This window comes from Coptis chinensis, chromosome 6 (assembly GCF_015680905.1).
Source record: "Coptis chinensis isolate HL-2020 chromosome 6, ASM1568090v1, whole genome shotgun sequence".
NCBI classification, from domain to species: Eukaryota; Viridiplantae; Streptophyta; class Magnoliopsida; order Ranunculales; family Ranunculaceae; genus Coptis; species Coptis chinensis.
In genome coordinates, this window is record NC_141461.1 from 34,643,082 (window position 1) to 34,715,170 (window position 72,089).

General features: G+C 36.0%; 4 protein-coding genes and 2 pseudogenes across 9 annotated transcripts; 4 read left to right on the forward strand and 2 right to left on the reverse strand.

Annotated features, from left to right (window-relative positions):
• Positions 1-1,317: 1,317 nt before the first annotated feature.
• LOC147492690 (basic helix loop helix (bHLH) DNA-binding superfamily protein) lies at positions 1,318-6,198 on the forward strand. Of its 2 annotated transcripts, none has more exons than XM_086565024.1 (2): positions 1,318-1,516; positions 2,438-6,198. In XM_086565024.1, the coding sequence occupies exon 2, from the start codon at positions 2,472-2,474 to the stop codon at positions 6,126-6,128; it is 3,657 nt and encodes a 1,218-aa protein (XP_086421150.1). In that variant the 5' UTR covers positions 1,318-1,516; positions 2,438-2,471; the 3' UTR covers positions 6,129-6,198. The 2 variants fall into 2 exon arrangements, with proteins under 2 accessions (XP_086421150.1, XP_086421151.1); XM_086565025.1 differs by having other exon boundaries at positions 2,467-6,198.
• Positions 6,199-6,394: 196 nt separating this feature from the next.
• On the forward strand, positions 6,395-16,558 carry LOC147492691 (mechanosensitive ion channel protein 2, chloroplastic-like). 2 transcript variants are annotated; one of them, XM_086565026.1, is made up of 13 exons: positions 6,395-6,513; positions 7,077-7,203; positions 8,466-8,623; positions 9,345-9,468; positions 9,557-9,654; positions 9,766-9,879; positions 10,185-10,245; positions 11,051-11,200; positions 11,284-11,394; positions 11,605-11,772; positions 11,880-11,993; positions 12,074-12,130; positions 15,193-16,558. In XM_086565026.1, exons 2-13 carry the CDS (start codon positions 7,120-7,122, stop codon positions 16,297-16,299), a joined length of 2,346 nt encoding a protein of 781 aa, XP_086421152.1. In that variant the 5' UTR covers positions 6,395-6,513; positions 7,077-7,119; the 3' UTR covers positions 16,300-16,558. The 2 variants fall into 2 exon arrangements, with proteins under 2 accessions (XP_086421152.1, XP_086421153.1); XM_086565027.1 differs by having other exon boundaries at positions 7,077-7,192.
• Positions 16,559-17,028: 470 nt separating this feature from the next.
• LOC147492692 (uncharacterized) lies at positions 17,029-21,457 on the reverse strand (annotated as a pseudogene).
• Positions 21,458-26,633: 5,176 nt separating this feature from the next.
• On the reverse strand, positions 26,634-39,069 carry LOC147492693 (putative membrane protein At3g27390). 4 transcript variants are annotated; one of them, XM_086567424.1, is made up of 11 exons: positions 38,975-39,058; positions 38,787-38,864; positions 37,866-37,974; positions 37,531-37,723; positions 37,047-37,183; positions 36,685-36,973; positions 36,452-36,558; positions 36,097-36,271; positions 35,830-36,025; positions 35,510-35,750; positions 26,634-27,322 (listed from the first exon to the last, which is right to left on the reverse strand). In XM_086567424.1, exons 1-11 carry the CDS (start codon positions 39,015-39,017, stop codon positions 27,010-27,012), a joined length of 1,881 nt encoding a protein of 626 aa, XP_086423550.1. In that variant the 5' UTR covers positions 39,018-39,058; the 3' UTR covers positions 26,634-27,009. The 4 variants fall into 4 exon arrangements, with proteins under 4 accessions (XP_086423550.1, XP_086423551.1, XP_086423552.1 ...); XM_086567427.1 differs by having other exon boundaries at positions 27,179-27,315; positions 38,975-39,069; XM_086567425.1 differs by having other exon boundaries at positions 38,787-39,066.
• Positions 39,070-41,708: 2,639 nt separating this feature from the next.
• LOC147492694 (L10-interacting MYB domain-containing protein-like) lies at positions 41,709-42,698 on the forward strand. Its single transcript, XM_086567596.1, has 2 exons — positions 41,709-42,035; positions 42,108-42,698. Exons 1-2 carry the CDS (start codon positions 41,709-41,711, stop codon positions 42,696-42,698), a joined length of 918 nt encoding a protein of 305 aa, XP_086423722.1.
• Positions 42,699-69,744: 27,046 nt separating this feature from the next.
• Positions 69,745-70,194, forward strand: LOC147492695 (putative receptor-like serine/threonine-protein kinase At4g34500 pseudogene; annotated as a pseudogene).
• The last annotated feature ends 1,895 nt before the right edge of the window (positions 70,195-72,089 follow it).

Below are 72,089 nucleotides of genomic sequence, written 5' to 3' on the forward strand. Positions count from 1 at the left end.
CGACATTTGTTTGCCGTGAGTTATTTTAGGATATAACGGTATCCGTATGTTGGCAAGTGTTCAAAATTAGAGGTAAAAAAGGGGGGATCATTAAGTGGTAAAATTCTAATGTGGGATGTGAGAACTTACAACAACTCACTGCCGTGAAATATGGGAACTCACGATAACTCGGTGTCGTGGGACTATCGGGACATGTGTGGAGTGTAAAAAGATATATAGGAAATAACCATTATTCTTATGCTCTTTTGTCAAAGAGGTGTCACTCCTATAAAGTGGGGTGTAAATGCCGTGCCCCAATCTATAATCGAGTGTACTCTGAAAGACTAAACCTTTGTAGGTTATTCTTACTTTCTAGTCTTATAGTTTCTCAGCAAAATTGCATGTGTTTGATGCAATGGGTTTCCTTTCCCGCATTGTACCAGCTAAAAAAGGTCAAGTTTTAATATTTTAGGCAGTAATGTGCCACAGCCCACAGTGATGAAGTTCGATTAATCTATTGTAAATGTGGTAACCTAACAAATATATAGTGCATAAGTGCATTTGTGCCCAATAATCGTAACCATTTTAGCCGGCAACCACAGCCAAAGAAAAGACAAATTAATGCAGAGACCAGAAAAATGAGAAAAGTGTTTTTGGCAGTGTTTAGAAAACCGGACCGGACCAGTAGTTGAACCAGAATCCGACCAGAACCGGTAAATTTTCGGTTCGGATCAAATATAATTTGAGTTTTTGGTTGGACCATCGGTTTAAACCGGATTACCTTTATTAATTTTATTTTTTTGTTTGAAAAATTGATAATGTGGAGAGTTGAACCTAGTACCTAAACCAGATAGTCCAAACTCCAAACCAATATACTATTATATGTTTTTTGTATAAGAAATTTGTTTTGATATATAATACCAATTAATATTGAATTAAAACATGTATTTATTTATTTTATTATTGTAATTATTAAAAAATTTACTAAATAAATATTAATCGGTCCGACCGAATCGAACCATAATTGAACCTGATTGAACCATTTTAACAAAAAATCGATTCAATCACCAGTTCGGTTTTTAAAACATTGGTTTTTGGTGACTCTGTTGGTTTTCTTAATTCATGGGCCCATTGTTCATGGATCGAAAGTACTCCACATGGCCTACAACGAACAGACTCAAGTCGTAGCAAATGATATTATGGCGTACCCTGTTCGTATATTAAGTTCAAATGTCCACGCGTCAACTACTAAACAGTTCTGCTAAACTAAACAACGAATAAAATCAAAGAAAACGCTACAGCTACCATAATTTTCCAACTCCCAGTAGTACCAAATCTTCATCTTTCAAATAAACCTAACGGTCGTTATAACAGACCGTTAAAATGACCCCTCATTTCAAATCTTAAAAAACAAACTCCCTCCCTCCCTCTTAACGGCTATTTTTTTTTTATCAAAAAAAGAAAGAAAGAAAGAAATAACAGAAAACTTCCACAATCTCTCTATTAATTAATGCCGTCTCTCTACGGTCACTGAAAGGTAATTCTTCTCATCACTTCACTTTCTTTAACATTAACTATGAGTTTGTTTTCTATCTCTTGTTTTTATTAGGGTTTCTTAGATCTTGCTCTTGAGTGCAATCTTGGAAATATATTTGTTTGTTTCATTTGGCTTTAAGAAGGTTAAATATTGTTTTTTTGAGTTAAATATTGTTTTTTTGAATTACTTAAATAACCCTACTTGTTACAAAGGACATTGCACTCTTAAGATTATTAGCTTTAGTTGGAACATTTTTTGTTTAGATATCCAGCTCTAAAAATTGGTTTTCTTGATTTTGGTTACAATAGAGTGAAAGGAAAGTCAAGAAACTATTTAGGTAAGATGTGGCGAGATACAATTAAAGACATTTAGACATGGATGTGGTAGTTGACATCTATGCTGAAGGTGGATTCATGTATTTATACTGAAATAATAAAAGAGTTGTTAAGAATAAATCCTTTAAGTCTTTTTCCTCGAGGCTGAAAGCGGATTAATTAGAAAAAGGTTTCACCTAAGATGATACTGGTTTTTTCTTGGGAATAAAAATTCAAATGCTTGTGTGGTTTGAATTTACAATGCACTTGAACATGTGAGAAGAAAAGTATTGTAAAAACATGTTCCCTTTATCTCTGTTCATAAAATCTGATAGGCGTGGTTGTTTGTGTAATTTGGTTTGAAGTAAAGAGTTTTGAGATGATCCTGAAGGTGTAATGATAGGAAACCAGTATTAGTTGTTTCTAAGTTGAAATGCTTGTCTGGAGTTTGTGGGATGTAGTTCTTTGTGGTTTCAAGTTTCAGGAAACAATACTCTGGTTTGAAAAAATGTTTGTAGATGTTAATATTAGTTTGCGTTGAATGGAGGTGTTGTCGTTTGGATTTGAATACGTTATCTTACTGTTTCCTTTTTGTTTGGAACCGTAGTATATCTGAAAATCTATACCCAAAATCAGGACAAATGGAGAAGCTTTGTAAGGAACTGGATGATGTCAAAGCAGCGATGGAGAAGCTCACAGCTGAAAACCGCACCAAAACAGAAGTGTCTGAGAACTTGAGGAAAGCCCACAATGAGCAACTTGTTAAAATTAAAGAAGCAAAACTGCAGATTGAGAAGCAGGCTCAAGAATTATGTGCCAAGACAGAGGAAATTTCTTTCATGAAGCTAGAGTACGAAGAAACTAAATCTAATTTGCAGGAAAAGGAATCAGCTCTTAGACAATTGAGGATTGCACATGATAAGCTTCGAGCTGATAATGGCGAGAAATTGAAGATGCTTGAAGTGAAAAATGGTGAACTCATATCTTCTTTAGATGAGGCAAATACAAAAATCCAAGAGCTGGACCAGAAGGTACACATGTTTAAGGAGGAAGTAGAGCGAACGAAAGGACTCCTATCTGTTTCACAGAAGAAGTCTTCTGAAGCTGAACAAAAGGCTCATGCTCTTAAAGATTTCAGACAAAGAGATGATTTGTTGATGAACATCGAGGAGGAAAGTATGAAAACTAAAGAGCAGCTCAAATGGAAGAAGGAGCAGTTTAATCATCTTCAAGAGGCCCATGAGAAGGTTCAAGACCAGTTTCGTGTGAGTAAGAAGGAATGGGAGAAGGAAAAATGCACACTTATTGATGAGATCTCTTTGTTGCAATCAAACTTGGATTCCCAGATTAGAATTTCAGAAAGCCTTCAATATAAATTGCATATGTGCAATCAAGCTCTGGCACATGAAGAAAGCCGAAGAAAACTGTTGGAGGTCCAATTGTCTGAATCAAAAGAATGCTTTGAGAATGTTTTCACGGAGTGTCAAGAAGCAAAGCATATGATTGAGGGCTTTACAGGTCAAAGAGATGGGGAAATTGCAACTTTGAGAAACTCGCTGGGCACAAAAGAGACGCTACTGAAGGAAGCAGAATACCGAAGGGAGTATCTTGAACAAGAGAATGAGGAGTTGCGAGCATCTTTGAAAGAATTCCAGGAAGCTCAGATAAGGGAAGCAGGATCTGTTTCTTCACTGACAAGGTTGCGAAACAAGCTGAAAGGATTGGAGCACGTGCACAGAGAGTGTTCTGCAAAACTTAATGCTCGCGAAACTGAATGGAGTTTGCAAATGGGAATTATGATAGGAGATTTGGAAAAATGTAGATCTGAGCTAGAGCACAAAGATAGACAGGTACAAGAACTAGAGATAGAGTTGGAGAACTGCTATTCATCAATGATGCAGCTAAAGCTTCAAAATGAGGAGACATTTGCGATGCATACGCTGTATAAGTACGGACTTGAAAATGCTAACATTAAGTCCTCAAAACCAGAAGATGAAAATGAACTGCATGGCAAGGAAGTAGAAGAGAAAATTGTCCATCTGATGAAGCAGGTAGAACAGAAAAACAATGCTCTAGTTGAAGCTCATGCCAATATTGAACAAGAGCAAGTAATGGCAGCACCTTTATTGAGGAAGCTCGAATCCTTCAATTTCGTTGAACAGAAATATGGGTTGGCACTGAATGAGCTTGAGAGGTACAAGGAGACGCATGAGGAAATATCTGTGCAGTATAGATCTGAATTAGAACACAAGGATAGACAGATACAGGAACTACAGATAGAGCTGGAGAACTTCCATTCATCAATGATGCAGCTAAAGCTTCAAAATGAGGAGACATTTGCGATGCATACGCTGTACAAGTCTGGGCTTGCTGATGCTAGCCTTAAGTTCTCAAAGTCAGAAGAAGAAAATGAACTGCATCGCAAGGAAGTAGAAGAGAAGACTGTCTATCTGATGGAGCAGTTAGAACAGAAAAACAATGCTCTAGTTAAAGCTCATGCTGATACTGAACAAGAGAAAGTAATGGCAGCATCTTTATTGAGGAAGCTTGAATCCTTCAATTTCGTTGAACAGAAATTTGGGTTGACACTGAATGAGCTTGAGAAGTACAAGGAGACGCATGAGGAATTATCTGTGCAGCATAGAGCTGAATTAGAACGCAAGGATAGACAGATACAGGAACTACAGATAGAGCTGGGGAACTGCCATTCATCAATGACGCAGCTAAAGCTTCAAAATGAGGAGACATTTGTGATGCATACGCTGTACAAGTCCAGACTTGCTGATGCTAACCTTAAGTTTTCAAAATCAGAAGAAGAAAATGAACTGCATCGCAAGGAACTAGAAGAAAAGATTGTCTATCTGATGGAGCAGTTAGAACAGAAAAACAATGCTCTAGTTAAAGCTCATGCTGATATTGAACAAGAGCAAGTAATGGCAGCATCTTTATTGAGGAAGCTCGAATCCCTCAATTTCCTTGAACAGAAATATGAATTGACACTGAATGAGCTTGAGAAGTACAAGGAGATGCTAGAGGAATCATCTGTGCAGTATATTCGATTGAAAGAACAAGCTTTGCAGACAGAAATTGCTCTAAAAGAAGATTTAAAAAAACTTTCTGATGCTCTAGATAATGTTAATGCTGAATTAGCTGAGAAACTCCAGGAGGAAAATGAAGTTGAATTCGAACTAGAGAGATGGAAGTCTTCTGTTGAATCTATGCAACGCTGCCTTGATGAGAACCAAGGATTCCGTAAAGAAATGGAAAATTCTCTTCTTGCACAAGTAGAGACAGAGCAGACCCTCAAGCAGGAGAAGGAGGATCTTCTCCATCTTGTAGAAGAAAAAGATAGAAGAGCTGATGGTCTCCAACAAAAGATTGTCTTACTGGAGCAGGAATTTTTGAGAAGGGAAGCCGAAATCAGCAGTCTGGCAAGGATGGAGACACAGAATGAATTTGAACTAGAAAAAGAGAAGTTTCTTCAAATTGTAGAAGAGAAGGACAAAAGCATTAACGATCTCAAGCAACGGATTGATATGATGGAGCAAGATTTTATGAGAAGAGAACTGGATGCTATGAGAAGAGAATTGGAAGCTGCCATTTTCGTACAGATAAAGACAGAGAAATCCATGGAGAAGGAGAAAGAGAGGCTTCTCGAAGTCGTGGAAAACAGAGATAATACCATAGAAAATCTCAGGCTACAGATGAAGGAACAAGATGAAGATTGTGAAAAGTTCTTGACATCTCAGGTTCTTGCCGAGCTGGAGGCTCAGATGAAGAGTTTTGTCATTAGGGAACTGGAGAAGGAAATCACCTGTTTAGTGCATAAACTGGAGCTTCATGATGAATCCATGCCTTGTACCAAGGTCCAGGTAGAGCAGCTTGAAGCGGCAGTGGAAGCAAAGCAGTTGGAGATGGAGACTGTGATAAATAAACTCGAGAGCAAACTGAGAACCTCAGAAGAATCAGTTACAAAGCTTCAGTCAGAAAAAAGAATATTAATCCAAGAAGTTGCTAAGTTGTCGTCAGACAGGGGAGACTTGCTAGATGTCATTGGAGGATTCAGTGAACAAATGAGTGGATTTTCCACCAAAGACATGGAGCTTATGGGAAGATTGGGAAAGATAGTGGAGAGCTTCAACTCTCAGAACGAACTGGTAGTGTGTGAGAAAGGGTGTTTTGAGCTATATGACTCTAACGTAGAGTGTGAGAATTCCTTTCATTCTTTCCCAGCCCCAAAGAACACTCAAGTTATTTTACCTGGTAGAAGATTTCCATTAATAGAACGCAACAATTAGCTCTGTGTTGCTGCATGCATGTATAACAAGAACTTATTTCAAACGAGATAAACCAACTGTAATGTAATCATGTAACGTGTTCTGTACTAGGTTTATTACTCGTTAGACTAGTGGGGCATGCGATTGGATAAGGAGTCGGAATGGGCATTTTTGTTTGATCCGATCAGATGAAAATTCAACCCACGTGTCAATATGAAAAGTGAGCACATTTTTTAATTTGAGAAGATAATAAACAGCCACGTGTTTTCCATGGTACTTGGACCACCAAAAAAATGTTGACAGTTCCAATACGCAGCTTATCGAAATCACATTATACAAAAAACGTTTGTTCCCAGTTCCCACCTCATTTCTCTCACACTTCCACAAAACTAGTTCCCCATTAAAGGTAACTATTATTACTACTCATTTCTCTAGTAGAAATTTTTTAATTTAAGATGGTTTTGGATTTATATATGTAATAATATTGGTGATCAAGAAGTAGAGTTTGTGACGATGATAATATTAATGATGAGAATGTGGTTATATGGAGAGAGATGAAAAGAGAGTTGTTGATTAAATCCTTTCATTTAGCCATCTAGTTATCTAAGCATTGACTTGAGATTTATTTATCTGTTATGTAGACGAGGTCATGGGGACAACTTTTTTTTTATCATAGGGAATAATAAAAAATAAAGAGTATGTGTTTATGTTTATAAGCATTGAGATTGACTTTATACACTCAATGGTTACGTGTGTTGTCAGTGACTAAGGGATGATATGCTTGAGTATGAGCATGTTCATGTCTCAAATTTCAAATGTTGTTATCGTCAATCAGTTGGGTGATAGCTGAACTTTTTATATTTGTCTTGTGCAGTTTCCAGATTTATGAGTATTATATTGTGTATAGTCTATCTCTTTGGTTTCTCACTCCGTGGTTTCAGTTTATATAAAAGTATTGAATTTGAGCAGTGGCATCATCCTGGGGCACTAGAAGAAGATTCTCAAATTTCCAATGATTGCTGTTGCTTGTTCATTGCAACTGTCTCATGAATTGGGAATTTGCAATAATCATAAACATACTACTAGTAAGTTAAAGGTAATTTTTTCAATGTCACCACAGACCTCTGTATGTTTCTAACTGAGATATTATCCTGTCCCCTTATTGATAATGCTGGCAACTTTGTTCTTGTGCTACAATTACCATAGCTATATGCCCATATTGAAATCTGTATGCTTCTTGAGACTTAGGTAGTACTATTACACATTTCATTTTTCCTAGAACTGGCACATCTTTCCTGCACTACAGTTTTCTTTCCTTTGTCCATATTTTAGTATGCATGCCCAAGAAATAGAGGATAAAACCAGGTTTCTACACTTCAGTTATGCACATTAGTGTAATTTGGTTATCTAATCCTAAGTTATTACATAAAGCGACTACTCTGTTAAAGACTACTATGCCAAAAGCTTGATCTGTTGCTCAGGGAGGTATCAATGTATATGAAATAGACCGTGTGTCTAATATGTGTTAAGTCATTCCTAAAACACCCTTGGGGTCGCGAACCTGTAAGGCCGTAGACTCGTAGTCTTGCACTGTGATACCATTTTAATGACCGCTTTATTCCAAAAGCCCGAAGCTGTTGGAAAGGGACATAACAGTATATGTAAGGGACCACTGGTCCGACATGAGGCAGGATTCTCATCTCACAACAGATCCTTAGAGTCCTTTATCCTTTGATAGCTCCTCTTGCCATTTATAGATGATCTTACCTATTTGAGAGTCATTGGCAGGTGATAGACGATGGAGATGAATTTTCGAATGATGTTGCATTCTAATGTTTCTCTTTTTAAAAAGTAAATGAAAGTACTGAAAAAATTATGTAAATCTATTTTCCCTCTCATTGAGTTTGCAAATAAGACAGGGATGAAGAGAGATAGTTACCTTAAACACCATCATTGCAAGTCCAATCTCAGATTTTTCAACAGTGAACTCCTTGGGTTGAGTTTACGCTTTTAGGACGATAATACTTGATAAGATTTTTAATCAGATATTGCTTTTGTTGTCTTTTACTAAAGTTTATCTATATTCTAGAGATGTTGGTATTTCGGTTTTATTAGGCTCTTTACCCAGTGACTTTTGCATGCTTATGTCTATCTTGATCTTTAATTATCTTTAAGACGTCATTCTGATATAAAATGCAAAATACAACTTATTTCTTGAATCAACTGAGCTCCATTACAATGCAGTTATCTTATTTGCCATGTTACAAATAAATAATGTGGTCACTTCTACGCTGCATTCTTTCATCCCATGTTTTCTAAGACTGATGAGACACTAAGATTTGCCTATTAAATTTTCAGCGGCTGGATGCTTTGAGCTTCCATCTCTTGAATAGAGTATACCAGCCAATATGGTCTTCACCTTCCAGATTGAATGTGTTCATATGTCGTTCTTCTGTAATACCAATTCGAGTAAATGAGATTCCCATTCTGAAGACTGCCGCAACTGCTGTGGCGAGGTAATATTTTCTTGTTTCTTGGTGCATTTTTTGATACCCACTTGTGTACAAGAGCAGAAGAGCTAATGCCTAAAGTCATGCTGTAACTTGTTTTCCGTACCTAAAGCTTCCACCCTATGACACACTTCTATTTTGATTTTAGTTGGTGCTTAGTAGTTTTACTTAAATTTCATCAAATATATTATTCATTCTCGCTAACAACTTACTACACAGTAACAGCATAAAGACATTGCGAGCTAAATAGCTCCCGCACTCACATTTCAAGTAAAATTGAACTAGCGAGCAAAGTTGGTGGGGATTCTTGGAATTCACCGGTTTTAGCATTTTTTTCACTCAAAGAATTAGGGCTTGTGAACCATGAGTAATATAATGTTCAAGTCTCAGAGTAAACCAGTTTGACCGTGGTTTGACTAAGTTTGAAGACGACCAGTAAAACTTGCATTTGATTTGCTGGTGAAGGCCTTAATTTTGAGACGCGTATATAAAAGTTGCATTCAAATAATTAAGTTGACATCAATGCCTATTTGGCATTCTGGTTGCATCACATCTAATGCTAACTAGACATCGCTGTCATCTGGAATGCTACTTCTACCTAGGAGATAAGTTGCATAGAGACATAAACACCTATTGTTTCCACTGCCCACGGCATTACTATCTCGAATTCTTTTAGTCCTTTTGCTTCAAGTTTCTTACCGTTCTTTCGATCCCTTTTATTATTCAGGGCATACAATGGTTTTCCTGGAAATTCTTTTGTACTTCGGCTGGTCCCAGGTCTTGTTATAATTGTATTTGCCATCTGGGGTCTTGTACCACTTGTGAGTTATGGCAGGAACCTGTTCCTCAAAGTATGGAAACTTGTAATTGTTTTCTACTTTTTTGTTGATTTAGTTTCTGGATAATTCCCGACGAGTCTGACATTGTTACTTCCTGCAGCGGAGCGATAATAGTTGGAAAAGGAGTGGAGCACATTATGTTACAACCTCTTATCTTCAGCCTTTGCTGCTGTGGACTGGCGCAACACTCGTTTGCAGGTGTACACAATGTTAGCATTCTGAATTGCAAGAATATATATTCCCTTTTCTTGACTCTGCACCTTTATGCCAGTTATTGTAGTTCACTAGCTATTTTACTATTTATTGTAGAGCATTCGATCCAGTGGTTCTATCTTCAGAAGCTAGTCAGTCTGTTAAGCAACGTCTTTTGGTTTTTGTAAAATCATTATCGACTGTGCTGGCTTTTGCTTGTTGTCTATCAAGGTGAGATTTGTCAGTTTAATTCTTAAGGTTTTTCTGATTCTAGTATTAGTCAAATGATTGACCAGTCGGTAGATCAACTAATTTGGAGGAAATATTTGGCTGAAACAACTTTTTCAGTTAGCTGCGACTCTCAGAAACATGATAACTAAGTTTGAAAGAGGTTTTGTTGAATCCCTGAGGATTCATCTTTCTTGCAAACCTACATGCTTACTGACTCTGTATTTTGATTGCTTAGCTTTTAAGGTGTTTTTTTATTTTTTTTATTTTGCATCTTAATTAAACAACTGTGACCTTCCTTGATGCAGTTTGATTCAACAGGCTCAGCAATTCCTTTTGGAAGCAAATGACTCCAATGATGCGAGAGATGTATGCTTGCATTGCTTTAGCATTGTTTAATTTCTGTCTTTCCTACCACTTGCTACATTGTTGAGATTTAATGGACATTGCCAAAGTATTGTAACAGTGCCATAACTCTCTTGTTTTAAATTTGAGGAATGAGAAAAAGTAGGGTGTTAATGATGATTTTAAATTCATTTTAAGAGATAGTTAGTAAAAGTACCAGTACTTTTGGTTTTGCAGTGGTCTCGAATGGTCTTCTTTCTTCTCAGAAACCATTTGTGTAAATCCCAGTGTCCAAGTTGTTTCTTGAGTGCTATTTGATCTCACCTGTTTAACAGGCTAATACCCACCAGCTTGTGGGGATGAAGTGTTTCATCCTTTTATCCCTAGGGCGCGTATTGACCAATTTGTTATAAATAATCACGAGACAAACAAGTTTTGGTTTTGAATCAAATTAAATGCTAATGCTGTTGAATGGAGCCACCTTCGAACTGTAATATCATTATGGATATTTGTTGGAAGGTTGATTTCTTTTCCCACGGCTTTGGTGTCAGAAAAAGCTTAAAGGTCAGTCACATATATCCTAACTGATGCTGTGTCGACATGCATATTACTATGGGTGTTATCAGTTGCCAAGTTCTCTTCTTGGGTGGTGAAAGGTTCATGACTTATAGATATTTGCTTTTGAATTGAACAGTTACCTTTTTTACCCGGGGAAAAAAAACATGAGGATTACCTTTTCACTGCCTGTCTTTGCTTTCCTGACAATTTTGTTATGGTTGCTTCATACTGGGATTCTGCTCTTATTATAAAGTATGTTTGTTTCTGGCAGATGGGTTTTCAGTTTGCTGGAAAAGCTGTATACAGTGCAGTATGGGTTGCTGCTGTTTCACTGTTTATGGAGTTACTGGGGTTTTCTACCCAGAAACTGATTACTGCTGGAGGTCTTGGGACAGTGTTGCTGACACTTGCTGGTCGTGAGGTTCAGATATCTTTAAATGTGTTCAGATATTTTCTGGATCATCTCATAATTCTAAACTTGACCAATATTTTTAATGTGTTCAGATTTTCACAAACTTCCTCTCAAGTATGATGATCCATGCGACACGTCCTTTTGTGCTAAATGATTGGATTCAAACAAAGATTGAAGGCTACGAAGTTTCTGGTACTGTTGAGGTTTGTGTGGAATATCAAACTCCTGGGGAAATAAAGAGAGAGCTAAATATACGTGTTCAATAGCTCAACTACAAACCGATGAGTATTTTTTGTTGCTTTTTGGTTTTTTGTCTATATACCTTTTCGGCTTTTCCTCTTTTAGGTAAGCTTTTATTCTGTTGAAACAATTTTGAACAGGCGATATATATTAACAAGTTGATACTATTTCAGCATGTAGGTTGGTGGTCTCCAACAATTATAAGAGGTGATGATCGTGAAGCAGTTCACATTCCAAACCACAAATTTACAGTAAATGTTGTGAGGAATCTCAGTCAGAAGACTCATTGGCGTATTAATACTCACTTTTCCATCAGTCACTTGGATGTTAATAAGATTCATGTGAGAAGAAGTCTTATTCTACCTTTTTCAAGAAATATTTGTCTTTTTACCTATTAATGTTAATCATCTCTTGCATTGTTCTCTCTGTCTAAATAATTTGTTTGCAGCTTATTGTAGCTGATATGCGCAAAGTCTTGGCAAAAAGTCAGCAAGTTGAGCAGCAGAGGTTGCATAGAAGAGTATTTTTAGAAAGAATTAATCCAGAGAATCAGGCACTTGTGGTAAGCCTTTACAATGACATTTTGCTTACTGTCACTAAAGCTTCTCTAATAACTGATCTTTTGCCTTGGCCATGTCCCAGATTATGGTGTCCTGCTTTGTAAAGACTTCACGTATTGAAGAGTACTTTTGTGTAAAGGTAATGGGTTAATCAATTACAGAAATTTTATGTATAGGTATCATTTCCGATACATCATGCAGGTCGATGAGGCCACATACCATTGCATAATTCCCCAATAGAGAAACTAAATTATTGATTGAACGATCTCAGATTCTCAGTTGGACAGTAAGTAAATACTCAAGTTTCTGCTATTTGATTCGGAGATATACTAATGTAGATTGAAGTGGCGGAAACAACACTTACTCGAAATCTACACTTTATAAAACCCTAAAAGTCTCATCTTTTATTGAATCTCTTAATAATTAATAAATTCATAAACACCACTAAAACAACCCCCAGAAACTCTAACCATAAGTTCTTATTTATACAAATAACAATAAAGTAGCAACTAAACTAATGGGCTGACGGCCCATGGGCTTGACCACCGAATCTTGAAAGAAACGAACTCATGTTTTATATCATTCTCCCCAGTTTGAAAAGAACTCGTCTCGAGTTTATGAAATTCACTGTAGCTGATGCCCATCACTCTCCCACTGTTCAAACGAATTCAACTTCGAATTTTGCACAGATAATTACTCACAAGAAGAAGAATGCACCATAATGTTTGCAAGTTTGCAAAATCAACATATGCAAAGTGATACAAAAAGAAAGATGTAAAGCCACTAACATGATTTCTCTGCTCTATGGGAATACTACCATATCCCAAAATAGAAAATACGCATACTTCCAATTGTAACTTTAGATGCACATGACTAAAGAGTTTTGTATACTGAATATCAAAACCCTTCCAAACCGGATCAACATACTCAACAAAATTAGACTCATCTTCATACTTATCAAAGATTGGTGGAGCGCCAAATAGGAGAGCTTCAATACTTGCCGGCAGCCGAGCGGCGCCATCATTGAGGGGTGTACCCTCACGTTCCCCGTTGAGGGGAGGATCCCCGTTGGTGTTATATTTTCTACCAACTCTATTCTCTTTATCGTTTTCTGGATCTGTAGCCGTCATAAGAGGGATTGAACCATCAGCCTGAGACGCATCATCAGTGTAGCCACCAAACCATTATTCTGTGGTGGTGGAGGTGGTTGTTGCACCTCTCTTTGGACTGGAAATCTTGTTTCGATTAGGTTCTGGAATATCTGTGTCATATTTTTTATGCTTTTTTCTAAACGAGACATGTGAGTATTCATGGATGGAGGACGACTTTGAGTTGCTATGTGATTCACCATAATAATAATAATAATAAATATATATATTTCCTTTAAAGGAATAAATCGCAGTGAACAGTAACCGGATGAACATTACCGAAACAATGTTTAGTGAACAGTGTTTCGTAAACAATACCTCGGTGAACAGTATTTTCTACACAATTTCTCAAAAATCAACCGCTCCAATACCAAATAATATAGATTGAAATGATGGAACCAACACTTATTCAAAATCTACACTTTATAGAACCCGAAAAATCTCACATTTTATTAAATCTCATTCAATAATTCATAAACACACAAACACCACTAAAACAAACTTCTGAAATTCTAACTATAAGTCATTATTTATATTTATAACAATAAAACAACAACTAAACTAATGGGCTCACGGCCCATGGATTTGACCACCGAACTTTGAAAGAAACGAATTCATATTCTACATCATATACATTCTAGGTATTACCACTAGTTTTGAAATTGAACCAAGGGCTTCAGTCTTTTCTCTGGTCTCATAACCTGTCACCCTTTCCAGTTCTTGGAAATTTCATATTCATAAATTCAATTGCACTATACCAAATATTAGTTAAGGTTACATTAAGTTTTTCCGCCAGATTTCAAAACTATCCATAATTTCTTATGTCCGGTTAATTGAGATTTAGCTGGTGTATGGGCAAAATTTTCGTTTGTTGCTACAAAATGGTCTCTATTTCTCTCAATTTAAAAATAGAACAAAAAAAAAATCAGACTCTAGAAGACGAGATTGCTGATGTGGTTCATCCTATGGGCTTGTCCACAGGGTAAGGTCAAATAACTTTTAGCTATCGAAAAGAGTAAAGAGTAATGTGCAGGTTTTTTCATTTTGTTTGGCTAGATAATGGATCTCCTCCCCTCAACTTCTCTTTTTTTTTCCAAGGATATATCTACGCTGTTGGTCAGTTCTCTTCTTGGGTAAATTTATCCAAGGTTACCCTATAGTTACCCCCTAGAGTTACATTGAAAGCCGTGAATAAAGCCCACACACAAGACTCAAACTCAACATAGTCGCACAGATGGTTTGAACATCTTCGAGATGTTCCAAATAATCTATGTACATGGTTTTTATAAAATGGGATTATAAAATGTTTCGGAGATTTCATATTTTTGTGATGTCTTCGTCAATGAACTGACATTAGTCTCGTTCTGTCTTATGTGTTCGTGAATGGAAGCCATGTCATATGAGGATCTAATACACCAAAAACAATATCTAGGCTTTTAAACCTACATTCCTTGAGTATAAAGTGAAAGATGCTTGAGACTACACCGAGAAAAAAAAAATTGGTATAATAACTTCTTTGGCATAAATGCTGTTTGAAAAGGGCCGATTTTGTGGATCTCTAAGTTAGTGTTCTATAAGTTATAGAAAAGGAAATGAGCTAAATATTGCCTTTTGCTAGTATTCTTGACAAACACTTGGGATTTCCTACCCATTGATATGGAGGTATTTTCTTTGTGTGTGTGTGGGCAACAAGCTAAGAGGCCTTGATTTATGATAGTTACCCTAAAAACAACTGAATGGGGTGCAGCGTGCACCACTATTTTCATTGTTTCTCAAGAGCTGGATATTCTATCCCGGCGGATAGGATATCCTGTATACATCTTGAACAAGGTTTAAATCAATTAATGTGAATGTACATTACAACTGACGACTACTGATTAAAAAAAGCAATTATATGTATGCTTTTGTGCTTTATCTTGACCAACTATTAGGTCTTGTGGTGGTATATTAAATTGCTATGCGGATTTGCCGTATGTTTCTTAGTCTATTTGTTCTCAATCTAGCATTTAGGAAAATATAATTCACTAACACTAAATTTTAATTGAGAAAACAGGAAGCCATTTTGTTGGATCTGCTCAGAGTTATTAGTCATCATCGAGCTCGACTTGCGACTCCTATCCGTACGGTTCAGAAAATGCAGAGCGATGAAGACACGGAAAACATCCCATTCTCAGATACCATATTCACACGTGCTAGACCAGATACAAACCGTCCATTTTTACTGATTGAACCCCCATATAGAATCAATGGGGATGATAAAACAAAAGCTCACCCTCGTTCGGCACGTACTAATGAGGAACAAGTTGCTAAAGTCAACTCGAATCTGCTAGATTACTCTAAGTCCAGTAAGGCCAAAGAAGTGCCCCCAGATGGGAAAGTAGATATGCAGGTTGAAGAAACAGGATTTGATACTGAAACCGACTGTGAGATCGTTACAATGTCTCAGTCTAAATTCGCCGACACTATGGTTGCAACCACATCAACACCATTGAACTCCAAAAACGGTTCTAACTCTGCAGCATTGTTAAATTTGAACCAGGGGATGTCTGAGTCGGTGGTAGCCAATAAGGTTGCAGCTACCTCAATAGACCCCCAAAAGGCAGACAGTAAGGTTGTAGCCACTTCCGACTCCGAAATGGATCCTGGGGTTGCAACAACATCAACAGACTGTGGACCAGCAAGTCACATTTCTATTAGTTCCAGTGATGAACAGCAAAATAGTGGAATGGACAATGTCTCGGTGGCCAAAATTTCATCCTGCCAACCAGGTGTGCCACAGCTCAAAGGCCTGGACTTAATGAGAACCAGTTCTAAGGATACAAGTGTACTGGGTGTGGCTTTGGAGAAACATCCAGTTACTTCGTTTGATTCTGGCATGGACGAAGTACAGTATGTTCCTACAGTTACATCACATTTTAAGCAAGAAACTGAAACTATGCCTATTCCACCATCTCCACAAGCCAGGTCTAACTTAGAGGACAACATTATTCTTGGGGTTGCTCTAGAAGGTTCAAAACGGACACTTCTAATAGAGGAAGTGGTAACTCTCTCTCCACATTCTGAAGAAATAAAGGAATTGGCAGCTTGTGGAAATGCCAATGGGTCTTCTTCAGCTCCAAGTGATATATTACCAGTCCCTACTGATCAGCGAGATAAATGAAGCTGACTGTTGTTAGCTTTTGTTTCTGACATGATAGCTTGGTTTAGGTAAGGCATGAGAGCTGTCTTTTTAAAGCTGGTGCTTGACTAAATCTCATCATAGTTCTGTAGTGATTGTTATTAGCACGTCAACCATTAAAAGCTCTACGTATGAGCCATTGTTGCTAACTATTATTTCATGAAATCCAACGATCGGATACTGTATCTGTATGTGTACATATATATATATTCTGTTGGAATAGATGTACAGTTCCACAAAAGCTTTGGGCTTGAATCAATTGGGGATGCATGTTGTTAAAATAATAATCCCTGTCAAAATTAACAGTAGTAGAAGTTGACGAAAATAACACTGATTGCGGACTCATTCAGCAGTATGTTTTTTCCGCAGGTAGTTACTTTAGCTTAATTTCTGTTGTGATTAAAGGTATATCCGGTCACCAAATCACATCCTATTACCCAGGTTCAAGCTTTTCTTGTTAGTTTCAATGTTGCATTAGGAATCTGATCCTGTTTTCTGAGCTCAGCATTCGTTCTATTGCAAAGACAAGGCAAGCTGTGCAAAATCGTAGTTCCGGTGAACCATGCATACTATGATAAATAGAAGGGTTAACTAGTATCAGGGCGGATGTTATGTTATGTTTAAAAAACGAGGGTATTCAGTATTCAATGACCAAAAAACTTCTTTAATGTTATGTTTAAAAAAACACATAAATAAAAACAAGTAACAAAAAATTTCGTAAAATTGAACTTCATTGATGGAAAAAGAACCTAAAGACACCAAAAATAGAAAGTTCAATAGAAACATACAAATTTTGTATTTTTGTGTACCACACATTCACATAAATACATCAACTTCTCAAAATAAATTCCTCTCGTATACAAAATTAGCAAAACATATTCCAAAGCTAGTACCATAATGATCTCTCACAACAACCCTCGACGCTTTTTCATTTTTTGAAAGTGTTGCATTATTGCTTCATCATCAACTTTTGCAAAAACGTCTTTCTCAATGAATGTAACCATACAATCATTTAGCCACATATCTCCTATTCGATTACGTAGACGGGCTTTAATAATATGCATAGCTGAAAAAGCTCTTTCAACGGTGGCAGTTGCAATTGGTAAGATAAGAGCTAAAGTAAGGAGGGAATACACTAACGGATAAACAATGTTCCTTTTAGTATCAACCATCTTCTTTGCAAGATCACTAATTCCCTCCAACTCCAAAAAATCTTTGCTGGAGCGGACATCAAAGATAAAATTTTCTAACTCATTGTCAAGCATCATAAGACTTGTTGCACAAAAGTCAGCTGGATAGAACTCACCAAGACGGATTAATTTGGACTTTTCAAAAGCGGAGAATGAATTACTAGGATTTAAGCATGAAAGACAAAGAAGCAATTCAGTGTTAACCTCATCAAAACGGTCATCCAACTCTCAGATCTGCCAATCAATTATTTTAGTAAACAACTCAATACGATAATGATGCAAATTTGTCATTTCTTCAACCCGGCGTCGAGATCGGCCACGTGCTACAAAGTTATCATCTATTTGAGGAACTATGACACTATGTTTAGAACAAAAGCCATAAACTTCTTAAAAAAAAACATCCCATCCACTTGCCCTCATAGTTTGCAGTCGACTTTTGGTTACTTTGACAAGAGTCATAACATTAACTATATCTTGATCTTTTCTTTGCAATGCTTTCGACAAGTTGTTGGTGATTCCAAGTATACTTTTCATTAAATGTAAGTGTAAGATGAAGTCAAAAGATTGCATAGAATCTAATAAGGCAAATGTTTCTCCCCTTTGTTCTGTATTCGATCCATCTTCCATAACACCATGCAATACATCAATCACAGAGGAGAACTGGATTATCAAACTTATCAATGACTCATAGTGTGAGCTCCAACGTGTATCTCCATGTCGTTTAAGACTAGTCTCTTGATTCTTGCCTTTACCAGTTACTAGTTCACCACTTTTGAGAGCTTCAACAACTCTTGCAGCTTCTTGTTCTCGAAGAATGTCACGTCGCTTGCAAGAAGCTCCAGCTATATTGACAACTTTAGAAATTGAGGTGAAGAGCAAGGAAACTTGAGGCTCGTTTTTTGCAAGACCAATTAAGGCTAACTGTAATTGGTGTGCAAAACAATGCACATAAAACGCAGATTTGTTTTCCTTCATTATGAGCGCTTTAAAGCCATTGAACTCCCCTCTCATATTGCTAACACCATCATAGCCCTGCCCGCGTAAACGTGTCATACTCAACCCATGTTTGATAAAAAGAGCTTCCATTGCTAGCTTAAGTGATATTGCAGAAGTTTCAGCCACATGCACCATACCAAGAAAACGTTCTACCACACATCCCGATTTGTCCACAAAACGTATTACAATTGCCATTTGCTCCTTGACCGAAATATCACGGGATTCATCAATCAAAATGGAAAATAGTGAACCACCAAGATCACTAAGTATCATATTAGTGGTTTTAGTTGCACATGCACCAACAAGGTGTTTCTGAATCTTTGGTGAAATCAACTTATTGTTACTAGGAGCATTGACAAGAACAACACTATTAATTATTTCATTGTGATCTGCCACGAACTTCAAAAGTTCAAGAAAGTTTCCCTTATTAAATGACTTATATGACTCATTATGACCCCGAAAAGCCAATCCTTGTCGAAGGAGATAGCGTATGCAATAAAGTACCGCATTCAAACGGATTCGGTAATTAATCCGATCTTGCGACGTCTTCTTCTGAAAGAATGTCTATATGTGTTGGTTTTGATTAAGCAAATCTTGACCTTTTCTGTATGCTTGGTTATGAGCGCTACTTGGTCCACCAATATGGATTCACAACTTCTTTTTCATATTCCAAGTGGTAAATCCTTCGCTCATAAACGTGTCATCGCCACCTCGTACACGATTCCGAAAGATATAACAATGTAAACAAAATGCTGCATCTTTTTCTACACTGTACTCCAACCAATCACCAAACTCATCAAACCATTCTTTCTTAAACCGTCTTGCATAACCACTCACATCTGTTTGGAGAAAGTCATGTTCACGTGGCTAACATGGACCTCTAAGTAGATATACTCTTCGAATGGAGTCTTGAGCACTATGATGGTGTCCGTAAGCCAGGGTCTGAAATTGGTGTCCGTAAGCCAGGGTCTGCAAAAAGAGCGTCTAGGTCGACATCTACATGTCTTTGTTTCATATTAGGTTCCACTTGATTGGCATCAACAATGTTCAATGTAGAAGGAGATTGAGTAAGCTCAACTTCTTCATGATTTCTTTTGAGACTAGGGTGCTGACTGGAGCCACCTTTCTCGAATGTAGGAGCCTCAATCGGCACATATAACTTTTTAAAATACTTCTCCATTACAACATTACTGATACAATAATACAAACATGAAATCAAATACTTTAAGTCTTTAACCAAATGACAAATCCATAATAAAAATTAAAAAAAAAAAACAAATATTGAGTAATAGAAGAATAACTTGGGTTAAAGAAAAAAATAAATTAACTACAACATACCTCAATTTCTCAAAAGGTGAATTTGGGATTTGGAGAATAGCCGAACAGAGAGAAATCAGAAACGATGGGATTATGGGAATATGGGATTGGCGGATGTCGTGCCAAGGAACAGAGCTAATGGATGCTAATTCCGTTCTCCTTCAGAAGATGCTAAAAAGAGTTTATTGGGTAATTTCTTTTAAGGCGTAACATGGGCCAATTAATTGGAGTATTGGACCATTGGACCAAATTAAAACTTAAGAGTTAAGACTAGTATTTTTTTTTCCCGCAAAATCGAAGGTATTCATTTGAATACCCTGCCCATATAATGGGTCCGCCCTTGACTGGTATTACCCCACTAGATGAGCCAATGAAGATTCCCCCCTCCCCTCAAATGAAATGCTAAGAGTCAATGGACCGGAGCTGCATGATTGCAATTTACACAAACACACCAAATTTGCATGTATAACAGCATCTTCATACTTGAGCACGTCAACCTAATGAAAGCATAGACAGTATCACAGTACGTAGCGCGTGTTCACCCAGTAGCTAGAGGATCTCATAAAATCTTTAGTTTCTCATTTTACGATACCATCTATTTTCATCTGTTGATCGATGTCAAATAATCAAGGTCTTCTATGAAGTATGAAGCATGAAGACGACCCAATAGGAATGCTTTTATCCGTCTATAAAAAGAACGCCTCAAACCAAATGTACACAAAGTTAACGAAAACTTTACCCAATTCTGGAATCCAGTGATATAGCGTACAAATCACAATTAGTTTTACAGAAATGCTATGTGAAAGCATTAGATATGTTACCTTGTAAAGCATTTATATTTACTTAGCAAACGGGCACGTACGATGCACGTGATAGCCATTTGATTTGATTAAAGTTCTTCTGATGAAAATTGAATTGTCCTATCAATTTTCTAAAATATCGTACTATTCGTTTTCAAGTTTTTTGTTAGTTGATAACTTTTTAGTTATTTGTTCTAGTTTCAAAAATATTTAAGGTACACAACTTTGTTATATGCTAAATCTGGTACAGGTTTAATCGCAGAGTAACATGGTTTGTAAGAGAAGAAAATAAATAGACATAGGATTCATGGCATATAAAAGTAATAATATAGTAACAACGTAGATATAATGCTGGCAATGTGCAACAAATTACATGTAACTAATCTTCAATTTTCATGCCTTATTATTGTTAGGCGCTTTCTCTATCACGAGCAGGTAACTTGATTTTGTAAAACTCCAAAACATAGGCCAAGTCCAAAACTACTCTGCTAGCTAGTTTCACGAGAATGTATGTCCCAGCGAATGGCTAGACTCCTCCGAGAAGCATTTTCCTCGGGAGCTCCTGAGCAATAGTTTTAGCCTTGACATGAGCTCTATGAAGGCTACATGATCTGACATACTCTCGTTTGCTACAGCTCAAAAACATAAATTTTTTCACAATCTCCGCATCACTATTAGATTGCAAACAATTAAACTACCATGGATATGAACGAAGACAATTGCTAGTTAGAAGTAATGCCTCTTCGATCTAACCATTAATCGATACCTGGCATCAATAACAACCATGCACGACAATGTTCTTCCTAGTTTTATTGTCAATTTACCACTGAACCCCATGCCAGGAATCACAAGATCCACAATATTTCAAAGGTGTTGGAGACTTTTAATGCTAACAGTAAGAGCATAAATCAAAGCTTTTACTAATAAATAGTTCCTAAATAAATGTAGCATAATTTACAACTATACAAAAACAACAAAGAAATATGGGAGAAATATGTGTAAATGTGTAATTGTAAACTTGTTCTTTCCATATTGTAATATGAAATTAAGTCTTGCATATTCACAGAAGATACTTGTTATCAGAGTTAGTGGATTTCCCTTTTCCCCTGACCAAATGAAACAAAAACAGTCTTAAATGCCAAGTAAATCAATTATACAATTCAATCTAGACATACGCTGAATCAGTTTTCAAACATTTTCCATCTCGGAGATGTTCTGAGAGCCTAAAATCTAGAGGGACTTGTTCTGCGCAAAGATTGCAACACCACACTTGCCACAATTGAAAACCTTCACAGAGTTCAAATGCAACATTGCCAGTTATAACCTTCTTAGCAGATATCTCTTGAACAATGCAAAGCTTCTTAAGGCTTCATACAACATGGCCGTTGGACATAATACAACATCTATTCTCACCCTCAGGGCAGTTGGTAACTAATGAGTTCGATCTCATATAGGGTTATCATTACTTTAGCACTATCATTGTCATCAATAAGCCTTAAAGCTCCTGTCAGGGTGACCTGTAAAGAGTCTGGTGAAGTTCTTTGAAAGGAATCCGACACAGATTATTATGATAATACTGTCAACAATAACCATAATACAAATAAGAGTACAAAATCAACATATTACTCTCAAGGATGTACATATATTAAAACGAAGGCAATGGAGGAAAACTAAACTTGCGTATGAGGGTCAAAAAGAGTGGGAAACATTAGTACGTTACTTTATTTACTATGGACTATACTTCTTGTTTAGTTACAATATAGAGTTATAGACTTCTTATTAGTCTCTATATACAGGTTCATATATAGTAAGTGACTATGAACCCCCAAAAATACTTTCCTTACGGTCACATAAAATCCAGCATCAAAAGGATCACTACTAATTTTTTTCTACAGAAGAAGTATTGAAACCCAGCGACAAACATTAATTTTATATATGTGCTGTCAATTTATGCTATCCAAGTTTACATTTTATCCAAGGCTATCCATGGTGATTAGTTTACATCTATAATGATGCATTAAACATAAAATGCATATTAGTTAGAAAAAAAAAAAAAAAAAAAAAAACAACAACAACAACAACAACAACAAACTAACTAACTATAATAATCCTTTAAAAAGAAGAGCCATATTAGAACTAATTTATGTCCACAAAAATGCTGATTTCAATGGCGATGTACATCGGGGATTAGGAAGCAATGAAACTATTAAGCAAAAAGGTAGATGGGAAAAGAATGATACCTCTTTACAGAACGGTGTAACGGCAGGATATGATTGATGAGAGAATAGCATACATTTAAAACTGAAATAAGAGAATAACATACATTTAAAACTTGAGAAATTATCTTAACAGGTAAGAATTTGAATGCATTCAGATTTCAGACGGCAGCTTATGTTGGGAAAATACCACATACTGAGGAGTAAATAAAACTAAAAATTCTCAATAAATAGATGGGAATTATAACATTAACTATGATCCTCTTGTCCATTCTACATCATCTTGACACCTAGAGAATCAGTGACTTTAACTAAAAAAAATACATTGGAACGATTGTTCTGGGAAGAAGAAAAGTCATCCTTAGAATTGCATTATACGCAACCGGAACCATAACGGACAAAACCCAAAAAGAATGCAGTCAATACAGGAAATGAAAACACTTAGCCGAGATCAAAAGTTGATAAATTTTAAGTTTGTTCCTAGTCAAATGGTCAAACCCACATAAGAATGGTAGGAAAGAACTAAAAGAGGGCGAGTGAAAGTGGATTAAACTTTGAAGCTAATTGAAATGAAACAACAATTGGATATCTGAAAATTTGTAAGATTTACATAACACCATTTGTCCATAGGTTAAACTGAAAAAGTAAATTAAACACTAATATCTGATAGTATGAACACTAATCTGACCCCTTCAATGGAATGCATCCATAGTGCAAGAGGATTTTTTTTTTTTTTTTTTTTTTGGAGATGGAAAGAGATGTCTTATGACAACATGAAACATGTACGCGAAACACAGACCCACAAAAGATGGGTAGATTCCCAGAGACGAAAATTTTCAAGGAGCTAGCGCAATAAAATCATTCACAACAAAGGGAAGAAACTAAAAATGAAACTAAACATAAATTCTGAACTGTGTCATACATACCTTGGTAAATGATCGCTAAACTAAGGAGAACACTATTAGTAATTGATAAGGCATGCAAATGTACAATGATTGCTATCACTGTAGAAATAAAGAAATTTATAAGTAGAACGATAGAATGCTACCAAACCAATAGAAAGTAAATGTATTGAAAATAACTCATGTTATTTGTAATCACTTAGATAAAATATTGAAATTAGAAAGAGGAAAATTGAAGAAACCTCTTCCTAGTGAACCAACCTTGTGTAGATCTATTAAGATGTTAACAATGGTTGTAATATTCTGATCCATCCCCACCTTCCATGTCATCAAGGTTTCTTCCATTCACCCCGCTTCATGTGAAATGACAATGAGTTATTGCATTCGGTTTGCAGATATTGTAGTCCCTTTCCTTGAGTACCTTGGAGGCTTTATCCATAACTCCATGCTTGCAAAACACATAAGCAATTGCAATTGAAATGCTTTGCCTAATTTAACTATTTTGTCAGCTTCAATCATTTCCACCATAGCTCTTCCGCTAGATATAATCCTCCTAGGCACAAAGATCTAGTGCCTGACATGGAGGAGCTTTTATACTATTTTATACTACAATCAGAGTACAACAATTACTTTTTTGTTATTAAAAAGATGCTAATTGATTACCCATAACACCAAAAAACATTCAAAATTCTTAACTTACGGTAAGTCCTACAACATGGATGAGTGCTCCATTGATTTATGAATGAGGCATGACCCGCTTCAGAGATCATTGTTTTAGGGAGCTACTAAAATGTTCTACCAGAGACATGTTACTCGAGTTCAATGTCAACACCCTTTTTTTTATTGCAGTTGAGGACTTGAACCATATAGGCTTTTCATTGGGAGTCTAGTGCATGAAAACAATGCAGTGGAAAAGACCATGTGAGTTTTTTGGAGATAAAACGAACAAAATACTACATCAAATGACAATTGACAACAAAGGAAAGTGTATCAAGCCTTCATACATATTGCCCAACTAACACCAGGCTAAAGTAATTTGCAAAACATCTCTAAGTAGTAAATAGTAAGTACGAAATAGGTAGCTCCTCACACTTCACTACTTTACCTGAGTAGCAGGGGACACTATTAGGATTCAGGAGCTATTGTGCGGAACAGAAAAGGATTAAAGCAAGAGTGAATCCTAATGGTTGCTGCAAGGCAGTGATTCTACCATTGATTTTCTCAAAAATCATTAGCCAGTTTTCTCTCCTCCAACAGGTTTTTATAAGATTTGTGTCAGGCATTAAAAGCCCAATGTAACATGCGTGTCATAAGCAGGTCCTGGACCTTTCAATAAGTTTCTTTGACGGCATAAGATCACAGGGGACTCAGAAAAGATGGAGTTTCTATTCTGGAATATATACATGCCCCAAGCACAAACCATTCACAGCCATAACATTAGTTTGGAGGCATTCAAAGTCAATATGTTAAATGAAGTTAGTCACCTAAACTCTAAACGGAACTTGACTACTACAAACATGTAAACAACTCTTGCAGGAACACATGGATGCAAACATAGTTCTACTCATGAGATCTATTAAAAGCGCTTGTGGGATGAAAAGAACTGGGCATTTTCTAGTGTTAGGATAAACAACTATTAGATTCATTGAATAACTCATTTATACCCTATGTACAATAATATGTACAAATATGATAAATACATTCCCCACAATAACAAATATGATAAATACATTCCTAAAATTACTAAACACCTGTAAAAGGGCATATTTTCCTAAGTTAGTAGACCTCATGAAAACTGCGGTGGAATAGTAATATAATATAGTACGTTATACAACATTAGTATAACTCTTTCCATCCTCCTTTATCTAGGCTTTGTACCATCAACAATGCAAGAATGCATTATTATATAACTTAATAACTTAATTAGTTATTAGTAACCATCTAATGAGTCAAGAATGAAAGGAAAAAAAAATAAGCAAAGAAATGTCTAAGTTATAAGGTCACCCTATTGCAAGACAACATATAACGAAGTGTAGACAGTAAAAGTAAAAAGCACTTAAATAAGACTTGGAAAAAGGCGAAATAAATTGTACCAAACCAAAGTTGTAAACTGTGGAAACACAGGAATCTAAAGCATGAGTACTCTCAAACAAAAGTACCTAAAGGAACGAAACCTACCAAAGCGAGTTCTTCTAAGCATACCTTAAAGAAACCCATAATCCCAATTCGATTGACATTGTAATGAAGTATTATTCCTTTTGCCAACCTGTGTTTGACAAAATAGACCCCAAAAAACAAAAATAGCAAATCTTATATGTTAAGGCAGTTAAATCTTATCAGGCTTTTCTCAAACAACAAAAAATCGTTTAGAAGATGAAGACACAGAGAAACGGGAGGAAAGAACCTCTTCGCGAAAAAGAAATGTTTTTTCAAAATTAGAAAATTTGAATAGAGTATTTGTTTCTTCACCGGTAGTATTATGGACGAAGAGAGATGAAAAGAAAGTGAATTATCGTTTATTCATGAAAAAATTAGCGAAACGGTACATCTGATTGAAGACTTTAGAGTTTTGTAGTCCTGGGAATGCTTTACATTACCCATTTATCCTTTCCGTTCCGCGAGAAAAATAAAGAAAGTGGCTGTCCAACTTTCCGGTACCCTTCCCATTAAAAAACCGGAAATATGATAACATATCTCATGCTTTCACACTGTCCAATTTACAGCATCAGTTTTATGGCTGCAGCTACCTCCCTGTAAAAGAACTTCTAGCACACGTAATCAGTAATCATATATAATCTGAAAGGGGGGGGGGCATCCCGGAATGCCTAATAAAATTTAGGAAATTTACGAATCAGATCCCACAGAACCCAAGTAAACAAAGTACATGGCACGCAAGTCGTAACTCTAAATTCCCACCATCATGTAGTGCAGAAGATATATGTATAAGTGTATAACAACAGGAAAAACAAAAGGTGTAATGAAGAATAAATTACACAAATTGAACCCTACAGAATATATAACGTTCCAAGGAATCGTGAGTAGGATGCTAATCACATACTTCTGATTTGTGAATATATGTAGTGGGATGAAATCTCCTAAGATTCTTATTTCCCCGTTTCTAAAATCAAGGAGACAGCCCTCTATTGGTCTGGAGGAGTTGCTGAACTTGGCTATTTCCCTTCTGAACTCCATCTTAAAGCACAACAAAGAAAGAACCCAACGAGTAGCTCATGTGCACTTCCTGAACAAGACTGCATATTGAAAAATTCCATCACACGTTATCACTGTTGTCTTCAATTCTGCTCCCTGTTGCATCCCCACTTTTGCCTACACTCCCGTCAATATCGATACTAATTTCAGCTTTTGTGCTTCTCGAGTCTGGACTTCCCAAGGCAGATTTCTTACTACTAGTTTGACTTCCCCAGGCAGATTTCTTACTTCTTGTTTTTGATTTTGAGTTTCCTCCATCTTGACAAGCCAAAGCAACACTTTCAATTGCTTCAACATACAACACTTTCACCAAGTTCCTGAAGCGACGTCGAAAGGTTGGTATCCGAGTCATGGAAGCTACAATTCCCTGCAACCTTGAACAAAAAAACATCCATATATATGAGAGTAGATTATAGGATCCAAGCGAAAAGTGGAATCTTTGGATATCAAATATAATGCCTAGAGTTGAAACTAATGCGCATAATACCAATACCAATACCAATCTCAAAGGTGTCATCTCAGTCAGACACTATTAAAGTCGCGTTGTCAATATTACATATAATTCATGTTTTTGGAATGGAAATATGCCCAAACACAAAAGCACTCATGCTCTGCAGAAATAAACTATATTTTATTTTACTTCTATTACTTTGATTTACTATAAAATGGTGCTTCTATAGTACCATCAACAGTAAAAAAAACTGGACCCTATTTTTCATTTTGATCTTCTGCTAGGTACACTAATTGTCCCTAAATCCAATATTTAACAATGTCTTATGATTAGGCACGATAAATTGGCAGATTACACCCCTGAACTCCAATTTTAACCCTGAACTTGTAAAACGCAGCCCACCCCGATTGGACCACTAAATTCCGGCACCTGAAAGCTGATGTGGCAAATTACTTGCTTATGTGGAAACTCAATTTTTGATGTGTCAAGTTCCCAATCGATAACGTGGATTAAACTTGCAACAAAGCAACAATTGATTGGTCCATTTAAGCAACTAATCCACATAAATAATAAAGTAGTATGCGATGGACGGTTTTAGATTGAATCGAAATATGATTATGCTCTGCTAGGATCTCCTATGATTATCTCCATCTTTTTTTTCTCATATGCAAACAAGAAGATTGTTTTTATTTTTACGTAAAGTGGCTAATGATCACTTGGAAATGGGCTCCCGTGATGTCAAGTGAGTCTCCTTAGGTGATTCGAAGAGGGTTTTTTAGTTTCTACTTAAGGTACATTTTAAAAGGCTAAAAACTCATCTTCTCTTCTTCCTGTTTACCACTTATAGTAACTTTCTGCTCAAGTAACTTGTCGGAGAGCGAGATTTCAGCTAGACTTTCGAGTGAACGGTTGAAATCCTGATCTCTAGCTTGGTGCTTGCTCACTCATACTCCTCGCAGAGATAGATTTCCAGTGTAAAACTCTCTTCTTTTAACAAAGTTGAGGCCTTATACATTGAATCTCTGTCCTCGTTAGGTAAGGAATGAGACTACTATAACTGGGGTTCTCTTGTTCTTTTTTGTCTGCTGGTTGTGATGGCTTCTTTAGGACAATTAAATAGTAATGTAAATTCATGGAGTTTGCTGTTTGCAAATCCTACCACCACTTTCCAAAGTGGTCAACTAGAATGGATAGAAACGGATATGGCGTTAGATGTGGTTGATGTACCAGAAGATATACTGTTAGAAGGAATTGAAAAATGGAGTAATCATCTAGTAGGTTTCTTTGCAAACAAAAGGCTTCCTTTCCCAGTGGTAAAAAGAGTTCTAGAAAGAACTTGGAAAACTAAAGCAGGATATGAGATAGCAACAGACAAGGAGCTCTTCTACTTCCAATTTCAAGAAGAGGAGGATAGACAGATGGTTCTTGAAAAAGGACCACTTTTTATCTCAGGGAGTCTTCATGGTGAGGCCTTGGACTACAGAGCTGGAGGAGCAGAGAAAGAACATGACTACCCTACCGATTTGGGTCAAGTTATGGGGGGTACCTAAGCTACTATGGACTAAAAAAGGAATCAGCTTTATAACAAGCAGAATAGGAAAACCACATTGCTGGGATGATGCTACAAATAGGAACTTGAGGCTTGATTATGCCAAAGCATGTGTTGAAGTGCGTATCAGTGCAACATACCCAGATAGCTTGAGATTCAAGATTGGTGGCCGTGAAGTAGAAGTGGGGGTTGAATACATGTGGTTACCAGCTATTTGTGTTTTATGTGGCAAAGTGTCAGAACAGACCAGGGACAAATACAAACACTGAAGGAGTAAATGCAAGTGGGGAAGGAGAGGTACCAGTAGGTAATATGGACATGAATGCCATTCAAGGTGAAACTGGAGAAGGCACCTCTCTAGGTCAAGAAAATCCAGCAGGATCAAGTCACACTATTTCACCTGGGCAGACTACTGCAGCAAATGAACCTATCAGACCTGAAATAGCACAACAAGCTTTTGTTGTGTTTGAGGAAGCAATTGGTACAGTTGAACCCCAGGGTCAATGTCAGGCTCTAGAAGCAGTTGAAGAGATAGTAGCTAACTCAAACCATAATCTTTCACTGGTTAATGTTAGTAATGACAATAACAACACACAACAGGGACATGCGACACAGGTTTGCACTCAGATCTCAGCAAATGTTCAGAGGTCTCATACCGATTCTTTAGCTAATGTTACACTCCATGCAACAAGGGGTGAACAGCAAGCCAATGGACAAGGAAGTGTTGCACTACCACCTCGAGATGCTAGTTCAGCCTCTAGGAATCAGGCAAGAGAGTTGGAGGTGGTATGTCAGGAAGAGAGGAACCAATTTGCTGTCTTGGCAGATACAGAAGATGATCTTGAGGATGACATCTCTGACAAGGAAAATGATTTATTTTCTGATCATGAGGTGGAGAACACACAAGATGAGGTACTGAGTCTCAGAAGTGGAAAGGCTAGAAGTAACTCTTGCAGTACTGATAGTTCTAATATGAGTGCACCTTCTAAAGCTAGAACCAGGGCACAAAGGAGGTCTAATGAAGAGGTAACTTCTCCTATATATGAGAAGAGTGGAAAGAAAGGAAAGGCTAAGTCCAAAGGGTCACGTGGGAAAAGGTTGTCTCAATGGAAATGAACTGTAGTGTATGGAATGTATGGGGGATGAATCACGCCAATAAAGCTAAAGAAATTGGCAACTTTAGAATTAGAAATAAAGTATGTCTGTTGGGAATCCTAGAGACTAAGGTTCGGCAGGTGAATAATGAGGCCTTAAGAAGGATATGCCGCCCTACATGGGCTTTTGTGCATAACTATGCAAGCAATCCTGCTGGAAGAATATGGATAGTGTGGGATGACACCAAGGTGGAAATTCAGAAAATAAAGGAAACTACACAACTTATTCATGTTAAGGCTACTTTTTTGCAAGATGGCTCTAGCTTTATGCTCACAGTGGTGTATGCTTCTAATAGTAGAAATGAAAGAAGGCAGCTATGGCAAGACATTAGAAGTATACATACTTCTATGGCTAGTGCATGGAATGTAGTAGGAGATTTTAACAATGTTTTGTTTTGTCACGAGAGAATTGGTGGGGAACCTGTTTTATCTAGAGAAACTGTCCCGTTTGCAAACCTAGTTGCTCACACTGGGCTAATTGATCTCAACTCCACTAGTAGTTTGTTCACTTGGACCAATTGTAGTGAAGATGTGAGAAAATGGTCCAAGATTGATAGGGTTTTGGTCAATGCTCAATGGATTAATCAGTATTCTTACTCCATTGTTGAGTTTCATCCCCATGGCATCTCTGATCATTCCCCCATGGTCATCAGCATTTTTAATAAGGTCAAGAAAAACCTACCTTTCAGGTTTTGTAACTACTGGGCTTTACATCTGGATTTTCTAGAAACTGTGAAATCATGTCGAGATCTAAAAGTCTATGGTAATAGGATGTTTAGGTTCATTCAGAAGATGAAAGTTGTTAAGAACAAGTTAAAAGGTTGGGCTAAGATACATTTGTCACACCTACAAAAGAGGGTGGAGGTAGCAAGAGAAGAGTTGAAGCATCTACAGAGGTGCCAGCAAATTCGACCATTAGATCCTGTTCTCAGCAGTAAGGAGAAAGTGAGCAAGTCTAATCTTATTAGACTAATGGAGATGGAACAAGTGGATTTCTTTCAAAGATCAGAGTGTGATTGGATGCAATATGGGGATAAATGTAACTCCTTTTTCTTTGCAGCAATAAAGGAAAAAAAGAATAGGAATCTTATCTAGTCTCTAGAGGACTTAGATGGCAATAGGCTCCAGGGACATGAAGAGATATCTTAAGCTTTTGTTCAATACTATAAAGAAGTCTTGGGGGTGGAGGTTGGAATCCAATGCAGTGATGCTGAGTTTAAGGAACTTGAAGTTAGAAGAGAAGTGAGTTCAGTAGAAGCAACACAGCTTGAAGAGTGCATTACTTCTGAAGAAATTGAAATGGCTCTCCATGACATGCAAGACAATAAGTCACCGGGACCAAATGGATTCAATGTGTACTTTTACAAGAAAGGTTGGTCTATAGTTGGAGAGGAGTTTATACAAGCTGTTAAGTATGCTTTTGAAAACAACTATATGTATAGAGGTTTAAACTCCACATTTTTATGTCTTATACCTAAAAAGTGTAAACCCTCTAAAATAGATGAATATAGACCTATTGCATGTTGTAATGTGGTTTACAAATGCATATCCAAAGTTGTTAGCAATAGGATGAAAGCATTATTGGCCCTTATGATTGATCTCAACCAATCAGCTTTTGTGCCTGGACGGAGTATACAGGATAACCTCTTGTTGGCTCATGAACTTATTAGAGGATACAACAGAACCCATGGCCCTCGCAGGTGTTCTATCAAGATAGATGTTCAGAAAGCTTAACTCCATGGAAAAAGTATTGCAAAGGTTTAGATTCCCTAACTCCATTAAATGGATTTCAATGTGCTATTCAACCCCTTACTACTCTATTCTGGTTAATGGTTCCCCCCAAGGATATTTTGAAGGAAGGAAAGGACTGAGACAAGGTGACCCCCTATCCCCATACTTGTTTGTGTTGATTATAGAGGTTTAATGAAATAAGCTATGGCTAGAAAAAGCATTGACTACCATTCTAAGTGTAGTAGAATGCAAATTTCCCATTTATGCTTTGCAGATGATGTATTGTTGTTCTGCAAAGATGACGCAAGGTCAGTAGAAGGAGTCAAAGAGGTCTTAAATTCCTTTTCTAATCTCACAGGCTTAAACTTAAATCCAAAGAAGACTACTATGCTTACAGGTAGCATCTCTGCCTATGGAAGTAGTGATCCAGCTGGTATCCTGGGTGTTACTCTTGTTAAGCCACCAGTCAAGTACTTGGGGCTGCCTCTCACATCTTCTAGATTGGGTATGAAGGATTGTTTACCTTTGGTTGAAATATACTCATCCACAATCACACAAACTGGAAGAATATGATGTTGACCTTTGCAGGAAGAGTGCAATTGATTCAATTTGTTATGCAATCTTTCCTCAGTTAGGGCCAAAACCTTCATACTACCGGTAGGAGTTGTGTCAAATATTTCAAAAATTACTAACAGGTTTTTATGGTATGGTCCTTCAATGGCCAAAAAGCTTCATAAGGCTAGTTATGCAACCCTTAGGTTCAGTAAGATGGAAGGGGAACTAAATATTATAGATGCCAAGATTTGGAATATTGCAGCTTACTGTGGACTAGTGTCAAAGTTGCAAGTAAGGAAGACACTTTGTGGACCATGTGGATTTGGGAGTACCAGTTGAGAGGGAAACATTTTTGGACGCTCAAGATGCCTAAGGACTGTTCATGGGTGTGGAGGGCTATACTAAACTGCAGGAAGAAGGCAACTGCATTTATAAAGTACTTAATCTGTAATGGGGAAGGTACTAGCCTATGGCATCAACCATGGTGTTCAACTGAGTGTTTACACGACAATGCGGAAGCTAGACAAATGTTTACAGTTACCCGAGGAGGCTACGGTTGCTGAACTGATTCAACAAGGTCAGTGGAACCATAAGGTTACAAGCTTACCAGAGGGTGTGTTGAAAAAGAGCATAATGAGTGTCGAAATTCACCAGTATTTGGGAGAGGACAAGATTGTTTGGTTAGCTACTTCTTCTGGGAAATATAGCACAAAATCAGCTTACTGGGGCCTTAAGCATATAAAGGAATAAGTGAAATTGTACAAACTTGTACGGGGAAACTCTGTGTACCTAAACACTCCTTCATAGCTTGGCAGCTATTCAGCGGCAGCTTATCTACTCAGGATGGACTCTCTAAGAAGAACATACTCTAACAATCTAAATGTATTTTCTGCAAAAATTCAAGAGAGAATTCGCATCATCTCTTTTTTAATTGTCCTTATGCCAAAGAGGTGTGGTCAAGAGCTAAGAGAAGTATGGAATTGGAAGCCGATGTACTTGATTCAAATCAAGAGTGGTACATGATATTTAGAAGAACAAGGAAGAATACATCTGACTCTAAGATCATAAGGGTCATAGCTAGTGCAGTGATTTATGCATTGTGGAACGAGAGAAACAACATAATATTCAAGAAGAGATTCCACTCGCCTTCTCAAGTTCTAAAGGATATAATGAAAAAAATGAAGCTCTATTTACAGCAGGAACTCAAGAATGTTGACAACACAGGGGCAACAAGGCTTATGATGGGTAGTTTGGGTATCGACATGAGCTATAGAAGTATAGGGATAAAGCAAGTGCAATGGCATAAACCTCCTCCTCATACTGTTATGTTAAACTGTGATGGCACACTCCAAAATCTTTGTGCAGGTTATCGTGGAGTGTTCAGGGACGAAGAAGGAAGAGTTATACCACTGTATAAAGGTGGCTGCAAGAAGAGGTCTATTGTATTCTTAGAACTCTTAGGCATTGAAGTAGGCATGAGGATAGCAGTAAGGATGGGCTTTCAGGGTTTGCACATAAACTCAGATTCCGAAAGAGCAGTGAATATAGTAAATGAGACAGAGGCAGCACCATGGTATTGTTGGAATGTGTTGCAGGCTATCAAGATGCATAAACAGAAATTCAATAGACTGGAGGTAGCACACATTTACAGAGAAGCCAATAGGGCAGCTGATTTTGTTACTAAATCTTGTTCCTCGGAAGATGAAAATGTAAGCTATCATATATGTCCTCTTGAGGAAAAACTGTCTGTAATAGTGCACGAAGATGCCACAGGATGTATCTACAAAAGGTTTTAACTTAGGGGAGGGGTTTCTAGGGATCTTATCTTAACACGTAAACAAACTCAAAATCGTTAGGGCATTTATAAGTTTTGGATTAGGCTAATTTTTAGTATATATGATTTCCTAACTATTCTAAACATTATCACAAATAATAAAAAAAATCAAAAATTTCTAAACTTGCCAAATATAGTATCAAAAATAGTGAAAATGAATAGTCTACAATTAGCCAAATTTTGTAAATTGTTAACTACATTTGGCAAGTTTGGAATTTTTTGATTTTTTTGATTATTTGTGACAGTATTTAGAATAGTTATGAGATCATATCTACAAAAAATTAGCCTAATCCAAAACTTATAAATGTCCTAACAATTTTGAGTTTGTTTACGTGTTAAGATAAAATATGTCCCTAGAACCCCTCCCTTAACTTAATACAGGTTTGGGTCTGCCTTAACCCATAACTTCTTCAAAAAAAAGAAATATTATCAAAAGAAGAATCCAACGGCTACTGCTTTCCCTTTTCTTTTTCCATATGATTAGCTTAGTTGGTAAAACCTTTGGGTAATGATACCAGAGGTCTGGGGTTCGAACCCTGCTACACACAAGAACCCCTCTCTTAACTTAATACAGGTTTGGGTCTGCCTTAATCCATAACTTCTTCAAAAAAAAAAGAAATATTATCAAAAGAAGAATCCAACTCTTTGCTTTCCTTTTCTTTTCCATATGATTAGCTTAGTTGGTAAAACCTTTGGGTGATGATACCAGAAGTCTGGGGTTCGAACCCTGCTACACACAATTGAGTTACTGATCTCTTTAAAAATAAGCTTGCCCACACATTTTGTAAGTGCCTTCTAGCTTAGTTGGTAAAACCTTTGGGTGATGATACGGAGGTGCGGGGGTTCGAACCCCGCTACACACAATTGAGTTCTCGATCTCTTTAAAAACAGGCTTGCCCACACATTTTAGCAGTGCCGACTAGCAAAGTCGGTAAAACCTTCGGATGATGATACGAGGAAGTCCGGGGTTGAACCCTTGACATCAAAAAGTTCCGATCTCATTTAAAATAGGCTTGCCAATCAAATATATATATATATATATATATATATATATATATATATATATATATATATATATATATATATATATATTCTTCATCGTCTTCCTCAACCCATCACTAAAGCTTCAATTTTTTCCATAAAAAAATTGATAGCAACCTCAGAGAGTCAGAAACTCAGAGATGAGCTATAAAGAAGAAATCTACCTTATCATTGCTTTCATCAAATGATGTGTTTTAACATTTCAAAATCTTTAACGACTTTTTCAGTAAAATAATTTCAACATACCTTCTAATTATAGCTTGCAATTGGGCCCTTTTGACATTGTCGTCTGAAGGAAATCTAGTGTTGTTCCAGTCCTCTGGCGTCTCATTGTTGTAGCTCATGATCAAATTTCTTAGACAGGCTTCTTCTCTCTCATCTAGATGGAGCCCTCTAATCTGCTCCTTCATAATCAGTAATGGTCCAATAAACCAATCCAGTACCTTGTCCTTTGGCCAGTTCAACTGTCCGACCTCCCCCTCATCAGCTATAAAAAATGTTAAGTTAATCAGACCTGTGATTAAATTACTTGTATAACAACCTTACAAATTCAAAGAAAAACATACACAGAAGTAACCCAGTTGAGTCTGACTTTGCAGATGCAAGCAGACACTGCAGAATGCACCAAGCAGGAAGCTTGACACCCAACTTGTTGCATTTTCCTTTCAAGATGCATTCTTCTATGTCTTTGATGTCAATGAGACCATCGTGAAGAAGTTTCCTACCATTCACTTCACATGATCGGAACAGCCAATCCCATACCTGTTTCATTATCAAGTATAATTACATGTAAAAATAGCTCTTCATAAGCCCTTCAGTTTATTAATCCAAACCTGCATTGGTTTCAACTGCTTGATACCCAACTTCAACGTTCTTGACCCTTCTCTTACCAACTTTGAACCATATGGATCCACCCTCCCATTGTTCTGATCATTGGAATCGTTTCCAGTTGACTCCCTCTCAAGAAGCTCATGACGAGGTACCGTATTTCCACCACGATATTTAGGCCTGGCTGTCGGAAGAATCTTGACTCAGCATTCTCAAACGCATTTAAGTAAGATAAAATTGATAAGCAGGAGTAACGTGGTAACACTGGTAGGCTCATCTGGTTTGTGAACTATTCATGATAAGGTATCTACAGGTGATATTTAATGTCAACGAATAAAAAATGCAAAACCAATATGGTACCTGGGAAGGCAGGATCCTTCTCTTAAGTATAGTAAGTCGTTTGTGTATTCATCAAACAGAGAAACAGCTGAAACAATGTAAGCAAGTCCCATTCTTACAGAGGTTTCCTGGAATAGAAGGAAACGCAAGTTCAATTATTCACCAACAAGTAGAAGCATACATCATGCCTGTAAGTGTATATATAGTAACATAACCTATATTTGAACTAAACAGGGTACAAGTCTGTTTGAAACCTGTTGGACAACAATCCCAGCATAAAGTCCAAGAATGAAGCTGCATGTGAAAGCAGCGACCACGGCCACCACCACAGCAATTGGCCACAGGATGATAGCAAGACCAGCAAATGGGACACAGACTGTCTCCAAGAATGGTCCTTCTCTTCCAATTAAATCTTCAAGTAGCCTTTTCCACCCTTTAAGCAGCATGTATGGGCTTTTGCATAAGGCAACAGCTGTGATCAAAACCACATCTATAGGTACAGCGAGTATGCTAACCAGCAAACACCCCGGGAGCAGAGATAACCTTGCAAGTGGAACTAAAGGATTTGTGAACTTGTCCCCATACACACGCTAAAACTTTCAGTCAAACTACTCACTTGAAGTCAATGGGTTTGTCATCCTCGTGAACTTTTTCAATCAGTTCGTCCATAAAAGAGAAGTAGGAATGAAAGCAAAAGTCAGTGAAATCTCGGACAATTGTACAGCTTTCCTTGAGTGTGCTCAAGCAACCATCCTGTTATTTGTATCAACCTATAAGCAACACTATAGATGTGCCAGATTTTCAGAAAGATAACAGATGAAAGAATGTAGACGCATATCAGCGAAATTTTGTAATGTAAAACTACTTGTGCTGTAGATGCAGGAGTCTTGACAAACTCAGATTGGTCAATGTACTCTATTACGACTATTAATGAAAGAATGACAACTTTTATCTTATAAGATGGTCATTAGCATGTTGTGATGTCATCATTAGCATGTCCACAACCACGTTATTAGTTTGATTGCTCTTGTACTTCAGAGTTCAAACAATAACGTTAAAGTGTGAAGTTTATAATATTAAAATACAAAGAAAATACTTACAAGAAAATAATGGAGAATCTTGTCTGTAATTCGCTCCCCAGAAACCTCAAAGGTTTCGGCCAAAGGAATGAAAATTCCGTATCCTATTCCTACAAGAAGGCTTCCAGCAATTGCAAGAATTGGCCAAAGGACCAAAGGTATTGGTAAGCATACTAGTACTAGAATCTTCAAAGTAAGCCCAATCCTCTTGGTCCTGCGGTAAATCAACAATAGAGATCAGACTAAGTTTTAAAAACCAACTTGTACGAAGAGGAGAGAAAAGGAGAAGAGGAAAAGAACAATATATGAAGAATGAATGTAAATTGGTTATAAGAAAAATTATAAGTTGGTCGTACTTTATAACACAGTAGTAAGTCCATATAAAATGTGCAAGCCACAAGCTAATAGTTACAGCTGAATTTCCAACGAGGACAATGATAATAGCAATTGGAGCAAATATTGTGGCTGCAAAAGGAGCACAAGGAAGTATGAGAATATAGTAAATGTACTCACTAAGCAATTAAAGTGGCGTTGAAGTCATCTATATCCAAAGGAACAACTCTCGATTAGCAAATAAGCAATTAAAGTGTCGTTGAAGTCATCTATATCCAAAGGAACAACTCTCGATTAGCAAATAAGCAATTAAAGTGTCGTTGAAGTCATCTATATCCAAAGGAACAACTCTCGATTACCTAGAGCATGCATGGGGACTCAAGTATACGGAGTGACTATTATTAGAACAGCAATGAAGAAATGAGAATCGACACAGATGACATCAAAATAAAAATAGGACTAGAGATTTATACTTCAAGAGTACAAGCAAAAATTCAGCTAACCTACTTGAAGAATGCATGCTCTGCATTACACATTTAGTACATGAAGTAGCTTAAAATGACAAATTCCACAATATACTATACGGACCCTCCCAAAACTACCCTGCATTTCGCAATTTGGCCCGATATTTCAACAGGCATGTTTACAATTTTTGTTTCTCAATATTTAACTCACTATCTATAGCTAGCAGGAGTATAGCCACCTAAATGTTCCAACTAATCACACTCTCAAATTGAATGTGGTTTTTAAAAAATGCAACTCAATTCCAAATTTTGGCAATGAGTGTAATGACTTACTAGAAATATATATATATATATATATATATATCATACTAATAGTTATTGGGGCTATATATACTCTTTCAACCACATATTTAGATGCAAATATAATAAATAAGTAAATAAATTAGTGAAAAAAACAGGGAGGTCGTTATATATGAGTACCTTTGATAACTCCAAGAATGGAGATGAAGATGAAGAAGGGCAGAAACCATATAAACCTCCATAACTTTGACTTTAAACCTGTTGGAACTTTCATGCTTAAGTTATTCAAACACAAGAAGCAGAAGAAGAAGAAGAAGAAGAAGAAGAGGTACGTGGTGTGAGAAATGAGAATTAAGAAGAAAGATTACAAAGAGTACGTGGCAAGAGTAAATTTTTTTGCTTCGGTTGCATGTAACACGCGTCATGTCATGAAGTTTCTTGAGGAGAAGGACACCTAATTAAATACCTAATGCTCTCATCACGGTTTTGGCGGGAACCACTCGCCCCACCTGGTGTACCGTGTACGTGTGCGGTTATAGTTTTATACAATTCGATTGTTTTTGGTGTGAGTGTGATTCTGACAGTCTGTAGTATATTAACAAGGAATTAAATTTTGAAAGGAGCACGTGAAATTTTTTGAAAATATTGCAAAATTGAACAAAAGTATTAATGAAATGTGCACTTATACATAAACCTAAAGAAAATCTAATTGGTGATTGTTCACTTATACAGTTTCAAATTTTCAATGGCTACCGAAAACAAAAATTCATATGACTTTTGGAAATTTAGTTTCTTATTTAAGTCCTATAGATCGAGTCCAATACTCGGCCATTGGTGAGTTGGGGTTTTACATGTGCACTATAATGGATCGGGTGGGTCTGCGATAATTCTCCTCTTCTGATCTACTCCATTAATCCATTTTGACTTTGCGTCCTAGTCTACTGGACTTATGGGCCGGAAATTAAATTGGGTTCCTTTTGTACTTGTTGCTTTTTTGTGTGGTGGACTAAAAAAATGTGTTCTCTCAAACAAGTAGTGTCGAACCTTATACACTTCTTTATTTAGTTTTATATTTGTTCAGCGACGTTAGTAGCTAAGCAGTTAAAATCGGTTTTCGAAACTAATCGGTTGAGGAGCGATATGTGATTAATCGGTTAATCGGTGATTTAATCGGTTATATCGGATGTATATATTTGATGTTTTCAAAATATATATTAGTATAATCATACCAAATATTTCTAAACAGTGATCCGAGATACAACAAAAAAATCAAATTCTCATAATCGCATCTAACTAGCTCAATTTTGGAGTATTACAGATATGTCAAACACAAAAATTACATTAAATATTTAAAAGAATAAGAGGATTGAGAAGCGATAATATTTATTAGAGAGATAATACAATAATTTGTATATTTAACTTTCGTTAAGGAGGGAAACATAAGTAAACTCTTAGGGGGTGTTTGGATCCTATTTATTTATTGGCAAAAAGTGTTTATTAGTCAAAAAACGTTTTTTGAAAAAATAAATGCGTTTGGTCTCTATTTTTCAAAAAAATTGTTTTTCATCGAAAAAACATTTATTAGTCGAAAAACTGGTTTTATGAAAATTAGGTAAAACTTGTTTTTAAGAACAAAAAACTGTTTTTTCATCTCTTTCTCTCATCTGCGCTAAAGGCAAACTGACTGCCCGGTTATTTTCTCCAAATAAAACTCGTTTTTTTTCGATATCTATATCTCGATCTCGATCTCTCACTCGAACAACATCTCTCACTTGATTTCTAAATGTAAGAAGATCCTAAAAACGCGATTTTTTTTTTGTTTGAATTCATTATACATGATTTGCATCTATGGATCTATATTAGATTGATTCTATTGTGTGTTTCTGTATAATTTCTTACTCTAGTATTCATCTAAGAAAGTATACACTGCCTCATCCTTCTGTGACTTGCGTCGACTAAGAAAGGATTTGAGAAGGCGTTTACTTTTGCTTGGAAACTATTCGATGTCATTTTGATTGTCCCTTTCAGCATGAAGATGCAGTTTTGATGGTTGTTACTAGTTTTGAAGTAACTGCTAATAAGTAGGAACAATTGGTAGTTGCACCTGATGTTGTGATGTTAAGTGGTGTTGTTGCTACAACTGCCATTTTTTATTTTTGGAGTTAAGGTTGAACAATCTACTTAGAGTTGCTAGAGCCTCAGACAAAAGGCTTCTTGTAAAGAAAGGAGCATCCACGAAATAATAAAAGGTTAAGTGGGCATGCTCGCTGCACTAGCTTAACGGCGTATCAGCCACTTAGAGTACACTACTGATTAAGGATTCTGGATTGCAACACATGACTTAGAGTTTCGACTCAACTCTGTTGAATTTAATCAATGCTTGAGGGTGGGTATGGTTTGCTAATACTATTTGACTCCTTTGTGATTTTGATACCTAGGAATTCTTTTGGTTCTGTTCAGCTATTAGAGATTTGGTTCTGTTCAGCTGATGATTCTTTTCCCTGCTCCTGTCCCTTTGTTTCTTGTTTTCTAGTGGTACCGCTACATCCACCGCCCTTTGTTAGCAAAGCAAAGATTCCCGTCATCTCTCTCTCTGTCACTTTGTTTTTTGTTGTTTTGGTGTTTTGAGGTGGTGAGAATGAAGTGGTGTGTTTTGAATACAAGTGTTAGATTTGTTGTTGGGTTTTGAAGTGGTGTTTATTTTTTGAAGTGTTCGAAGTGTTCAGAAGTTCAAACGGCCACATGAATTCAAATCAAATGCTTATTTTATCACTTTGAGTGTGTATAATTGTTGATACTTTTGGTAAAGTTTTAAAAATTCATGCCTTCATTGAAAATTGAACATGAAGCTCAACAAGGTTCTTGGCGTTGGTATGATTATATTGGTGAATTATATTTGAATTTAATTCAATTCCTAAATATGGTCCCTTGTGTCGGATATTAATTTGAATCATTCCATTGTCATTTTTTTTTAGGACTTATCAAGATTTTTTTTTTTTTTTTTTTTTTTGTATACTTGAGATGCTTTTGTTGCTGTCACTATATATAGAAGGGGTCATCTTTACTTGAGAGTTGATCATTAGTTGTTGTCACCATATATAGATGAGTAAAGGTACCACTTCTGGAAAAGTACGTGCAAATTGGAATGACAACCTTGATGTGATCTTTTCAGATGCAGTGGTTAAGGAGACTTTAGATGGTAATGTCACCCAAAATGGGTTCACCAAAGTCGGTTGGAATAATATATTGAAAGACTTCAACGAGCAGTCACAATGTGACTATAATATGGATCAAGTTCGTAACCACTTGAATAATTTGAAGTCAAAATACAAAGTCGCAAAGGCACTTACTGTTTTATCTGGTTTTGGGTGGGATCCGGCTACTTGTGTGTTCACCGCTAGCAGTGCTGTTTGGGATGAATACTTGAAGGTACATAATGTTTATCGGAAAATGTATATCCATATCTTGAAGATTTTGATGTTGTTAGACTATTAATAAAAGGAATGTACACAAGCACATCCAGATGCAGAATATTTTAAAAAATCACCATTTCTTGTGTATGATCATATGGCTTTTCTATGTGATGGAAAAGTTGCTGAAGGAAAATTTCGGAAGTCGAACCACCGACAACCAAATCAAGAACGGGTTTCTATCGACATACTTGAAGACACACAAGAGGTAAGGGCAAATGGTGAGTCTTTGCCTTTACATGATGAGCCAGTTATACAACAAGAAGAGTCTGTGCATTCACCTGATAACGAACGAAGTGTTACTAGAGATGCAAACAAGGGAAGAGAAACAACTAATGCTAAGCGAAAGGCTTCTAATATTAGTGAATTGTCTGAAGCTGTAACAGAGTTAGTTGAGGCACATCGATTTAGGGCATCTTATTTTCGATCGGTTGATGATCCTTATGGCTTGAACAGATGTATTACTACACTAGAGGAATTGGAAGGCATTGAAGAAAAAGAAATCTATGATGCAATAGAATTGTTTGAAAAACCTCATGCTAGGGAAGCATTTATGTCTCTTAAGCCACATCGTCGTTTAAATTGGCTTAGGAGGGAGCTTTCTCGACCAACTATGGTTTAGAGGCTCTCTTAATTATGTTATATATGTTTAGAACGATTGTGACGTTCCATCTTTTTACTATTTAAGTTTAGTTGTGTGTTGAGCTGGAAGAATCTTCCTTTTTGATGATTTAGATATTATGATGTCTATGTTCTTTTGGGATTTTAGTTGGTTTGAACGTCTTGGGAAAATTCTCTATGTCTGGTGGGTTTTTCAGTTTCTTCTTCCCCTTTTTTTTTGCTTTATTCATTGATGTTTGTTTGTTTAGTATGATATATGAAGGTGATGTTAATATCATTATATATGAGACATGCTACATCTTAGATATATGATGCAGTGTGTTTCCTGTCAGTGAAAAAATACTTGTGACTTGAACCTCTTTCCTATCAGTACCTCAAGACACTAAATTGATGCAGTTATGAGATGAACTTGTTGGCATTTCACTCGGTTCTTTTTAATTCTCAAGCACATTAAGCAGAAGATGTAATGGTTTTTTAAGAATTTTGAACCCGTAATGAGTCACTTGTTAGTTGTCATCTTGATGAGGTGAAGATTTTGCTACTCATTATAGTTTTATCCAATTACAAAGTAATAATGCAGTTTCTGAGTATTCACAAGCGGAAGTAACTGACAGTTACAACTGACAAGTTTCCATTTCTAGTTTTATTCAATTACAAAATAATACTGCAGTCATGCTCTGGTTGGAGATCTACTTCTTCTCTCTTCAGCAAGTCTGGATGCCACTTCAGCTGCCAAGTATTCAGCTAAAGCACCACTCCCGCTTCTCCTTGTCCCAATACCGTGTCATATGCAACATCAATTTTTATACGTGTGTTGAGATTAAATCCTCATATTCCTGTTCAAACTCATGATCTAAAGTATGTAGGACACATTTGAAATTAGTAAAGTGAAAACAATTGAGTTAGAGCTTCTCTTTAAACTCAATAATCTAAACTATTTCTGCCTTTTAGCCTTGCTTGATCCATAAAGAACTTGTATGTTGAATAGTGTAAAATTTGAGGCTCCCCTTCTCCGCTTTGGAAGTAAGCTATAATAATAATAATTAAAGAAGTTGCCCAACTTTCATAAGTACCAAGAACTTCAAGTTTCTTTTGGGTCAAATTTCCTTCTGGACTGTTCTTTGAAGTCATGAACTAGTAAGTAGTAATATCAGATGTGGTGTGAAAAGAATACGACCTTGTCGTGATGCTGTATTCGTATGATGAGTATATGTTGTATGTTATTGAATAATGATGAGTATTCTTAACATGTGAGATATTTTTCAATTATGGATTTCGATGATGAACTAGATGAAATTGAAGAATACCTCATAGAACAGGTGATTGTGTATGTTTTGGTGGCTTGTACTTTTGACATGCAAATTTGCTATGTATATGCCGGTTGGGAAGGCTCCGCAGCTGATGTACGTGTGCTAAAATCTGCATTGGAAGACCCAGATGCTAGATTTCCTCACCCACCTGAAGGTATATATGTTTATGTTGATTTCTAATTTATTTAATATGCATTCCACATTATCATATAATTATTTACTTAATTCTAATTTTGTTCTTGAACTAGGCAAGTATTATGTTGTTGATGCTGGGTATGCAAATACAAAAGGGTTTTTGGCTCCTTATCGAGGAGTTCGATATCATTTGCAAGATTACAGAGGGAGCAAAAATCCACCAAGAACTAAAGAAGAGTTGTATAACCATAGACATTCATCTCTTAGAAATGTCATCGAGCGTTGTTTTGGAGTTCTTAAATCTCGATTTCTGATACTTAAATTTGCGCCAGCCTATCCATTTGAGACGCAGCGTGATATTGTATTTGCAGCATATGTGTTACACAACTACATTCGTCTGGAAGGGAAAAATGATTGGATTTTCACTAGGTATGAAAATATGGCAGATGAAAACGTCCCAAGTGAAGAAAACAACCAAGTGGAGGTGGTTGCATCACGACCAAGTGCGCGTGTTCAAAGAGTTAACCAACGCCAAACTTCATTACTAAGGGATTCAATTGCACACAACTTATGGAGTGCAAGAGATTGAGCGTATTTGATCAATCAATTTTATGATATGGGGTTGTTTTTAATTTTTATATAACTTGAACGGTTTGTAATAACTTTTTTTATTGTATTATTTGAGCGAGTTTAGTTTATTAAGATTGACTATTTTTCCACGCACAAATTTGGACTTTAAATAAATACGTTTGGTTCCTATTTTTTAAGATTTTTTTTTTTTTTTTTTTAAAAAATAGCTTTTAAAAAAAATCTCAACCAAACATGTTTATTCAAAAACTGTTTTTAGAATAAATATTTTTTCAAAAAAACACTTTTTGAGAAAAACTGATTTTTGGAAAAAAAATAGGATCCAAACACCCACTTAGCTTTGTGTATTGATTGGGTTATATTATTATTAATACGGTTTAAGAATCTAATTCCTTAATTTTACATATTTTTTTGGATGGGAAACCGATATTTTCAATAATTTTTTTTCTCAGTTTAGCGAGAAATTGATCATCTTGGCCAATTAATCGGTCAATTCAGTGATTAAATCGGTTCAGTGAGAAAAAATAAAAAAATCAGTAAAAACTAATCGGTTTACGAGCGATACGCGATTAATCGGCCGATTAATCCGATATTGATAGCATAGGTTAGGAGGTCTTTTGTTATTAGAAGCCCGAAATTTAAGTCTATTATAAAATAAAAAAAACGGTTAGTGGCAGTGTAGTCAAGGTGTTAAAGTGCAACACCCTCTTTGTGCCTTAGGCACAAGACGCGAGGCGTGGCGCGCGCCTGATTGAAGTGAGGTGCGTAGTAATAAAAAAATAGATATATCAAATAAAAAATAAAATAAATATTAAATACACTACTAAAAAAATGACTTATTATGACGGCTGTTTTTTTCTATCTTGACGGCTTTGTTAAAAACCGTCAAGATAAGTGTTCTGATGATATTTTTATGATAGTTGTTGCAACATCCCCATGTCTGATACATGCGTCATGAAAATATGGTGATTTTATGACGGGTTTTTTAAAACTGTCAAGTTGGACCATTTTTGTTATGACGGCTTTGTCTATTTTATGATGTCATTAAGACAAGCGTCAAGAATATTTATGACACGGTTTAGGTTAACCGTTAGTAGAATGGATTTGTTGCATCGTTTGGACCGTGTGTGTGTGTGTGTGTTGTGTGTTTTGAGTCAAGCCCACTGAAGATTGAAGCATCATGAGTCAAGACGTACAGAGGTGTCACTAGAAAAGAAAAGAAAAGAATTACATCAATTCCCTCACATAGCAAAAACCTTTATGGCTCTCTTCTTCAAACCAGTTTCTCTCCGCTTCTCTCGAAAACCTAGCTAAACCTTTTGTATCTCTTTCAGTCTCTCTTGTTCAATTCTCGAAACCACTTGCTAAAATCTGGGAGATTGCTCAATCACTTTAACTTGTCTTGAAGTTCAATGATTCCAATAGAAAATTCTATATTTGATGAACTTTTTGCAAACCAGTGAGTTTTTGTTCGCCACTTCTTGTTTTACATCTGTTGATCAATGTTTTGATATAGAAAAGTTGGTCTTTTGAATATTTTGATTGAAAAAAGTTGGTCATTTATCGAAAATCTACTTTCACAAAATTTGCTTTGTTACATATTGCACATGTGAGATGCTTAGAATTGTTGGTAAGTTGTTGAGTAGCTATTTGAAATTATTTACTAATGCAGGGGTTCTTTTTTGTGCATACTAAATGTTTGATGATATGCTAGATTGGGTTTCCAATAAGCAATCACGTTTTATAAGACAAGTTCACCAGGTCTATATGAGTCTGTTGCACAGTTACCCTTTGGTTGTTCATTTTGTCCCGTTGCAAAAAAAAGTAGAAAAGATTCTTATCGACATCTCATTCCAGTACGAAAGTGTTAACTAGTGCAATACAATGCCTTTGTACTTGGTTCATGTTATAGTGGCTTTTCTGTTTATGCACAGGGGTTCTATGTTACTGAGTCAAGTCTTAACAACTACACATTTTAATTAATCAGTTGGTTTAAGTGCTCTAGTTTATTTGGGGCGCGATAATTGAATTAATTTGTTTTTGTCTATTATAATCAAATGAATGCACTGGATCCAGTATTGAATCCCCAAGAAAGGCTGCAAAGGAAGTCGTTTTCCTCTTCACGAGATGCCATTGTCCAAATTGATGGTTCAGTGCTTTCATATTCATCTTAATTCTGAAATATCAATGGTACATGTATATATGATATGAATTATTATTGATTTGCTTAGCCAAACTTTAAAATTAATTTTATGTGATTGTAAACATGAAACCATTGTAGTCATTTAAAAGAAAAATCTTAAGCAATAAGTAAAGAACAAAAAAAAACTCGTATCTCTCAATACAATCTAGCTCAACTTCAACAAAATAAAATAATGAACCAATCGAGTTGAGTCAAATGAGTTCTTCATGAAATAGAACACGTGATTCGAATTTTAGAATCTCGTAAAACTTCATTTAATTCATCTTTGTGTCTTCTCTCAATCCTTACAACTTAACAAAAACTAGTCAAAATTAAGTTTAGAGTGTACTCCAAAATGAAACTTATTAAATTTGTACAATTTCTTGTACCATACAATAATTGGATCGAGTGTAAATGTGTCACATATAACAAAAATTGTAACAAAAAAAAAACGAAAAAACTGTAAAAGTTAATAAGGCGTGCGCGCCTTGTGTGCCTCGCGCCTCAACAAAAGGCACAAAAAACTCGCGCTTTATGTTATCTTCCGCGCCTTGGTCAAGGCAAGACACTAAAGTGCGCCTCTTTGCGCCTTGATTACACTGGGTTAGTGTCACACTTTATTTTTCATTCTCTTTCTCCTCAAAATCCCCTATCTTTTTCTCAACCAACCACTAAAATCCTACACACTTTTATAAAAATTCTTCTTTTCTTTTCACTTCTTTTCTTTTTCCTCATCTTCTTATTCTTCTTTTTCTCTTCATTCCTAAAGTCTTGACTTAACATCAATTTTCACTGCGTTTGCGGGTTTTCTAGCATAGAGAAGGTACCTCTCATATTTTTATAGGTCCGATTCTAGAGACTCAAGAATTCTTGACTCAACTTTTACTTAATTATTTTACTCTTAAATCATCTCAATATAATGGTTCTTATTTAAGTTATTAAACCAATTTAAAATTCTCATTTAACGTCATGTAGGACCCATGTGAACTTTTAATTCATTTTGTCCCATGTTTTTTTTTTATCTCTCTCCATAGTAGTGTTTCTTAGCACAGTGCTCTTCTTATTAGCAATATCATTCTCTCCCTAACCACAAAATCCTATTAAAAAAAAAATAAAAGAAAACAAAAAAGCAGTAAACATTTTAATGGCAGAATGAATATAGTTACACCTCCTAACACTATTATTCTCTCTAAGGAAGATTGTGAAACACCTCTATTTCTTTTTAGATATTTTGTATGTGTATATATTGTTGTGAGTTTCTTGATCAAATGATTGTATTTGTGAAATTCAACTTTTGAACAAACCAATTGGGTGTACAATTACCATTAAAGCGAAGAACAAATAAATTAAAAACTCATTTTTAATCAGTCAATTGTGGTGAAATTTGGTTGCTTTTGCCATAACTTCCAACAATTGAGTGTATATATGTTGGTTTTTCTTGTAGCTAATAAAGTGTCAGACTTAGTTTGAAGCGCATATCATAATCGTGGATACAAGTTTCATAAAAAACAACTACCCACATCACCAATTCACACTATTAATAATTAGATGCAACCAAATAACTTAGTTGTTTTTTCTTCTTCATTATTTTTTTCAAATTTTTATAAGTTTGAATTTTCAACATATTTGTATTTTAACCAATAAGCCATTTGACATCTTAATTACTTGATTTGAACAATTCGAGAATAAGAAAATATATTAATCAGGAGACAAATTTTTTTTTTTCTTTAAAAAATCGATGGAGGCTGAGTGAATAAATAAAATAGGGTGGGGGCGGCGAGAGGAGTTTATGGTATGGAGATGAGGACGAACTAGAAGTGGTAAGTTGGAGAGAAATAGTGGAGAAAAAAAAAAGGAAAATAAGTAAGAAGGGACCGACCCTATTTTTATTGAGGTTTTCTTTAATGTGCAGGCCCTCCAATAAATTCCAATGTGCGCTAATCTCAACCCCACATCTAATTTTTGCTTTAAAATCCAAAATCTAAAACAAACTTGTTAACCGGAGAAACTGGTTTGGAAAAGGAACAAGTACATGAAATACCAATTTTACCCAAAAACTAATCCAACCTAATAACCATCGAAAATGGAAAGTGGAAAGTGAAATAAAACTTCGCTAGTTCGAAAAAAAAAGGGAAACAGTTAGAGCCAAATCTCTCACACTCTTTTCGGGCCAGTTATGATATCTCCACTAAACTATTGAGTTCATCTCCATTTGTTTCCCTTTCTCACTATCTTCCAAGAGAAATCCTCTGCATTTCAAACTCTAGATTGGGCATCTCTCAAATACTCTTTCAGGTTTGGATATTGGTTTATATAGAGTAGGTGCTGAAATTTATTAGATTCTTGTTAAATTTCTATAATAATTTACCTCAATAATTTATGGTTTTAATATGGGGGACGTAATTATAATTACACAAGTCTTGTACTTGTTATATTCTATATATACGTTCTTCTAGGTTTGCGACAATTCATTTTTTTGTATATGTGATACCCCCTACATATTTTTTCTGGATAATTCCACTCCGATGTTTCTTTTTGGCCCATTACTTGTTTCAGTTATCTTCTTTGTAATTTTACATTCAATTTCGTGGTTTTGAGTTTTACATATTTAGTTGTTTTGATTACCAATGTCAAATGTGACTTTTCGAGTTTTCATAGTTTGTTGGAGTTTCTGAGTTTTACATGTTTACTTGATCTGATTTCCTATGTGTTGCGTTGAGTTTTCTTTATCGTCTGGCATATTCCAAAGTTCAACATGCTTTCTTTGCTATTCCTATTTTCATTTTTGTAGATGATTAATGTGATTACCTTCCTTTTTCATAACAGTGTATGGACTTATTATTAATCACTGGTATAAGAGTCTCACAATTGTGGGGTGGGGGAGGATTTAGGAACACTGCTTGAAGAAGGGAAATTCGCTTAAGAATCAATAGGGTATAAGGACACGAGGAGGAAGGTATCAATGTGTCATGATCTCTGTAATTCCAGACATTGTACCATGGCCACTTCTTCAGACCTTGTGAATTTGGCCATTTCCTCAGATGTACTTGTGGCTTGTGTGAGCAGGTTCCTAAAGAAGTAAGGTTACCATTACTTTGTCGGCATTTGAGTTCAGCATGACCTCACATATAGTTTTAAGTGTTCTTTCACCTGCCTAATTTGTTTACATTTTATCTTTTCAATTTGAGTTTTATTAATTTTCTGGAGTTTTCATTTGTTCACCCAATTTATTTTTACATTCTTTTTTGAAAACTACATTTTTATTTAGATACTTTTGGTATTGTTTTTTTTAAAAATCTTCCTTGCTATTAATCACATATCTAAGGTGATAAGGTGATGACTTGTATTAAGGGCCTACACATGGTGGGGGAATATTTAGAACTTGGCTTGAGAAAGAGGAAATGAAACCTTATGTAATAAAGCCAGCTGCAGTTTCTACTGTCAATACCAAGTAATGAAGCCTACAATATGCATGATAGTGGTATACTATCACGAGATATAATGATCATGTGTGTACTCTTAGTGGATTAGGGGAGCATTCATAACTTTTTTAGGGATATATTGGAAGGTACCTTTTTTTATAACCTTATATGGAGTAGAAAGGAAAATTAGTAACCAATAGCGAAATTCGTTGAATGTGATCTAACAACTAAATAAATGAATATGTAAATGCAGGCATCAGAAGTAGGTGGATGAGTGACCTGATTTGATTCTAGCACTGTTCTGTAATGCCATGTACACTATTTCTATTTTATTTATTATATTACTATTATTATTAGCTGATGTTATTGAAAAATCATTGCCTTCTGTGAAGCTTTTGATTGAGGTAAGATAGATTCCTATTTATGCTCAGTACGCACAACTGTCATTTTGGACCAATGCATATTCTAATTTGTTTGTAATCACCTTGAAAGCCATGTGTAATTTTTCTTGGTGTAAGGATGGAACCTATCTTAACACGTAGCTGTGTATTTTCCATAAATTAAGGTAAAAAAATTCTTTTTTTTTTGGGCTTTCCTTGTTTCAATCTCATACATGTATACATCTACTGATTGTTGCTTCAACATGGAAACGGATAGATAATTTATGCATTTTTTTTTTCTTTTCAATATAGATCATGATAGCGCTTTTGGCTTGGCGTAGCTAATCCTTTAAATTATTAACAAGGAGGATTGACACCACTAGAGATTGCAGTTATAAATGAAAATCACAAGGATGTTTAGATTCTTTATCATGTGACTTCACCTATTCCGTTAACTTGCATATGTTGGTTTAGGAAGTGTGTTCTGGTTATAGGTATTTGGAGGATAGTTAGTGGATTGGTTTGTTTATGGTGTTTTTTGTGAGGGAAAGAGTTTGTTATTGTTGTGAATTGAATTTGCTTATCTTCTTATGTTACATAATAAGGAGAATTTAATTTTACTACTAGCTTCTTTTTACTTGCTTCTGTTGCTTAAATTATCGTTACGCATTATTCACCTTCACCTTTTGTCCCTTCATGACACAAAGGTGAATCTTTTAATTGTTTATTTGTGAACCTAAAATGCTATTGTTTGTTTTATTTTTTATTTTAAAATGAAATTTTAACTTCAAATTAACGTTGCTTCACGTGTATGCTCTTTATTTGTTGTTCATTTTATTTTCCACTTATAGTGCAAGAAGTAATTAATGCATATTTATATTATAGTGATCAAGTGATGGTGGATATCTCTAATGAAGACGGAGATTGGGCTACAAATATGTGTAATGACACATGTCCGTATGAGGAAAGTGATTCTTCTGACACCGAAATAAATGTTGGCGAAGGTTCAACCAATGTGAGTTTGGAAGACAAAGATGAATCAAATGACCATAGCGTTAAAATTGAAGGTTTTGAGGGACAGTCAAATGAAGCAGATGCAAGAAGTGAACAAACTAATGAGAATGATTTCAATCTATTTAGTGGTAAGTTGGGAGGGGAAGATCTAGATGAAAATGCAATCATGTTTTTAATGCGTTTTAAAACCAGCAACGAGGCATTTGAGTTATATAACGAGTATGCCAAGGTTGTTGGGTTTAGTGTACGCAAGGGTGTTTACCAATTTCATAAAGATATCCCGGTTAAAAGAAATTTTGTGTGCTCATGCCAAGGTGAGAGAGAGAGGCGAAATATTTGAATATGGAACACAAAAGGAAACAACGTGAGTTGTCTAGATGCAAGTGTCTTACGATTTTTGAAGTGATTTTTTATTTTAAATGCAATATGTGGGTTGTTAATAAGTTTGTTGCTGAACACACTCATCCACTTGTGCCTTATCCTAGTTCGATATTTGGTCGCTCAGATAGAAAGATGGGCAGTGAAGATGCGGCTTTGGCAAAGAGTCTAATTTATGTGGGCATTAGACAATGTCAAGTGATGGATTTCCTTGTTTATAGGGCTGGCCAATTTTGTAATGTTGGTTACATAAGAAAGGATTTGTATAATTATATGACAAGGATGAGGAAAATTTATTATATGAATGGAGATGCTAGCACACTTGTTTCTTGCATGAAAAACAAGTCGAAGATTGATCCAGAATTTTACTACTCATACGAGTTGAATGGGGATTTACACTATTTCTTGATTGTAGTATTGATATGATTGACTATTAATTGGTTGAGGGTTACCATGGATGTCTGAAAATAGTTATGTGTGTGTGTGTGTGTGTGTGTGTGTGTGTGTGTGTGATATATCTGATCTTGGGGTGTCATGCAGGAACCATGGGAAAAAACAGATAAGGACATCAAATCTAAGGTAAGTCAGCGGCATAAGGATCTAAGTCAGTTGAGCACTTTCCTTCAAAAAAGAAAACTCATCGATGAAGAGTGATGATCCTTCTTTTCTTCCAACTGATGAGTTTGCTACACCCATATGTCACACACATCCTCTAGAGTTAAATAAAACTATAGCACTATGGCATTAAATGATAGGTGCGCTTTTGTAAATATAGATCTACGGTAGTATGTATATGGTTTTAGTCGATTGTAGTAGCGTCCTCTATACCATCTTTTTGTGTTTAATAATGGGATTAGCGTGAGTCTATGCCATTCGTGATAATAGGCAATCTCATTCGCTAGGTATCCTTTGTGTTTAGTAATGGGATTGCTATTCTCTTCATATATGTTAGACTTATTAGTGACTGCTACCATGCATACAATGATATAAACCTCTAGGTACATTTATGGGATATTGTTCGTAAGCAGTCTTGTGGACCCTATGAAGAGTTGACTCTAAAACAATTTTCAGTAACATTAGCCACTGTCAATCTACATTGTTGCTTGTCGTGGGTTCTTTCTATTTCTACCTAGAGGTTGAAGAAGATTGGTAGAACAAGCTTTCAATTGAAAGTCCATTTTTTGAGATAAATTCCATTTGATTGCAGTGAATGGCATTCTTTTGGGAATCATTGCTACATCTAGCACTTGATTGTATGAAGTGTCAGCTATATGTACGCAAGTGCCCAAACAGGTCTAACAATGACTCACTGGCTTTGAATTTGCTGAATATCCAGTATCGCCTATTCTAGATTGTTATACTGTGAACTACTCCTCCATAATTTATTAACATGAGAAGGAGCTGCTGCAATGCGTATATTTGAAGTATAACTTATCTTTAGGCACCTAATACTGATTAGAAAATCTCTATATCTATTTTGAAGGACCTGATAAACTAGCTGAGACAACCTGTTATTTCGTTAGTGATTATTGTTGTTACAACAGTAAGATCTCATGCACATTACCCTTGAAATTAACATAATAGGTTTTGTATCCTGTGTTGTATAGTGAATTAGCTTAATGATGGTCGAAATTTGATTATATGTCCACCGTGGTATAATTTGTATGACCTAGAAGGCATGAGCAGTTAGTAGCATTTGCACCACACAAGGAATTGATTTTTCTTATGCGAGCACGCATTGGGATTGACTTAAAGCATACCAACATTACGTTTTAGGGACAACATGCTTATGAACCACAATGGTTAATTTGTTTTGTGAGGTTTTCATGTGAAAATTTAGGTTGTGCCAACTTTTCTTTTGTCTTTCAAAGTTGAACATGGTTGAGCAATAATCTGAGTGTAATTCAGATTTAAAGGATTCATGCCTCAGTGGCAATACAACTCTTTAAAAATCCTCTAGTCTCTTTAACGGTTAATTTGTTTATATAGGTCTTAAGCATTTCAAGATAGCTTTTCTGCAAGTTAGAAGGAGCAAGTGAACATCAATTGTTCGGTACAATGATGAAGCTGAATTTGGAATTATTGTTGTGGTGTCAAATTTGGAATCTGAAAACTTGGTGATGGACCTGCAAAGAGACCTTGCACCAAGAAGTACACTGCTGCATAAACAACTTGGTGATGGACCTGCAAAGAGGCTTTGCACCTAGAAGTGCACTATTACATAGACTGTTTAGCTGCTTTTAATTGCATGTGATTGCATAGATCAATATCCCAAACGCAAAGCTTCAACTGAATAAGTTGTTCTTTCACTCAGATTGTATTTGAGATGCACTCTAAAAGTGTTAGGGCCACATCCCCTTTCCCAGCATCCATATTATTGTTATTTTTCCCTTTTTTTTTTTAAAAATTTCTTTCATATGTTCATGTTTGTTTTAATTGATGCAGAGTCTACGCACTCTGAGAGAATGTAGCCCGATTGAGAAGTTCAAATGGTTGGTTGATCAAGTTTTGTACTTGAGCACTGATCCCAATTCTATGTCTGTGTCATTTTGTGGTGCTAATTTGAGTGATTTCAATCATTTTTTTTTTATGTCTCCTCTAACTGTTTTAACGTATTGGCTATAAAAACAAACCATCATATGGCGTGGTTACTTACTTTCATTGGTTTAAGAAACTGATGCAATGAGCAAAAAATCAGGCTTCATAGTAGATTTCTCATTAACATTATATGGAACCGAATTGAAAAGAAAATTGAATAAAATGATGACTGCAGCTTTGCTCATGCCTAGTCGGAGAGATACTAAGAGATAAAGTCAGCCAATATGATCTTGGCTTTCACAACAAAAGCCAAACTCATAGTATAGGTAATAAGATAACAAATCCAAAAGCAAAATTCCAAGACTATAGCTCAGTTCACTACTTTGTTCCAAAATCTAAATCCAAATAAACGCCCTTGGAATTCTCTAGTTCAAACTATGCCTTCTGCAGAATAATCCAGTAAATAAACAAACTTTTTATATCAATTGAACTATCATAAATTTCAACTTTGATATGATTCTCTTCCAAACTCAAAATCGACATTTATAACCAATCTCAAATTATACAATACAACACCATCCTCATCATCACTTCCATCCGTAAATACAAGTCATGTTCCTTCAATTGAACTCCACCCAAAGTCAATAACAAAACATTCTAATCACTCAAATTTGTTTATAAGCCCATAACAACAATCAACACTAGGTAACAAAAAGAAACTAAATAAGTAAATAAAAATAAGGTACCTTGATAAGAACATTTGGAAAGAAGAGTTTACAATTTACAATTTACAGTTTCTTCCTTCAGTAGATGCGTATCATGACACAACAAATGCTGCTACATTGAGAATCCTCATAAGGTTATTACCCTACAGGAGATAGTATGTACATCATACATTTAGAAGGGAAGTCGAATGACTACTACTTCAAAAGGATAATAAACATTTCCAATAGAATATCTAGAATATTGTAGTCCATACTACGTCTTGGTTGGCAATACTAATCACGTTACTTAGATTAATTTCATAAATGCAGCATCCTATGACCTACATCCTTTCACTAAATCAACCACATATTCTATAACATAAACCCCAACAATGTTGGTGAAACCGTGAACAAAGATGGGTATTCTTTTGACTTAAAAACATACCACTGGATTTGTATTGCCTTGATGTAGAGGAAGCTCCAAATTCCTCCAACTGTCTTTGGCTCTCATCAACAAGTATATTCTCCATATCGACTTTTTCTGACTAACAAACAATAAAAGGGGAATAGTTCAAACAATTAACATGAGCTTTCAAAAACAAACTCCATTTCCAGTTGATAGAAAACTAATTGTAGCAAATAACTCTATGTTGCCCTTCAAGTCAGTATTTAAGGCATAATCTTAAAGGTATTCATCAATCGAAGATGATCAATGAAAAAAATTAAGTAATCTACATTGCAACAGATATGAAAAGAAGCAGGATGGAGAAACAAACAAATAGTTAAATATTCAAATTCATATGTGAACACCATTTGAAGGAAAGACAGGCTTTGTGAATCACCTGCTTCAAAATTTAGACAAGAAACTGGAATCTTTTCCAAGGGAACTCTTGCCTTAAATGAAAACTACTGAGCAGTGACTAGTGCTCAAGAGTTTAGTAAAAATCAACTTATCAACACAAGTAAATTCTAACATATACAATATTTTTGTCACAGTTTTAATCCCTTGTATCCACATACAAAAAACTGACAGTTATTTCTAACTCATGGAATCTCTTCTTCCACTATTTTTCATTTAAAGGTCATAGTCTTGTTTTATGCCAAACTTTTCACCCTTGAGGTGGCTTACATGTATTTTGACAATCTTTTTTGCAACTAGTGTTCTACCAATTTAAAACCTGTATGCAGATAGAATTCAAATGTTAAGTTTATTGGTTCATGTCTCAAGAGTAAGCCAAGTTAAATGTCTCACCACAAGTCTAACCATCACAAACAACAATTTGACAATGCAGAGAAAACTAGTTAAAAGGTTTTACTAACAGTTCAGAACCTTGCAGATCACATATTTTTTGCTCTATGGTTCCTTTCTTTTCACTAAGCAACTTCAACTTCTTTTCATGGTCCCCAATCCGTATAGCAACCCTCAACACGTCATTCCTAAGTTCCTGCAACAAAGAACCAGAATAAAGATTATCAAATAATGATTAAAATGAAATAATTAAGGAATCTCTTAACTACCATCTAGTGTCAGCATAAAAAACAAGACAGATTGTAACTAATAAATGCATTATGGATAAGGGCCCGACTTCCAGTGATTTTGAGAAACGATATAGGATTATTTATCTTACATTCTTACACTTTGGACTTCTGAAGTGAAATCTTCAAGCTAATCACCATTTATTACAATGGACCTGTAGAAACAGGAGGAATGATAGCAGGCAATGACCTGTAGAAAATATAGTAACAAGGAAAACAGGGTTCTAATACATCAACACTAAAGAAAGACTATAAACAAACAAAATAACTCAAATTCAAAAATTCAAAAATTATAATATTGTGCTTATTGACACTAATGACAGGCCACTAAAGAGGACTATCTGACTAAACACCTAGTTGAAATAAAGATAACATGAACTAGAAACTTCTCTACACAAATGAAATAAGTTTTAAGAAACCAAAACAAGGAAGTAAAACTGCTCCTATCTAGTCCATCAAACTCCACCACTACCATGCTTTTTTCCTCGGGATTTAGAAGTACCAACCTTATTGTATGCATCAAAGCGTGATTGAAAATACGTTTCCCAATCACTGTTAGTATGATAATGATAGTCAAACCAAAGCTTCGCTATTTCTAGCATCGGATAGTTTGTTTTGAGCTTGAGCTTTAACATTTTGTTCTCGACAAGCCCAATACTTATAACTTTAGGGCCATTTTTAGGGATAGTTGATCTCATTGGGAGAAAAGTGACGGACTTTGCCTCTGAGAAAAAGACAACGACAGTATGATACTTCGAAGCTGCAAGATAACCAACTTCAGGCATTTTCATAAATTCATCCGTACCAGATTTTGAAAGGTTCTCCACACAATTTTTAAACCCATGAACACTGAACATCTTTACATACTCTTGCTTAAAGCAACTCAACTCTACTAACAAATCTGCTTATAGTTTTATCCAATTCTCTTTACGATAATCCAATGCTAAAGCCAAGGCCATAAAACCACCGGTTCCATCTCCCATTGGTTCTTCAATATCCAAAGTGAATGGCCTCACAACTTCTGAAACTTTATGCATATAGTGAAAGTAGCAATGAGTATAAGAAGGTATTTCAACATCCCCGAGATACTCTACCTACAAAAAACATCTAACTATTCAACAATTTTTTATTTTATTAATTCCTACTTAATCATAAAAATCTTTACACAAATTTACCTTCTATTTTCTTTTCATTGTCTCCTTCATCAGTCCAAGAGTGACGGGTGAAGCATCGCTAGCAAGTTGTTGCATGGGCATAGGGGTTTGGTTTGGTTCCACTATGTCCTCCGTGAGATCTGTAATATTTGCATCATTTGCAAATTTCTTTTTTTCTTTAATCACCTGAATTCTTTTCTCAATATTGTTGATATGGGACACTATGCCAATAAAAGCCTCATCAAGGTACTCTTTTTATTGCATACAAATTCATCTTCAGACCAGCCACCTCCTCCTCTAGTCGATCCATTGGAACTTGGAAATCTAAGAGAAAAAATAAATAAATAAACATTTAGACCTAGGACAACATCAACATTGCATATACTATCTAGCGAATTTTTAGCACTGTAAAATAGTTAACTAGTTACTCTATTTTCTAAAGTAAACCTTTCCTAGTTACAGAGCTAGATTTTCCATTACCATGGTCAACGTCTCTTGTCAAATTGGTCACTAAAACATAGACAACAAACTAAAAAAGCCACTTACAAAGCTAGATTACATTTTTGGGTAATATGCTATGGTCTTGCATGCATGAATATCAAAATAATTGCAGAGAATAATTGAGAATAATTGATAACAGGTGTTCATTAACTAAACATGAAGAAGTAAAGCATAGAACATATAGAACATAGAAAATATTACCTTTTAGTGTTAACACGAGAGTTGAAAAAGAAACAAAGCAGAGAACAATTGTTGACTGTTGATGGTTGATGTCTCCAATTGGGAGGGGAGGTAATAAATGAAGCGGAAATAGAGAATGTGGAGATCCATTCGAAAGTGGAGGGGGGAAATATGGTGATCGTGGGTTTGGACGTGGTGTGTAGGGAAGCCGAGATGATAAATTCTTGATTTTTTTTGAAGTTTTGAAATTTTGAAAATTCCGATAAACTGAAACAACATTGAAAATTGTACTTCATCCAAAATGTGGGGAACGGGGCAAATCCACAAGGCCCAATTTTTCCATATATGCCGATATTTTGCTCCCCCCACCCAAAACCGAAATATATCAGTATATATAGATATTTTGGAGATTCCAGCTTTTTTGAAATAGTTAAAATTTCGATATATATCATTATATATATGATATATCGCTGTCAGAATTATCTATCAACAGTCAATATAATCGGTCAAACAGTCAACAAGTCAATCGATATATATATATAAAATATATCAGATATATTGATGATATATATCGGTCCAAAAATAAATCAAAATATCATATTATTTCCATATCGTGTACCCATATTATGATATATTGATATATCGGACGATATTTTCGGCCTTGGTTGAAGAGAAAAAGAACTAAGTTAGGGGTTCAATAACGTTTTTATTTTTCAATTTTTGGTTTAGGAGGGAAGTAAAATCAGCTTATGTGTTTGCTCAATAACCCCAAATAGATATGAACAATGACTGTTCATATGAATAGTGATTGCTCATAACTCCTGTTAAGGTATGAACAATGATTGTTCATACTCATGTTCATGGACCAAATTATCGCTGATATATATCGGTATTTTGGTGCACCGACATCGATATTTCCGACATATATCCACTGAATATAGAACCCTTTTTTTCCCGATATATATCGGAATTTCCGATATAAAACTTTATATCACCGATATAATCGATATATCCAATATTTACGATATATATCGGTTGACTTTTTGACCATTTTTTAATATAAATCCGATATTTCTGATATTATATTTTTGATATTTTAAATAGTTTGGACTGGTCACCAAAAAAATAGATATATCCGATATATATCGGTTTTTGGGTACACCGATATATTCATCGATATCGATATTTTGGGCCTTGCTCATGTTGAGGTATGAACACTCATTGTTCATACCTAAAATACCTAATTTAGGTATGAACAATGAGTCTTCATATAAACAATGATTGATGAGACTTTTAAAGGTTTAGTGTCCCATGCCAACCAAATTAAGGATAGAGTTAAGTTGGAAATATCAGCAAAGAAATGGGAAAATGATCTTGAGATGAGACATTTCGAAGCAGTTTTAATGGAACTAGAGAATACTCCTGTGCCAATTATTAGATATAAAGATGCTTTACCTATCACTCCTGAGTTGATGAAGGAGACAATGAAAGCAAAACGGAAGGTAATTTAAATTCATGCTAAGGATTTTATGATTAAGTAGAAACTATATTAATGAAAAGAAAAATAGTTGCATAGTGAGATGTTGTTATACCCTTGAAACGGTGTGTGCTAGAGATTTTTTAGACAATACCTCCATAATAACAACGAAAAAGGTGCATTCACATAATTCTCATTTTACTTGTTACAAGCACCAAGATAACCATTTGTTATTGTTTTAGGTTGAGTTTGGTAAGGATATGGGTAATTGCTCCTTCTATCGCTATCTGGATTACTTCCCAGACGTTCTACAACCTTTAATTTTGGATATTGAAGATCCAAAGGGTGACGGTAACTGTGGATTTAGGGCCTTGGCCATGGCATTGGTGTATGGCGAGGAGTGCTGGGTTCAAGTACGAGTTAATCTAATTTCAAAGTTGCATGCAAGTAAGGAATAGTACATACGGATGCTTGGTCATGAAAACGTGACTCGTTGTGAGGGAAGTCTATTACACTTTAATGGTGATGCTCCTGAGGAGAAATGGATGTTGCTACCTGAACATGGTTATCTTGCAGCGTCAAAGTATAGCGTTGCGATTGTGTATTTCTCCATGGCAAGTTGTCACACTTTTCTGCCGTTAAAGTCAGCATTCAATGAGAATGACTATAAAGTCATTGGTATTGGGCGTGTTCCAAACCACTTTTTAAAGTTGAATTTGGAAGCAAATTGTCCAATGCCAAAGATCGCGACGTTTTGGAAAAAACATCATAGTGAAATCGCAGATGAATGGAAATCATATTTCATGTCTCACTTTGATGCATTTTCACTTGTCTCTTGCAGAGATGATCATTTGGGCGACCATGTGATTCTGAGTGATTCAGACTGACTTGGTAGGAGGCCACATTTGTTGAAGCTTTCGCCTTATAATAGCTACAGTAGACTTTAAGACCTTGGAATCACGTAGCCAATGTTCTTTCTCAATTTTAATGCAATTGTTTGAGTTCACTTTAAATTTGTGTAGAAAAAAATAATATGTTCTTCATAATTTTGGATGTTGTTTGAAACAAGTTATTACTTCCTCTTAAATTAGTTATGCACAAGTAAAAAAACTATCGAATCCAAAGCCTTGTGTGTATGTAAAATCATGAGTGATGTGATTTTGAGTTGTAATATGATCATGAATAGCTGCAATATTAACTTAAGTTGTAATATGATCATGAAATAGATGGAGAAAGAGAAACACAAAAAATATTGTGCCTCTTTCAGATTAAATAATTAATTAGAAGTGGATCCAGATGGATTCAAACCATCAGCCTCTCAAATAATGAGCGCTCTTAGCCTTTTGAGCTTATGGATCCATTGACAAAGACAAACATTCACCATATGATGAGTAACAAGTTAAGAGAAATCAAAGCACCTTGACTGCTTATATTCTGTCTTCTATGTCTCTTATATCCTAAAATTACCTTCAGAGAGCATGTTTGAGACAGACCAATTTCAGTCATGATGATCAGGCATTTTATATCATGCTCGTTTGCATATTCATACTGCTCTATAAGGCTTGCGGTCTGACATGGGAACAAACGCTGCCTACACGACATTATTATGCAGTAAGTGTTAGTAGTATACTAAAAAGCAATGCTTTGAGTATAAGTGGGAGATTGATAGGGTTATATACTAAAAGCATTATTTTTGTATTAACTCTAATTCTTTATATTTTGAATGAGAATCATATGGGCAAATGTTATGCATATTATATATGTTATTAGTTATATGCATGTGTCTAATACTTTATGTTGTAGATGATATGGTGTGTGTTGACACATAGAAAATCATATCATCAGTACCTTATAAAGTATAAGTAAACGTTCACAACCTAAATGGATTTGGACAAACCATTGGTATGGTTGTAGTATAATCTGGTATTAGTCTATCTTGACCATAGGATTACACTAGTACACTTTGTGTGTATTGAACAGGACCGAGTGAGGTTGTTTCTCTTTATCTGACTATATAAGAGAACAAACACCTCTGTTATTATGGATGTTTGTCCTCTTAATCCGGATATAATAACGGGCATTTACGTGCATTGTACATTGCTTTAAATCATCAATGAGTGAGATTCATTTGTGAATCAACAAACTCGATGGATTGGGTAATGACATTGTATGTAAGGTGTGTTATTGATTATAGAAGGAATCCGTGACCGCAGAAGTCGGGTTGATGATGTCCCTTGAGGAGCTCAAAAGATTGTCATGTAAAACCCCGCGGTGGATTTATTCCGACATGACAATGAGGTTGAGTGGTACTACTCAAGGACATAATAAGTTGATTAATGTAGTTGTCGAAGAACTTGACTTAATCAGCGGGCATTCGATATCTTAAACGGGGGAGATCAACGAGCATATAATATGGAGCCCATAAATGCCGCTTGATAACGTAATTTTGGATTAGATGTAGTGTAACAATGGCCTTTAGTGGAATAAGTCATTTATTGACGGACTTGGGCTGTGTGTTCTGGGCGAACATGGGAAGCCCAAGCCCATTAGGAGGCCCAACCCTAATTTCTCCTCATGGTCCTTGTTGTAGCCTATATAAAGGAAACCTCTTTCTCTGGCCGTTTTCTACAGAAGAAAAATCAAGGTTTTGCTCAAGAAAAATAGATCCAGAATCGGATCCAATTTTGTGAGTGAGAGAGGCCAAGAGAGAAAGAAGAGGTTGGAAGATCGTTGCCCATACAACGTCCACTCTGTGCTTAGGAATACAACAGAAGATCAAGAGGTTGATTCAGATTCATAGCTATTGGATTCTCAGAGTTATCTTAACCGGATTTACAGGTATGTTTTCTAATCCAAAATCGTGAGAACCATTAATTCCGCTGCGCGTGATTTTCACGGTTTGTAGAAATATTCATTCTGAAATAACGGTTTCTACAGTAAGTACTTATTATGCAGTGAGTACTTATGGAAGTCAGGGAATAATACCCCAACAAAAACAGAGTTCTACAAAATAACCACAACAATGAACCAATACACCTGAATAGCATGTGAACAATATTGAAAACGTCACCATCTTTTCCAAACCCATAACAGAGAGATTTTGGTTTCTCCTCTCTAGAAACGCCTATTTTACCAATCAGACAGAACACGGATATCTCACATTTTGCAACTGAAGATGAGCCACTATTTCTGGCCAGGAGCAAAACTAATCAATTTCATACCCACCACTTACAAAACCATCACATTTCAGCCCAAATTGTTATAGTATTTAGAATATTTTGACTTGGCTTGACCTGAATTCACTAATGTAATTTGATTGTGTAATCAAGGTCAACTGCTTTTTGGTAAACAAGTTGTAAGCTCTTGCGCATCCCTTGGTAAACAAGCAAATTGAGCAAAAGTAAGTGCAAGTCAACTAAATTTAGTTGCAACTTACTTCCCTCAAGCCCATATGTTACATGACAAATAGGTTTGCCTCTTCACAAAAACTACATAATAGTCATAATATTATTGCATGACATTCAAACTTAAAAGGCGTCCTTTCTTTAATACAGTTGAATGAAATGGTCAATTCTTGAGAAGAAACAAACTAAATAATTTGCATGTGGATCCAGATGGATTCGAACCATCAACCTCTCAAATAATGAGCGCTCTTGCCCTTATGAGCTTATGGATCCATAAACGAAGACAAGCACAAACTGAAAAAACAAAAAAATATCTATGAAATATGAGGAATATACCCCTAATTCAAAACAAAAAAACTAACGTTGAGTCAATTAACATTGGACCATGACTTGAAAGAATAAAAGCACGCCAATAATGTACTCACAAATATTCTAAACATTCACTCCGTCCTAAACAAAAAGAAAATTGGTAAGGTTGTCGTCGAATTTCATTAAGACACAAAATGTAGAAAAGTGCAACATGTAGGAATTAACAGGCCAACAAAATGGAACCTAAGAATGTTTCAGAAATAAAAAAATGTCAATAAGAGAACACTTTTATTTCCTCATTATAAGGTTAAACAATGGCACTTACTAAATAGAACACTAGAAGCCAGTCAAGCCACCATGGTGTACTTTAGTCTATTTAACTAATTAAGTAATCAAAGAATGTTAATGCACTATTCAATTCTCCATCCAAATTCAAAATTGTTTGACTTAAGCAACTAATGAGGCAACATTAACAAAATGAATTCAAGTCCTTACCTTCTGAGTTGTATTTAGATTCATGATCGAAATTTGAGAGTCTCGACCATCAGCAGTATACACAGAAAATAACTTATCTCCATGTGGGTGCCACGTTATATCTTCGAGCCACCTCTTCTGCTTTGTGGACATGCATTCTGTACTACTTAGTAAAGAGGCACCAGACCAGCAGTTTCAAAAGAAAAAATGAATGATCAAACATGTCTGCAATAAAAAAAATAGAGAAAAAAAAAAATGAAGGGAGCATATATTCAACCAAAATGGTAATAGAGATAATAAACGCAATAAATAGTAGTTTTAAGATAAAAAATAAGAAGGAGGGTGCCAGTCTGCCAATGCACTATTACAATTATACTCCAAACGAAAAAGGAAGACTCTAACACTTCCAAAATAACCACCAAAATCCAACTAGAGGCTTATGGACTGTGGTAAATTAGCAAAGAAGATCCCTATAACACCCCGTCTTTTAATTGCTTTTCCTATAATAATATTAATAGTAATAATAATAATAATAATATAAACAGATAAAACAGAAATAGGATATCCAGTAGTTCGGATAAAAGCCCGTAAGTAAGTAGATAGGTTTAAAACCCTTGTTTTTCGGGGAGGTTTTAAAAACTAGAAAATAGAGTTTTCTCACGAGAGTTTATGGGAGAAAAACATAGCGAGGGTTTATAAAAAACAAAAAGGAAGAGTTTTACTGAGAGAAGAAAAAAGGGTTTGAACAAGAAAGATCGTCCAGTTTCACATAGCAATGAGCGTTGGGTTTTGGGGTTTAGCTCTCGAAGTCATTCGGTTTTAAGCGATGAGTAGTCGACGATCTTTTTAAATATTTGTTTTTCTCGCTACGGTAAAAATTTGGTTTTCTTTTTATTATCTGGTAAACTCTGTTAAATGGTGTCGATTCTGTTAATGGTGTCGACTATGTTAGATACCATTTGGAAACACTGCAGTAAATAACTAGGACGAACTTTTGGCATTTAAACTGTCGAAGTCTGGACATCGGTGGTTAATGGCGTCGCCATCAGCACCAAAGCACCAAACCGTCATTCCTGTTTTGTGTTTGAAGTATATTTTATTTTTTTGTTGATTTGTGGTGATGTTGGAACTGTTAGTGTTCTAATTGGTGTTAGATGGGTTGTTGGTGTCGCGAGGTGGGCTCCGGAGGAGTTCAATAGCGACAAAATCAGCACCAAATCGCCTGCGTTTTTGATTGTTTGATTAGTGTTTTTGTTTGGTTTTTGTTGAGAATTTGTTGTTGGGTTGAGGTGGATGTGTTGGTGGTGGATTGGGTGTTGGAGAGTGGACAATTGGAGGTTTACAGAGTGCGTTAATGGCGTAGGTCGCGTTTTTGCAGTATAATAGAATCAAGTATTTTTGGTATAGGTACTTGGGGTTTTTCTCCCTGAACCAAACCACTGGGTTTGGGTTAGATATGGTTGGCCGGTGGTGGCTATTGTGGTGGTCGGTGGTGGAAGTTGAATGAGGGAAGGAGATGAACAGTAGCAAAAAACGAATTTGGGCTTGGGCCAAAATCGTGTGGGCTAATATCTTTTTACTTTTGGATTTTTATTTTTGGGCCTTAGACTTTGGGCCTTTGGGTTAGAAGAGTTTGTGGACTCTGACTTTGACTGTTGACCAGAGTGGACTCATTTGTTGTTGACGAGGGGACTTTGACTTTGACTTTGACCAGGGTTGACTTTGACCAGTTGACCCGAAAATTTGACTTTTTCCTAAAATTATGGTTCGGTCTAATAGGATAAGTCTAGGACTATTAACGTGTTTGACCTTAGGCTAGGACCTTTATAAATATACTTGTGTACGTGTATTTACTGCTTTGTGATTTTTCAGTCTTTTGCGATACACAACGTTATGACACTTATATATTCATGAAATTAATAACGCGTAAACCAAAAATAATTGAATCAAGATATTCCTACGTTCTCTGAAATAATCTATGCAATAAAGTATAATAATGTGTAAACAAAACTTACCGCACCCGTTTAGAACTCTCCACGCCTCAAGTTTTGGAATTGAATTTATGACTGATGAAGTCATATATTAGGTGGGCATTTATTGAATGTGCCATAAATGGCCCGTTAGTGTTATATAAGGGTATTCATTGAATGTGCCATGAATGACCCGAGTATTCATTGAATGTGCCATGAATGACCGGTGCGGTGGACCCTAAAGAGGAACTAAGGTATTAAGCCTTGCTTGGGTTAGTTGTATTCCTTGAGTGTGCGGGAATGTAGGATTGGGTATTCCTTGAATGTGGCGAGGAATGACCAGGGCATTCATTGAATGTGCCATGAATGGCCCGTTAGTGATATGATAGGTATTCCTTGAATGTGGCGGGAATGACCTAAGGTATTCATTGAATGTGTCATGAATGACACGAGTTTTGTGCCCAAAGAGGCTCGTGAAATATGTGTATGAAAGCCCGAGATGGCTATGATATTGTGGTATTCGGATTGGGAGAGAGGCACAGGGAATGTGTGATTTGCCAAATGTGTGGAGTGCAAATCGTAGAGTAGGTACTAAAGGGTGGGTGTATAAGAAAAGTAATTGAGTAATTGACAAGAGAAATTGATTTGTTTATATGAGTGTGCTTGGGTTTACCTTTGAATACATATAGAATATCTACATATGTTATATATACAAGTTCTAACTTTCTTTTGCAGGAGGGTAGGACTTAATAATATTTTGTGCAGGGACGCGGTCCTACCCTTATATCGCGGCGGATATCGGTAAGTGTAATTCAATTATTTAGATATTAAAAGGAGTTATTAGAATGAGTTAATAAAATGGAAGTTAATAAAATGAAAGTTTTGCTTGGGAAGAAACTATGTCGGTTGAGATGACGGAACTACATGTCTTCCAATCTGAGAATGATTAGGTTATGATAGATTTAAAGTGTTAGTTGGATAAGTAAAGTTTGAAATGTTTATATGTATTTAGTCTACTCATACCAGCAAATTCAATTTGCTGACCCATGTTTGCTTTGTTTTGCTAGCGTGGGTGTGTTCTTGGGAACATAGGTGGAAGGCAGTGGAACCGCGGCGTGTGATTGGGATTCTTGCCTGGAGCAGTCCGTTAGTTTTCTTTTAGGTCTGATTCCTATTGTAAGGATGTAATAATGTAGTTTACCTTTTTCATGGCATGAGAACATGGTAGTGAGGAATTTTATTTATGAAAGTTTGGTTGATATTTTATTTGGACGGATGATATCTTAATAAAGCAATGGCAGATAATTATTGGGATTATTTTAATTTAAGTTGTTTCTTTTATGACATGGCTATTAGGGTTTGTATGTGTAGTATCCTCCGTCATAGTCTGGGTTTTTAAACAAGTGAACCTAGTGATGTTTGAGATATTTATATTTCAAATATTCACTTTGTTATTGTTTAGAAATTCGGGCTGTGACAATCCCTATCTAAACTATATCTCGAATTATCAAGAGGTGAATGTGTCATCAATTGAACTAACAATGTGACACTTTGCTAGTTGGGAAAGGTAATATTCATGTCATAATTCATGATCAATCCCAAATAAGTGAAATAACGAAATCACAAGATGAAAAGATATAAAATAACCCAAACTAGTTATTACGAAGTTATAAGTATAAACCATATTCTCAAGATTTCAGACACAATGTGTAATCCACGTAGAAACAAAACTGTGAAGCCACCATGTTGTGCAAATCACCATATGTCCCTTTTAAATTTCAGGGTGGGATACTGAGGGTTCATATGGATGGAAGTCTTTCTTTCTTCGTTAGCTGAAATATACTAAAACATATGTTTGTAAACGATGAGGCTAGAGGAATAGAAGAACCAAATTAACAAGTAGTAATTAAATAAGAAAAGAAACAAAAACTATAGTCAATAATGATCGAGTAGTACTTACTCTTGGTTCCAGAGTTGCATATCTTGCCATGGACTATAATAGGATCATTGTCGGTGGGGAAACCGCAGGAGGCGAAAAAGGAGAGTAGGGATTTCCAAGTGAGGGAAGAAGAAGAGGACGACACACTGTCGATTAAGTGTCTGTTGAGCTTGACAGTAGCCGCACCAGTAGGGCCTAGGTCGAAGAAATGAGAGATGAACCCCATGTCCACCTTCTCATCTTCCAACACCACTACGTCTTGTACATAGTGCTTCGACACAGACGGACACAACAGCTTCACAATTTTCCTTCTTCTTCTTCTAATGTTTGGATGAATGCTAGCAATTACAACCTTACAGAACGGGAGTATATCCTTTGAAAGAAATCCAGCATTCCAGATGTAGGGAGGTGATCAAGTGCATCTGTATAATCCTGCCAATCAATATCATAATTGATGAAAAGATGATAACTAAATTCCAATCGTTTGATGAAGAATTGAGAAGAGAAAATATTTTGAAATTTGAGGAAGGGTGGGGTTGAAAATAGTGGGAGAGAAAGAGAGGAGAGTTTAGAGCCGTATTAAAAGAGAAACTAGGAACCTAAACAAATTTTCTGCCAGTTTACTTCCGGTTTTACTCTTTATATATTTTCTCATATTTATAGTGAAAGATGACAGATGTGGGGTCTAGATCTGTGCGCATTGCAATGCATTTCAAGTGATGCGCATTGTAGATTTGGTAATTTTTATTAGTTTCTACTCCAAATAAGTGACACGTCAGTTATTGGGCATGTTAACCAATTCCAGAGAATTATAATTTATTTGCCCTTAATTACCCTTCTAACTGAGTAACTGTCATTTTCTTCCACCAAACTATAATGGAATCTTATCCCTCCCAGTTCAAACAAAAATTTCAAGTTTTTATATATTTTTCTTTCCTTTTTATGCATTTGGGTTTGCTCATGTTGTGTTCAGATAACTCTGAGATTTGTACGTACAAGTTGCACGTATATGTGGGAATTGGATCTGCAACTGCCCGCATCATTCTTCTGTAAGCACACAACAACCATATCATTCTCCCATCAACAATTTTTGTACCACAGTTTGGTGTAATGCTATTTAGAAAAAAAAAAAAGGGCTACTAGAAATTGTGAATGGAGATGGAGGAAACTGATACGTTATTTTTTTTTCCATCCAAAGATGTCTTGCTATATATATATACGGTTTGTCTAGAGTGCCACTCTTATAGTGACACTCTTATCTCACACTCCTCTCAAACCGTCAGATCTAATCTAAGTCTCAAAAGATCTAACACTCCTAATTTCAAACAACAAAGTGGGGGTAAAAACGTCTTTTTCTTTTCATCTTCTCAAAAACAAAAGAAAAAAACCAGATCTACGAATTCTGAATTCATTGCGGTAAAAAGGATATGGAACAATGGGAAGTTGGACAACATGCGCGAGAAAGAATTTCAAGCAGAGGTCCAGATATTGGGAACAATTCTTCACTCAAACATAGTAAAACTGTTTTGCTGTATTTCTTGTGAGAGCTCAGTACTTCTTGTTTATGAATACATGGTGAATAGCAGCTTAGACCGATGGTTACACAAAAGAAAGAGAGAATCAATATTTTCAGATTCAGTTAACCATGTTCTCTTGGATTGGCCTACAAGGTTGCATATCGCAGTTGGAGTTGCTCAAGGTCTTTGCTACATGCATCATGGATGCTCTCAGTCCATCATTCATTGTGATGTGAAATCGAGCAATATCTTGTTGGATGCCAACTTTAATGCTACGATTGCAGACTTTGGATTGGCAAAGATGTTGGTTAAGCATGGGGAGTCGGATACAATGTCTGCGGTGCTTGACTCTTCACGGATACATTCGCCAGTGAGTCTTATTTGAGTACATTTCTATATTTTATAACATACTTAAAGTTGGAAAATCAGCTAAACTGCAGTTGGTTGATTGAATTTCAGAGTACACTTACACAACCAAGGTGAATGAAAAGATCGATGTATACAGTTTTGGGGTAGTACTCCTAGAATTGACTACGGGAAAGGAACCTAATGATGGAGATGAGCACATAAGTCTTGCCGAATGGGCATGGCGTCACTTTAATGAGGAAAAATCTATAACAATAATGCCCGGACGAGGAGATCGAGGGATCCATGTTATTTGCATGAAATGAGTTTGGTCTTCAGACTAGGGATCATATGTACCTGTGCTTTACCTTCAAAGCGACCTTCAATAGCGGAGGTATTGCAAGTCCTACTCGATGTGGCCCTCGGCAAGAAATCAACGCATTTAAGAAAACCGAGAACATGCATGGCGCCGATCCCCGTAGATACAACTAGTAGCTACCTTCTTTGCTACAAGGATAGTCACTTGGGATCATTGAAGTACAATTCCAATTGTGCTTGATTATAAATAAGGTTGATGAGCTGAAGTTTTTCATGTATTTGTCTTGTGGCTGTACTTATTTATACTCAGGAGTGAGAAATAGAAATTTCATATATTATGAATTTCATGTATCAACTGTGCCTTTTAGTATAAAACTATAAGCGGTACCGAACTATAAGTGGCTTATTTAGTTATTTTCACTCTTTTGGCTTGTCTTCAGGTATTTGTGAGGCAACTCAATTTTCTCGGCAAAGTTGTGAGGCAAAAGGAATCAAAGAGTGTATAAATTGGTTCTAGCTATTGCTATCGCACCTTGAATCCTACCCTCGCTATTAATTACACTCCCTTCCACAAGACTTGGCATCCCCTGGGAATAAATCGTTCAACATGATCAGAAAACAAAGTTTTCTTAACTATTTTAACTAACAAAATGCAAATAACAATCACAGCTAAGTCAAATATTTTGCAAAATGGAAGAAACCGAAAAACTAATCGACCTTGGGGATAACTTATTTTCCCCTTGGAATGGATTCCAATAATTTGATTGCTCAATGTATGTTACAAAACTATCAAACACCTTCAACAATCAAATGTGTCTGTTTGGACTTTGTCCCAAACGGTGTGGCCATGCCGTTTGGCCTTAGTACCAAATGGTGTGGCCATGCAGTTTGGGACTAAGTCCAAACGGTATGGCCATGCCGTTTGGCCTTAGTACCAAACGGTGTGGCCATGCAGTTTGGGACTAAGTCCAAACGGTGTGGCCATGCCGTTTGGGACAAAGTCCAAACAGAACCGCCCATTTTGCAAGTTCAAATCCAAACGATATGGCCACACCGTTTGGACTTAGTCCAAACGGTGTGGCCATGCCGTTTGGGACTAAGTCCAAACGGTGTGGCCATATCGTTTGGATTTGAACTGATAAAAAAAAATGGCGGTAATCGTATGGACTTTGTCCCCAAATGGCATAGCCACACCGTTTGGCCTTAGTGCGAAAACGGTGTGGCCATGCCGTTTGGGACTAAGTCCAAACGGTGGCCATGCCGTTTGGGACAAAGTCCAAACAGACACGCCATTTTTTTGCAAGTTCATAAGGTTCGATATAACAACAAAATTTCGCAAGAAATAGTCAACGTTATAGTCATAAACTATGTCAGGAGTTATAGTTTATACATTAGCCCCTGCATGTCGAGTTTGTTATAGTGTTAGTGTAAGTTTGGTATGCATGTCGAGGAGTTTTGTTATGTCGAGTGTGTTTTGTCGAGAGTCGAGAATTATAAGATGGGATGCTCTAGCTAGATGAACTTGCCAGAGAACCCAGCAAGTTAAATTTGTCTATCCTGCTCATTCTAGAATTTTGATGTGCAATTCCCTGAGCTTTAAGGAACTGCATAAACTTC

Bases quoted from the DNA above. Each gene is read 5' to 3' on its own strand.
- LOC147492690 (XM_086565024.1), top strand. From the start codon at position 2,472: ATGGAGAAGCTTTGTAAGGAACTGGATGATGTCAAAGCAGCGATGGAG.
- LOC147492691 (XM_086565026.1), top strand. From the start codon at position 7,120: ATGATTGCTGTTGCTTGTTCATTGCAACTGTCTCATGAATTGGGAATT. The intron at 11,201-11,283 runs GTTCAGATATCT...TAATGTGTTCAG, and splicing joins TGACACTTGCTGGTCGTGAG to ATTTTCACAAACTTCCTCTC. The intron at 11,994-12,073 runs GTAAGCCTTTAC...GCCATGTCCCAG, and splicing joins CAGAGAATCAGGCACTTGTG to ATTATGGTGTCCTGCTTTGT.
- LOC147492693 (XM_086567424.1), bottom strand. From the start codon at position 39,017: ATGCAACCGAAGCAAAAAAATTTACTCTTGCCACGTACTCTTT. The intron at 37,975-38,786 runs GTACTCATATAT...CTCCTTTTGCAG, and splicing joins CATTCTTGGAGTTATCAAAG to CCACAATATTTGCTCCAATT. The intron at 36,559-36,684 runs GTTTCAAACAGA...CTTCTATTCCAG, and splicing joins CTGGGATTGTTGTCCAACAG to GAAACCTCTGTAAGAATGGG.
- LOC147492694 (XM_086567596.1), top strand. From the start codon at position 41,709: ATGAGTAAAGGTACCACTTCTGGAAAAGTACGTGCAAATTGGAATGAC. The intron at 42,036-42,107 runs GTACATAATGTT...TATTAATAAAAG, and splicing joins TTTGGGATGAATACTTGAAG to GAATGTACACAAGCACATCC.